The sequence below is a fragment of the Ostrinia furnacalis genome, unplaced genomic scaffold (genome assembly GCF_004193835.3).
Source record: "Ostrinia furnacalis isolate ACB-3 unplaced genomic scaffold, ASM419383v2 OfSCF4239, whole genome shotgun sequence".
Taxonomy (NCBI): domain Eukaryota; kingdom Metazoa; phylum Arthropoda; class Insecta; order Lepidoptera; family Crambidae; genus Ostrinia; species Ostrinia furnacalis.
The window spans coordinates 715,590-787,678 of record NW_021134478.1 but is presented as its reverse complement, the minus strand read 5'-3'; the positions used below and the strand labels follow the sequence as shown (position 1 = coordinate 787,678).

Sequence of the window (72,089 nt, the reverse complement as noted above, 5' to 3'; positions counted from 1 at the left end):
ATAAAAATTCAAACACGTTGTACATTGACGATTTAGTTAGCAACCACTTTATGTCATGCGTAACTACTGCGCAATGTATTTTATTTCTTCCGATATCCACTGACGCGTGAAAATACACAGTACGGCCGCATGTGCCGGTCGTAACATAGTGCAGGGCTCGTGTTCTAATACGGTTTCCTATTATCGATAAATAGAAGTAAATTATTATTTTCTATTTTCTAATTTTGAATGAAAAAATCATGAGTTGCTTGCGATTTTTAAGTTTTTACAAAAACAATAACAATAGTAGAAGGGATTAGTAACTGTCAACTATGTAATTACTATAAGAGCTAGTTGAAAGCCTAATATAGGCATTATTTTTGATAAACATAGGCGGTACGAATTTCGCCATAATTAAAAAGTTAATGCGCGATAGTAGTTAATAATAATTACAGTGATCCTGTTATTATTATTAAAGTAAATAATAATATATTACCAATATTGTAAATACTGGTAAAAATCGCAAGTACCTACTTAACCCATGACTTTTCATACAAACTTTGTCAGTCTATAACTTCTATACTCCATCGATAACGACATTGAGCTTTGGTTGGGGTAAATTAATATAAGGTAACTTCATTTAGTCCCAATAATTGATTCTGAGTTTTTCGTCCATACAAAATGGAACTGACTCCTTTATAATGCAAAAATCGTTAAAGAACATAATAATAACGTATAATAATAAAAAGGTTTTCATACAAGCATTTTTTAAACCAATTTCGAGCCTTGCCCCCAGGATTTAAAGTATCGATATCATATCGACTCCATTTTATCTTTCTTCTCTCTAATTGCTTTATTTCAAAGTGTGCGTCACGTCACGCGGCCATTGATTGACCATAAGTCACGCCTTCTGGCCAATCACAGCAATTTTAAGACGATAACACATGTTGTCGTAGACTCTCAGTCGCTTTGTTTTTACACAGTTGAATGTGTGTGTGGGAGCTGTGGTGGGGGAAATGTGGGGACACTGGTTCTCGTTGTAGTTACGCACGACTTCATATCTATTCTCTTTCTATGATCTGAGTTTATTCCTCACAGATTGTATTCCATTGCGGAATTGCGACCTTTTCCTTTCAGAATTAGGATTCGGCAGTCACCCAACAGATGCAAGCGTTCCGTAGGGTGGCTGGCATCGATCGGGGTCGACGACCCAGACGCATCGCTGCAAGGACTCCCTGCACTAACTGCAACTAGACTAGTGGGGAAATAGATCTTAGGAAACCGGCAAGTACGGAGCCAATGGCTACCTACAACTACCTACATAGATGAGAAAATTCATTTGTTAAACTAAGCAGATTTACAATGCAGTTTTACTGCGTACAGATGAGACTGACATAGATTGCAGGAATCAGATGAATTTATTGGAACCAAGAATATTGCCAGTATTAACTGTTCCTTCTGTTATGAATTTGAGACCTATTTTGGAGATCTTTTTTACTATCCGAACTCGTTGTCAACTATGAATGAATGTCCCAATAGATGTTCAGTTCAGAAAAGTCCTTTCGCTATTCACAGATCACATAATCGTAAACCAGTGTTCTACTGCGATAAAACGTAAGAAACCAATTCACATTCGGCTGTATCTACGTTTGTGCACTACGCTTTATCTGTAGCCTGCACCTGGCCGAACCGCAGCGCTCTTTAGCTGCCAATGTTATTTTCAATCTGGAACAACGCTTCTCAACAACCGTCGATGTATTTGAGTAAGCACTTACTATCTATCATCTTCATCTTAAATTACGCGAGTTTGAGTATGTCGTACGTGGGACACTATTTAAGTTGTGAGCCTAACTATGAAAACAAAGTAGTTTATTATTAAAATGGTATTGATTGCGTTTATTGGTATTGTCTTTAATGATTTATGTACTTTTTAATGTGTCCGAAACACTTTTCATAGCATTTTTTCCACTCAGCTTGAGGCACCTCCAAAGCATGGTTTTTGACCGCACCGACAGTTGCTTCTGGCTACATAAATCGCTGTTCACGCATTTAATTTGAATATATGGGTACCAAAAGAAATGTTTAGATTCCAAGCAAAAATTTTGTAGCGTTGGATCTGTTAATTTCATATTTTGAGTGTTCAAATAGTCAGTTGTTTGACGAGACGTGTAAAAGCTCACATTTTCGTCACGAATGGCGATTTGACTATGCTGGTCAGTTTCCCTTATTAAACTGAAGATTTTTGGAAAAAAAGTGGCTGTTTACTATTAAGAATTAACCATTCTAAATTTCTCTAGTGACGTTTCTGTCATATAATCGGATATTTCGGAAAAATAGGCGACCGTAAGTTTCAAAGTGTTCCGAGCGCATGGGACTTTTGTTGGAATTGGTTCAGGGTCATTCCATGACAAATGTTACCGAGGGTGAAAAACTAAATATGTTCTTTTCGCATTAAATCTAATGAATTTTGAAAGTAAACATTCCAAATAATAATGTACAACAAAAAAAAACTAAAAGAAACAAGTTATTTTTAAGTTATTAGTCTTCAAAATCTATACTTAAGTCAACTGTCTGAATGATCATTTTCTCTCCAATTATTGGTAATACGATTTAAAAAAAACTATCAATCTGTGAAACGTTTTGCCACTATATGATTCGAGGGTATTTATCATAGTATTGGTAGATAGCGTCATAGTCCCAAAAAAATGGATAATCATCAAGTTTTAAGTGTGTTTTCTTGTTACTTCGGCGATGTAACACCCGAAACAGAAAAACAGGTATTTGTTTTATTATTGTACCTTACACATGGATTAGGGTAACAATATTTGGTAAAAGTAAGGTCATGGTAGTAATGATTTCAAATACTAACTAATATCTGAGCATGATACTAATTTAGTATGTTTCTTTCTTGATTAAAAACTGTAACACCCGAAACGTTTCGGGTATTACATTTTTATTTATATGTCGATAATGTGTGTATATTGCTTAGAGAAGTGAAAAAGTATTACTGTGAGGGTCCTTTGACCTCCCACTAGCGCTGGCATCGGAAAAGGAGTCATATTTCTCAATTTAAGACTTTTTTTAAATGTCGACTTAACACTAAAATTAAGGTATTGCTAAAAAGTGTCGATTTTTGACATTTCCAATAAATATCGTAATTAGAAATTAAAGTAATGCGATTTCAAGCCAAAAACAATAGAAAAAGCTATATTCTGAAGAAAAATTAAACTTGAACTTTGTATATTTTTTAAAAAAAGCTGCTTCGTAATTTCAAACCAGAATTCGCTCTATTTGTGTTTATTTGTTGTACTCCTTATTTTGTAGTACCTAGAGACTAATTAAAACACCGATTTTATCGATAAATCGCGTTGAATTTTCGTACTCGTAACACCCGAAACAGAACCATTGTAACACCCGAAACAAAGAAAAAATTTATAAAAAAATAGTAAAACGTTTTATTTAACAGTGATTGTATGTTACATGGTTTGTAAATGTCATACTTTAGAAGTCCTGTAAGTTTTAGGTATGATTCCTTAAGAAAATTCGCTAAATTTCGAGTAAATGCAGCAACAGTCAGAACATAGAGGCAAAATCTCGTAACGCCCGAAACGCACACTTTTCGATTCATATTTTCGTTATCCTACATTCTAAGCTGTACAAACTTTATTATTTAGATAAAACAACTAAAAACGGACAGATTAAGGCGCTAACATTATTAAAATACTATTTCAAAATACATGAAATTGTTGAATATGTGTGTACGAACGTAACACCCGAAACGATGGAATGACCCTTCATCTTAAAACACCTCCATAGTCGATAGCTGTTTATTTTCAGGATCATTATGCATAGATCCTTAATTCGTCAACTGTCACAATTTTAAAAACGGCTTTTAAAGCTTTTTAAACACATTTATCAAACATTTCCAAGGACTAAACGACACAAGCGTCCTATAGAGCGTTTGAAAAATTTTGTGACATCCGTAAAGAAAAAAACGTATTAACCATAATATGGTCATACAGTATTTTATTACTGCTAGTGGAATTAATGCTTAGGATTATCTCAATCCTACGATATATCACATGACGAGGTTCCTCTTTCATTTTTCTGACAACATCAATGTTTTCCGCCGCTATTAGTCATTTTGGACGACTTTCGCAAAGTTCACAGGTGAGCCAATGGCATACAATATATACTTCTTAAACTTGCATTTTACAATGGTAAAGGACAGATCTTAATCACCAAAAGAGAAATTTAGCTGACCGCTTCAGTTTTGTATCGATTAACCACGTCGAAAGTCATAATAAATCTTCGCGCAAAAATTTCCGCAAGTCAATTCCATGTTTTTGTAGTCAAGATAATTTTCAATTCAATGTTAATAATAAAAAACGTGCTCAAATGATAAAAAGTTTTGAATGAGGTTGTAGTCAAAAATGTCAAACTTTTCATTAAAAGTATCAGATGTCGTCTAACAACACGTTATGTTGTCGAGGCTCACAACTTAAATAGTGCCCTAGTACATGAATCACGATGTAATAGATAACAAAGCAATACTAATAATATACAATCAATGTCAAGAGTAGTTAATTTATAAATTGATAATCTTCTAATAGATTGCGGCATCAGACAAGAAATTCTCAGCATAAAGAGCCGTAGGTAATCTATACTTATAATAAATCTGTAAAGAGGTCAATTCTGTACATGAAATATATTTTCAAAATAACTATCAGGGGGTGATTAGTGATCGATACTGATGCCAAAAATGCAATCAGCAAAATTTTTGTCTGTCTGTCTGTCTGTCTGTCTGTCTGTCTGTCTGTCTGTCTGTCTGTCTGTCTGTATGTTCCTTATAGAAACAAAAACTACTTGACGGATTTTAACGAAACTTGGTACAATTATTCTTCATACTCCTGGGCAGGTTATAGGATACTTAGGAATTCCCACGGGAACGGGAATTAGCGGGAANACTTGACGGATTTTAACGAAACTTGGTACAATTATTCTTCATACTCCTGGGCAGGTTATAGGATACTTAGGAATTCCCACGGGAACGGGAATTAGCGGGAAAATCCTTTTGTATGAAAAATCTAAACCGCTTAAGTTAGACGCTTGAAATTTGGCATGCAGGTACCTTAGTAAACTTAAAGCTTAGTTACAACAGGATAATGCAAAATTCCCAAGGGAACGGGAGTTAGTGGGAAAAAACATTTGTATGAAAAAATCTGAACCGCGTAAGATAGATGAAGGGGGGGTAAAAGGAGATCCACGCGTACGAAGTCGCGGGCGGCCGCTAGTGAATAAATAAATCATATTGAAATAAAATCTACTAAGCTCATATTGCTAGTTCTATTTGACTTTTCACATTTAAAAGTACTGAATCGATTTTGATGATGAAATTTCAGACCCAGGGAAAACATCCGTTTTTATTTCGGTTTATGAAAGGGAGATACGCGTGCGATGAAGGCGATCTTTGACACTTTGTTTACGCTGGGCCTGACGAAGCCGCGGTAAAAACTAGTACTACAATCCCAACTAATATTATAAATGCGAAAGTAACTCTGTCTGTCTGTCTGTCTGTCTGTTACGCTTTCCCGCTTAAACCTCGCAACCGATTTTGATGAAATTTGGCATAGAGATAGTTTGAGTCCCGGGAAAGAACATAGGATAGTTTTTATCCCGGTTTTTGAAACAGGGACGCGCGCGATAAAGTTTTTCTGTGACAGACAAAATTCCACGCGGGCGAAGCCGCGGGCGGAAAGCTAGTAAGTAATAAAACTTTCAAATAGCATTGAATATTAATTTATTCAAGTTTCAGCGGATATGTGTCAAAGTCCACGCTTACGCCGCACATCAAGTTTCGCCGTAAGCAAATAAGCCACGGTCGTGAAAACAATACTGCGATAATGAGCATTAGGCATTGTTCACACCAAACGAAATAGCGACGAGAAGTTGGCGTTAGGCCCGTTTTCCACCAAGGCTAGGCGGAGCGGAGCGAAAAAGTGTTTTGATTAACCAATCAGATTTAAATGTTTGGCCAAACATTGGCTTCTTGTTGTTGCATGCTAAGAAATATTTTACCGTGTCTGCCGCAGAAAAGACAAAAATTTCTTCGAACCTAGCTACGAAATTTTGTCCCCCGCGTGTCGTACCTAGCGCAGACATTGCAGACAATAATTATTTCTTGGTCAGCGCCGGAGGAATGTACACAGTTCATGTGTAGATAGTAGAAACGACAAGAATTCTTGTTATAGGCCCCGTGACTTTTCTTGCGTGTACAAGCGGCCTTACAGTCAGCGGCCCACAATACGCTGGTCTGAACAATGCCTTACGTTTTGTAATACGCGCACGTTTGACCGACGCCACCACTTGTGCTGTGATGAAATGAGATTTGCATATCGTTAGTGCGAATGTGTGCGCTTCCGATAACATAACATAACGCAAATTGCAAATTGCGATAAACTCACCCTGTAGGTAGAGGGATGTACTCTATCAAAAATAAATTAAAACTTATTAATCTTATTATTCACACTTTATTGATAACTAGCTTTTGCCCGCGGCTTCACCCGTGTGAAATTTAGTTAGTCACAGATTGTCACAAATTATAACCTATAAATGTTATTCTGGGCTATAAACAATACTATAAAGTTTCATCAAAATCCGTTCAGTAGTTTTTGCGTGAAAGAGTAAACATCCAGACTTCCAAATAAACTTTAGCATTTATAACATTAGTAGGATTACAGCGAAGTTAATATAATAATTTCCACTATCAAAGAACTTGATAAGTGTTCGACGGCGAAAAATTTTGTTTGTACCAAACTTGGCGCCATTTTCATTTAGGGCTCTTAGGTACTTATTTTTCATCATTGGAAGAAAAAAGAAATTCCATTTTAACAGAAACACAACTTACACAAAATAATAAATGATACCAAAACATGTGCAAATTACTCGAAAGTCACCACATTTTGGTGTGGTGTGTGTCACATGTGTACTTTGCGGACTACAATCGAAAAACATTTTTAAAGCCTATTGATGCATAATAGTATAGCTTAGTCAAATTACTAGAAATTATATTTAATAGTATAGTTATATCAATTCTAGTAACTTACTTTGTTTGTGTATTGTAACAAAATGAATAAAATAAATAAATTACTGTAGCATCAAAAGCTGTCAGTCCGGTGGTTGAATGCTAGTCTCCAATACAATGAGATTAGAACGCAAGGCGCGACACTTCCGCAAACGCAAGTCTACGTTTAAATAGAGCTGCTGCCCGTTGCATAATGACATCCAATGCTGATACTGTCTGGGATGTTGTTGATAGGTGAGATCAGAATAGTGAACCCATCAAAAACAATACTTGTCAAAAAAACCAAGTCTCTAGGTTAGGTTAGGTTAGAACAGTGACCCTTAATGCGCGAAGGCGAGCGAAGCGTGCCGCGGCAGCGGCCGCCGAGCGCTAGAATCACCTCTATTGTTAATGAATCATGTGGAAATTTCGATACAAAGAATGAAATAAGGAAATTAATGTAGAACAAATTTTATATTAACTCCCCACTAAACAAAATAATAACCATAAGCTAATTTGTATACCATTCTATGCACCAATCAAATTATTTTGTAAATAGTTTATCGTGAAATATTTTTGCCTAATGAAACATTTGGCAAACCATACTTTGCCTAACAATAATTTGCTAAACAATAATATGCCAAAAAAAACATTTGCGAATTAAAAGTTTGCAATAAGTTGCTTTGCCAAATGTGAATTTGCCAAATGAAAATTTGCGAAACGTTGTTTGCGATGTGATAATTTGGGAAACGTTTTTTGGCCAAACATTAGTAATCCCTGAAATAATCATGATGATGATGACGAATGAGATTAACAAATCAATAAGTAAGGGTCTAAACATTTAAAATGCCATAATAATTTGATATGATTGATTACTATGATGTTTATTCCATTTAGTTAAAAATACAGTACTCTTTATAACGACACTCTATTTAATGAAAAACTCCTTATAACGTCGAAATATATACGCATTATCAACTTATAAATAAAAATGTAATACCCGAAACGTTTCGGGTGTTACAGTTTTTAATCAAGAAAAAAACATACTAAATTAGTATCAAGCTCAGATATTAGTTAGTGTTTGAAATCATTACTACCATGACCTTACTTTTACCAAATATTGTTACCCTAATCCATGTGTAAGGTACAATAATAAAACAAATACCTGTTTTTTTGTTTCGGGTGTTACATCGCCGAAGTAACAAGAAAACACACTTAAAACTTGATGATTATCAATTTTTTTGGGACTATGACGCTATCTACCAATACTATGATAAATACCCTCAAATCATGTAGTGGCAAAATGGTTCACAGATGGATAGTTTTCTTTAAATCGTACTACCAATAATAAGAGAGAAAATGATCATTCAAACAGTTGACTTATGTATAGACTTTGAAGACTAATAACTCAAAAATTACTTGTTTCTTCCAAATTTTTTTTGTTGCACCTTATAATTTGGAATGTTTACTTTCTAAATTCATAAGATTTAATGCGAAAAGAACATATTTAGTTTTTCACCCTCGGTAACATTTGTCATGGAATGACCCTATATGGCAACCGTTGGCATCAGTTTCTGTCTATGCTGTGATGTGGTTTTATTTTACCAAATACAATGTGTACGTCTATCTACTTATCTAACCGAGTTGAGTGGGTTGTGAACGAATACCTGAAATCTAGTCATAAACATAATTAAAACAAAGGAGTGTTAAAAACAAAAAGTGACTGAAACTTGAAAAAAGTGAGACTTAAAGAGCAAATGGACTTTGTACAAAAAATAAACTACTTAATTCGTTACAGCATTAAAGAACTTGAGCGAGCAAGTATTAGGACCAAGTACATAAACTTTACAATAACGTTTAATGTAAAACTAATAGAATTTAAGCTTCAATATTGTTCTCAAATATCTTTGATTTGTTTGAAATACAAGAATGGGGGGTTTAATGTAATATTTTGATTTGAAAAACTTGATTCAAACTTTTAAAAACTGAGCCAAACAAACAAAACGACTATAGCGCCGCCTGGCGGAGCGCGTGATCGATCCGGCCCGCGCGTCCGCCATCTTGTATGCCATGACCGCTTCTGTCAATATTCTGTCATCAAGACATTTTACAAAAGTCAAAAGGATATCAATAACAACAACAAACAACATGATTTCTATAGCAGTTACCAATTTATGTCTTGCAGAAAACCAGGAAACTTTGGCTAGTCATCAACGTTTAGGCAATAGGCAGCTAAATTACTTTCTAAAAATAGCTCACACACGTGCCAAATTTCGAGGCTCTACGTTAAGTTCTGAGCGATCTACATTAACTTGATTAATACTAGTTATATTTAATTCCTGATAACTATAACGGCAGACCATGAAAAATAATAGAAATCAAGGGTTACAGAGCAGAAACTGTGCCCAGGGTGTAATCAAGCATTTCTTTCAGTCGCATTGGCGCCATTTTACTTTTACGAGATCGCGTTCCTCGGTGACGTAACAGGCCTAAATTCCTTTGCAAATGATTTTAAAGGGTTCGTAATGGGAAAATATTCTATTTCTATTGGAATTTTAGGTGGGAAAAGGCCTTGTTTTTATTTAAATGTCACCTTGACGTATCATGTCAATTTGACATGCCATGGCGGAAACGTGGCGTCGTTTTGGACCGGCTTGCTTACCTCCAGGGGATGTTGATTGTTGTCTGTTGGCAACCCGGGCGTCCCTGATGATCTCCCGGGTCAGTTCCCTTACGTCGCGACGCTGTTGAAATGCTGCCATATCGGGCCGGTCGCGTTGTTCTTGTGCTATACCGGCCGTAGGAGGTAACATCGTAACTTAATCCATGCGCACAAAGCTTTCTTCACTCGTACACACTAATAATGTCTGTCCAATATCAAAAAACACTCATTTAACAAATGTTTTGGTCGAAAAATAAAAATAATTCGACAAAACTACGCACAGCAAACCGAACCGAGCGCAACTGACGTACGGGGGACGGCGGGAAGCTACAGCGCCGTCGCGCTGTTGTCTCTTTCGCTCACAAGGTGTGTCGTATGACTGTCTCGCTCGCACGGTAACGCTTCGATGACAGAAAGGGAAATCAAATGTCAAAACAAAGCGTGGGCTGTTCAAAATGTCAAACTGCCAATCGTTCGTTTACAAAAATAATGAAGTGACATCTACACTATTTTGTTTGAACTACTGCAAAAATTGGCACAATCTATTTTTAACCGATTTCGAAAAAGTGAGATTTGATTTGCTATTCAACATCGGCTTCTATAATTTTTTACCAAAATTTTATTTATTTACGTAACGTCGCGTTGCTTGTGTTTGGTGTCACGGTGTGTGTAATAAATAAGTAAATCTGCGCCACAGATATGGATTAGGGATCTGCACGGTTGATTGAGGCCGTTAAAAATAATAATTGTGTTAGTGTAGGAATGAATTACTATTTTCAACCGACTTCAAAAAAAGGAGGAGGTTCTCAATTCGACCCGTATGTTTTTTTTTTTTTTTTTTTTTTTTTTTTTTTTTTTTTTTTTTTTTTTTTTTTTTTTTTTTTTTCTATGTTTGTTACGCGATAGCTCCGCCAATTATGAACCGATTTGAACAAATCTTTTTTCAGCGTATAGGTAATATCTCAAGGGTGGTCCCATTTAAATTTAAGAATAAAAAAAACAACCCCCAAGGGTGGAAAATTGGGGATGAACTTTTTTATACGCAATATCTCCGCCGATTATAAACCAATTAGAACGATTACTATTTTGTTGAATAGGTATTATCAAAAGGGTGGTTTCATGCGAATTTGAAGAAAATATTTCACCCCCAAGGGTGGAAAATTGGGGATGAACTTTTTTATACGCAATATCTCCGCCGATTATGAACCAATTTGAACGATTATTTTTTTGTTGAATAGGTATTATCAAAAGGGTGGTTTCATGCGAATTTGAAGAAAATTTTCACCCCCAAGGGTGGAAAATTGGGGATGAACTTTTTTATAATATACATTAAGAATATGGTCTCAATGTACTGCCTACCTTCAGTGGTAACATCAAGGTAATAATTAGTCAACTAAAAAGCAAGAAATAAGTTAAATTTTATAAAAAAAAATAAAACCGACTCCAAAAAACCTACACTAAAAAGCAGAATAATAATTACTAATTACCTACTTATTTATTAGGACGAATTATTAATATTTATGTAGGTATACCATGATTGATACTTCTGGAGTCGGTGCCGGCAAACTTTACATGTTTCATAATCTTGGCACCGACTCCAGAAGTATCAATCATGGTATACCTACATAAATATTAATAATTCGTCCTAATAAATAAGTAGGTAATTAGTAATTATTATTCTGCTTTTTAGTGTAGGTTTTTTGGAGTCGGTTTTATTTTTTTTTATAAAATTTATGCACTCCCTTGTGAAGCAAAGTAACTTTAATTAACTTTACATTTCGAATAGATTGTCCTTTTAAACTTTTGTTAACGAATTACCTAATTTTATTAATAAAATTGAACCCAGAACCTCCGAGTTAATAAGGAGTTAAGATAATATACCACTGAGCCAATGGTTCCCAATCTTTTCATGAGCAGGGACCATTTTGAATTTTTTATTGTTCACAGAAACCATTAAAAAAACCGAGATAAAGTGAAACCAAAAAGTCTATCTAAAATAAATATGATTTTTAAGAGGACGACTTGATTTAGGAAATCGTCTGAATTAAAAAAGTACCTAATTTCGCATTAATTTGATTTTTGAGGCATATTTCTGTACAAGCTCAATATAGGTAATACTACGAATAATATTTAATACTTAGCCTATGTATGATGGGCCTCTCATCATGACACGCGAAGTCTACCGCTCGCGAAATTTAAAATCGTTCGCGGACCATCATCATGACCATAAATATTTCCTCCTATGACTCCTGCGGACCATCTGTGGTCCGCGGACCGCTGGTTGGGAACTCCTTGGTTAAACCGATGCACGATGATGAGAGCAGGCGGTGGTCATCTGCAGCTGCTGCAGTTACGCAGTGAGCTAATAAAAGTATGTGGCCATAACAACAATGTTAACAGCATTGTTGTGTTTCGGCAGTTAGAGGTAAGATAGTCAGTTCCTCTGTGGTTGAGGATTCCGGGTGAAGCTCGCTTCCACTTTCGGCCTGGTCATCACTTACCGTCAGGTGAGATACAGGCCAAGAGCTTCCTCGTTGTGGATAAAAAAATACTCTTATCACTTTATATTATTTTGCTCGCAAGCAGTTTGTGTTCGTTGGAAGATTGGATTCGCGGCCCCTGGCCTGGGCCTACATATTCCTGACATATTCCTGTTGGAAACTACCCAATACCCATCCATCACTGATTTAGGTCTATTTTCCTTATAAAGAAGTTTAATTGTAAAAAGACTTGTCAATACTGTAATTTATTCCCGTTAATCGGGGATAAACGACATACATTAACCCTGAAATCGGAGCAATCCAACACCACAGTTTTTTTATAACCGTTGCCGTTGGGCTATACCTACTAAGTGAGTACATAGGATTTTTAATGACCTGTTGTACCTATCCTATGTAAGATATCGATTACGTGTTATTCGACATTAGTATCTGTTTAGGTTTTATCGAAAACTGTTCATCCAATGTCTAGACATTACTAGTAATGAAAGTATGTAACTAGCTAAGCCTAACTTTGTGTTAAGTGTATTTAATGAACGGTTACCACGTAAATTACTAGCTATACTTAACATTTTGCAATTAGTGCCTCTAGTTAGTTTCTAGACAAAATATTTAGTTAGTATGTTTATTAGAAAAGGCTCAATGTATGTAAAATCAACTATAAATTCTTGTATTATGTAATGTACCTACCTAAAACAGTATTATAAGATCAGAAATAAAAAAATAAAATATAATTAAACGGACGGATTTATTATATCTCAATGAAAATTAAATATAAAATGATACATCTTACAATAATTAATTAATGAATGATACACTTATTCAATTATTTGTACAAAAATATTAAACTATTGAACAGATTTATCCTGTTCTTGCAGCTTTTGATGTTGCTTCTGGATGGAGTCGAGTACGTGTTTGTAGACCAGCTCTGGGGCCTTCTTCGAGAACTGGAAGTCGCCGTGGCTGAAGTAGTCTTCCTGGATCTTCTTCGACATCGCGATGGGGAGCTCGCGTTCGAGGCGCTTCACGTCCTTGGGGTGCGCCAGCCAGTCGTGCTCGCTGTAGTACAGCGCCACGGGGACGCTCACCTTCTCCAGCTGGTACTTGGGCGGCTGCGGCTTGCCGTACACCTTCTCGTTCATCTGGACGCCGTAGTCGTACATCTTGAACTCGTGTGCGGCCACGGTCTGGCCGTATTGCTGCATCTGCTTCGTGGACGCACCGGCGGGCAAGTGCTTCATGATGGACGGGATCTGCTTCGGCTCCAGGTGCTCCGCGTTCACGCCGGACATCACGAAGTACACGTTCGAGCAGACGTTCTTGCATCCGATCTCGTTCTCGCACATCACGCCGCCCATGGTGCGCACCAACTCCTCGCTGGGCTTGAACTCGCCTTGACCGAGCTGGTGGTTAACGCGTTCGTGGAACCGGCTGGAGGGCTCGATCATGCGGAGCAGGGGGCTGCGCACGTGGCTCATGTACGCCATCGGGGACAGCGCGTGCATCATCACGATCTTGTCGTTGTACTCGGGCCGGGTGGAGAGCAGAGCGAACAAAGCTGTAGTTCCCGAGGAGTGGCCGATGTAGTACATGTTCTGCGTCTTCGATTCCTCGAGAACGTAGTCGATCATAGCTGGCAAGTCGTGCAGGGCGATGTCGTCGTTGCTGTACTGCCAGAAGTCGGGTTGGGCGCGGCTCTTGCTGACGTGACGCGTGTACTTGTTGCCGCGGGCGTTGCCGAGCCAGACGTCGTAGCCGGCGTCGGCGAGCAGGTAGGGCAGAGACTTGCCCGGACCCATCAGGAGCCAGTCGTCGGCGCTACCGAGCAGACCGTGCATGAGGAACACGACCGGCCTGGGCACATCCTTGATGGACTGCTTGCCTGAGATGCGGAACAGCGTGAGGTAGTAGCCATCGTCGGTCTTGACTGTGTGTTCTTCCACGGGGTACTGGTACTTCTTCAGAAGTTCGGTAGCATTCAAGTGTGAGTCTTCCATGTCTTCTTGGGAAGCAACCTCGACGGCCTTGTGGAGCTTGGTCTTGGCTTCAGGCTGGATGTGCTTCATGGCCTTCATGGCTTCACTGAAGATTTTTACCAAGTCTTTCTTCTCAACGGGCCATTCTTCGCTGGAGGCCATCTTCAGGTTGCGCCACATAATGGGGTCACCGTGGAGGGCTTCGGGCTGCTTCTTGAAAGACACTTTCATGCGAGTGAGGGGACCCATATCGGCGAACATCGGTGCAAAGTACTGCTGGTCGAAGTTTTCAAGACGGTTCTGAGGTTTGATAGCTTCCTGGGAGTCGATCTCATTGGATTTTGAGATCACGGAAGAGTCGGAGTGTTTGCTGATCTTCTGGGATTCATTGATGTTGTCCTCTTCATACTGGATGTGTTCGTAGTCGTCGTTGACGGCCATGTTGCTCCTGAGTATCCGTGGCTCTTCGTAAACGTAGTTCTGTTTCCTCACTTGTGTGTAGACGGGGGCATGTTTCTCCTCTGTCTGGCGGTACACTTGCTGTGCGTAGGTAGGCAGGTACCGGGAGTACTGCTCCTGTAGGTAGGGGTCGACGTAGTCTGCCGACCTTGAGGCATGCTGCTGTACCCTGGACCCGCGGATCCTTGGCTGGTATGGGTTGAAGATGCTGCCCGCACACTGGTGGGCAAGGGCGAGGCAGACCAGCAAGCAGACCGCCTTCATGGTGGCCAAATGTGAATTGTACAAAGACACTACTACCGGAGGGTTTTTATACGACTCCATCATATTCAGCAATTGAGCGTGTGTGCGCCATCACTTGTACTGTCAGCTATTTGTATTTGGGGCACGCGATTCGCTAATACAAAGTTCACTTCAAATGCATTTTACGAAATATGAAATGTTTATAGTTCTATAACTACAGTTCTTAATACTATGTATGTAGGAATGTTTATTTAGAAAAAATAATATGGATTTATTGGAGATTCCTGCGAAATAATTTACGCATCAAATAATAAAAATTCATTTAAGCAGATTTTTAAACTTACGATGGATATTAAAGGTAAATAAAATTTGATCTCAAATAGGTGTTACTTAAAGCCAATTTTATTTATGACTAGATTTGCCCGCGGCTTCGACCACGTGAATTTCTATCTGTCACAGAAGAATAGTTTATTACTCGGGAATAATGAATAAATTTATAACGAGCTATGATGACTGCCTGTGACAAACTAAACTTAACGCAAGTGAAGCCGCGGGCAAAAGCTAGTTCTTAATAAGTTATTTATTTTATTAGAAACCACTATAATATGGAGTGCAGGTCGGGTGAAAATCATGTTTTTTTTATTTTAATCAATAAAATCAGATTTTTTTGATTAATTAGATTTTTTTTATTAGGTTTTGCGATCATTTCTTTAGTTTTACTTACGGGAAACATTTTTAGGGTTCCGTACCTCAAAAGGAAAAAACGGAACCCTTATAGGATCACTTTGTTGTCCGTCTGTCCGTCCGTCTGTCAAGACCCTTTATCTCAAGAACACGTGAACGTATCAAGCTGAAATTCACATGAAATACTCAGGTCCCTTTAAGCTGTGAAAATATCAAATTTCTAAGCCAAGCCAATCAAAAGATACAGCCGATTATGTCGATATTTTCAACAAATTTTCGATACTCGCAAAGGAATCAAACCTACAGGATACTTCCCGTAAACTCAGAATCTTGAAATTTGGCATAAAGCATTGTCATATAATGCAATATAGGAAAAATTGCGAAAATTACATTTTTTTAGTTATATGTATAATATAATAAAAATCTATACTTATAATAAATCTGTAGAGTGGTCAATTCTGTACATGAAATATATTTTCAAAATAACTATCAGGGGGTGATTAGTGATCGATACTGATGCCAGATATGCAATCAGTAAAATTTTTGTCTGTCTGTCTGTCTGTCTGTATGTTCCTTATAGAAACAAAAACTACTCGACGGATTTTAACGAAACTTGGTATAATTATTCTTCATACTGCTGGGCAGGTTATAGGATACTTAGGAATTCCCACGGGAACGGGAATTAGCGGGAAAATCCTTTTGTATGAAAAATCTAAACCGCTTAAGTTAGACGCTTGAAATTTGGCATGCAGGTACCTTAGTAAACTTAAAGCTTAGTTACAACATGATATTGCAAAATTCCCACGGGAACGGGAGATAGCGGGAAAAAACATTTGTATGAAAAAATCTAAACCGCGTAAGATAGATGAAGGGGGTAAAACGGGATCCACGCGTACGAAGTCGCGGGCGGCCGCTAGTATTTTAATAAAATGAAACTTACTACCTTATTTCTCACGAACGAATAAAGGTATCAAATTGAAATTTATACCAAATACCTAGATCTATTGTCCCTTTAAGAAGTAAAAAAATCAAACTTCTAAGCTAACGCGATCAAAAGATACAGCAGTTTATAACGACACCTTAGACGAATTTCCGTCACACGCTAGGGAATCAAAACCTACAAGGTACTTCCTGTGAACTCAGAATCTTGAAATTCGGCACGAAGCAACGTTATATAGTTACAGATAAAGGGAAAATTGCGAAAATGATAAATTCGAAGTTATATAAAATATAAAATATTATTTTTGCTTACATGACATAAAATATTTTTTTAATAATTATAAACTTACTACCTACCCTTTTTCACATGAACGCGTAGAGATATTAAAGTTGAAATTCATATCAAACACTTCTTAAATCTAATTGCCTCTAAACTGTGAGAAATTCTAAATCAACGCAAAAATTCAAAACGCTGAGGAGACCTACCTATAATGCAAATATAGGAAAAATAAATAAATAAAAAATAATCATAACGCATATTTTGAAATTCGCCACTACTCGCAACGGAATCAAGTAAGTAATTTGATTTAATACGTCATAAATTGTAAACCGCTACGTTTGTATGGCGGAACCCTCGGTGTGCGAGCCCGACTCGCACTTGGCCGGTTTTTATTTACGTAGAATTGATGTATTGCAACACCGCCAAAAAAATAAATTATGTGGTTATCTAAAAATCGCAAATAAGTAATGTTTGTATGGAAAAAATATTTTTTTTCAGATTCTCCATACAAAACGACAATTTCACACATTAACACCTAATATTAACATTGTTTTCGAACATTACAGTTGATTCATATAAACTCCCAGCCGTTCATTAATTAAATTTTCGGTCATTGATTTAAATCAGTGATTTTTATTTAAAAAATCATGCAATAAAAATAGATTTAATAAATAATCTTGATTTAAATCATGCAAGCCTGAGTACAGCGTTGACAAAATTAAATTATAACCTAAGATACAGGAACCTTCCTTGTTCAGTTTAGGTAAAATAGAACGGCAGAATAATACAAAGTTGTCTGGATGCAGGTTCGATTCATTCGAGACGGGTGATAATAATTCTTATTTAAATTTTAAATCGTAAAGATTCACATCTCAAACTAAACTTAAATAACTTGAAAAAATCGAATCAGCTAAAATGGGAATCGAACCTACCCACGACCTTTCGCTTAGCACATTTACTTATTATCACATTTAATAATTGGGTCACAATGTGCATTTTATTTTAAAGTTCATTTCATTATTTCTTTACCCGCTTAAGCTTCATCTTAACTTTAACCGTATTGTAACTATCTTTAACCGGTATTTTTGTATGGAGTTTGACATACTGTTGATATTTGTTATAGTTAAAGTTATAGGGCTCAATTATACCGAGCTAGTGCCTTCCTAAGCAAGAAACATACTCGTCACCTTCGTCATTCTGTCAATTGTATCCAAGACTCATTAAACAAGTAAAACCATAAAAAGTATTTTTACCCACACCCACCTGGGAATCGAACCCAGGAGTTACATCTACTACGCTATTATTTACTTAATTTACCACAAACTAAGTAACTTTATTAAAATTGATTCACGACATGAAACGACGCATGTAACAATGTAGAACAGTTGAACAAGCATTTTAAACTTGTAACTTGCAGAAATTAATTTTTACAAAACAATGCACAAATTGATTTTCATATTCAACAATAGCTAGACTTTTCCCGCGACTCCATCTATGTAATGCGTCTATTAAGCCCGTTTTCACCATCAATCCCTAATTTTAAGTGACCCCTTTGAAAACAAAATTCCTGTTATATGTCACCATAGGGGTCACTTAAAAGTTAGGGATTGATGGTGGAAACGGGCATCAGTCTCTAAAAAGTGCGATTTCGGTGATTCCCTTCCATTCAATATTATTATTATCTTGACTTCTATTAAAGACAGGCTATAAAGCTTGTATGTAGCACCTACACATTTTTTTAATCCTTACATTTATAAATGTTACATGAATATTATTGAATATAGCGGCCCGCCCCGGCTTCGCATGGGTGGGCTGGGTAGCTCTAGTTAGGTAGATAAGTATCTGTCAACAATTAAAAAAAAAATGGTGAAAGAATTTTTCAAATCGGTCCAGTAGTTTCGGAGCCTATTCAATACAAACATACAAAACTTTCCTCTTTAAAAATATTAATTTAGTAGATCGAGGTCAGCGGTACTCAAACTGTTTCCCGCGGAGCCCTTCTGGGGTGGTACGGCTTCAGCTAGGGTTTATGAAATTGTTTAATGGAAGAATGAGTCAAACAAATCCTACTAATCCCAACTAATATTATAAATGCGAAAGTAACTCTGTCTGTCTGTTACGCTTTCCCGCTTAAACCTCGCAACCGATTTTGATGAAATTTGGCATAGAGATAATTTGAGTCCCGGGAAAGAACATAGGATAGTTTTTATCCCGGTTTTTGAAACAGGGACGCGCGCGATAAAGTTTTTCTGTGACAGACAAAATTCCACGCGGGCGAAGCCGCGGGCGGAAAGCTAGTATTATAATAAATTCGAAAGTTTGGATGTCTGGATGGATATTTGTTACTCTTTCACGCAAAAACTACTGAACGGATTTTGATGAAAGTTTACAGTATTATTATTTATAACCCAGAATAACACATAGGCTATAATTTATGACGATCTGTGACACTAAATTTCACGCGGGTGAAGCCTCGGGCAAAAGCTAGTGAATAATATTTTTTTTCAGCATTAGCTTTTCTTATCATAGGGTATCAAGTAACTTGCTGAACTGTTCTAAACTTCTGCCATCTTAAGTACCACAGTCAAAGTCAACACACTATTTTTATTGAAAATACAACAAAATAATCAATTAATAATTAGTTTCGTATATTCTAGAAATAAAATTACCTACGTATTACCTAGTTGTGTTTTGATATTAATTTTCCATCTGTTCAAAAGTTTGAGAGCTGTTGTAGGTACGAAAAGGTTTTGTAGGTCAGGTAGCCTGCGTAATGTTAGTGGTTGCAACTTGGACTCCAGTGATCTGAAAGTCCTGGGTTCGATTTCTGAGATATTATGTAGTGACAAAACGCTTTATATGGTAATGGCATTAGAATTTTGTTAATAAGGTTTTTACGTCTTTATAGTTTGTTAATTTAATAAGGTATAGTTATTGGTTTGGGCTCATAAAAACTGACCACAGAGTGTTATTAGGTACATACCCCCCACAACAAATCGTATATTATTAGACACAATTATTTAATGACAAAAGCAATAAAATTCAGATAAAACACTTTTCGACTACCAAGGATATTTGGTAGTCTGTGGTATGCACAGTATAACTACTGTGGTATAACGACAGTTAGTTAATGTATGTAACTCTATCTTTTGCACCATTGCTACAGCTACGAGTACTTACTACTGGTGAATAATAGTGTTGATCATTATTATAGTATTCAGTAGTATGTAATAAACAGCACTTAATGTTGATTTATTTTAATGGCAGTGGCCGATGTTCGCCGTGGTGGAGCGGACCATGCAAAGGATGTGGTACTAGTTAGGTACTCTATGGTTCTGTCCAAAGCTAGCGGAAAATCATCTCACGTCACTAAATCCAATTGAACAAAAAACATGATCGCCAAGGTCGATAAGTCGGAGAGCGATCAGTTCATTTTTAAAACACCCAAAGATCACTCGTGTGATGGCTAAGGTTAACATAACATACCTGTTTATAATCGTGATTGCGACTGCGGCCGCCCGAGCACAATTGGCGGACATCCTATTTCCCGGACTGGCGAAAAACGCGCGGAGCTTCACAAACCTACTGGCCGACCAGCCGCTGGTGCAGGTGGCCTCGCAAGTCTCCGGGAACGTATTCTCCACTCTCATCCAGGGACTGACCGCCATCCCTCTCGCCACAGCCAGGTCCTTCCACCCTACGATCAACTTTCCAAGCCTACTCAGCGACAGCAACATCGTCGACTACTCCCAAAATATAGTAACCGACTTCAATGTAGGGTCAAACAACGAGGACGTGAGGTTGAACGTCGCGGAACTCATTCTCAAATATGGATACCCCATGGAGCGACACAGAGCAGTCACGGAAGACGGATACATCCTCCAGATGTTCCGTATCCCAAGCAACGGGTCTGCAGTGTTTCTTATGCACGGGCTGCTGGGAAGTGCTGACGACTACGTGATAGCGGGCCCGGAGAGTTCTCTCGCGTATATCCTCGCTAGAGAAGGATACGACGTCTGGCTGGGCAATGCTCGAGGAAACAAACATTCAAGAAATCACATGGAATTCAAGGCATCCGACGCCATCTTCTGGGATTTCTCTTGGCACGAAATCGGCTGCTACGACTTGCCGGCTATGATCGATTACGTTTTAAACATTACAGAGCAGAAATCGCTGAAGTACATCGGACACTCACAGGGGACGACGTCATTCTTCGTGATGGCATCTGAAAGGCCGGAGTACAATGAAAAGATTTCATTGATGGTTGCTCTCTCACCGGTGGCTTTTATGTCACATGCGAATTCGCCTTTAATACGACTCTTGTCACCGACAAGCAATCTTCTTTACGGGCTATTGAAGTCAATCGGCGTATATGAGTTTCTTCCGGACAGCTCGTTGACGCGGACTATGAAGCAACTGATGTGCGGCAGCGGACCATTGGCGGAGATCCTTTGTAGTAATGTGTTGTTTTTGATGGTTGGTTTCGGGTTTGACCAGTTGAATGTGACGAATTTGCCTGTGATATACTCTCATGTGCCGTCTGGTGCTTCATCGAAGCAGTTTGTGCATTATGGGCAGGGAGTTATCTCGAGAGAGTTCAGGCAGTTTGATTACGGCCACTCGGAGAACGTGCGAAGGTACGGTTCGAGCCAGCCTCCTAAGTATAACCTGAAGAACATAGTTGCGCCGATCTCGTTATTCTACAGCGATGCCGACTGGTTGTCACACCCTACAGATGTGGATGAGTTGTACAGTCATTTAGATAGTGCGATTGACATTTACAAAATCCCATTGGAGCGATTCAATCACTTAGATTTCATATGGGCGAAGGATTTTGAAAATATAATATACAGCAGATTAAGGAAACTGTTAATGCACTTTTAATAAATGGCTTAATGGGAGTTTTTATGTAGGTACAACATACAATGAAATCCTTCTTAGATAATAATCGCATAACGTTTCCGCCTTTAAATTCATAATGACTTAGGTACACGCCTAATGGTCATATTTTCATCTCAGTATTATCACAGAATAAATTCTTATTAGTAACTTAATCGGCTTAAACTTATTTATTTTGTAACATGAAAAATTACACCTACCTATTATTTAATGGCATAAGACATAGGTACCCACATACTGATGTAATTTTAGTAAATATACTAAGTACCTACTTAAATCTATTAATATTAGTTTACTTATTCCCATACAAAAACTACCCGAACTTGATTTGGATTTGGGCGCGGTCTTCTTAAAACTAGGTAGGTGCGTAATAAATAACTAATATTAACTAGCAAAAACGTGACCTACCTAGTAGGTACCTAGTCTCCGCCCAGTTTTTATTTTTATTCTGCAAGACTTCCAATTTAAGATACACAGAAGTATCGAAAGCGAATGATGTCATAGGATTTTTATCATGTGTAAAAAACCTTTGGTCAAAAGGAATAAGTATAGGTACCTCTTGAGTAATAGTCGCAATAGTAACAGATAACATATTATTAATACATAATATTAATTATAATTAAGAAGTAAGTAATGTACCTAGATTTCTGGTGAGACCCCATAAATACGCCTCCAAAGCTTATGCGAATAGTATTCTAAATTTAAACTGACTTGAAAAAGCTTAGGAAATGAACCTGGGATTCGCTGCATTCAAATTCAAATGTGGTCGAGGTCGATTATAATCTTTATTTTTAACCACAAATAAATCAAAATCATTGCTAAGTACATAGATAGGCACTAACACTACTATTATTATAATTAAAGAGTAAAACTCGCTGTCTGTTTGTTGTTAACGTTATACTCATGTTCAAAGAAGATAAACTTTAACTATGAATTTTTTCTGTAAAATTGTCTATTAGAACAACTTCCATAAGATTAACGTGCTGCTATTTAAAAAAAAAAGACTAAATTGAAATCCAAGTAGACCGGAACCATGGGCAGAAGCTAGCTATAATTAAAACAGTATTCGCAGAACGCATTGATTGTTGCACAATCACTATCGTTACTATACTATACTATGACGCATGTAAAAGGTCAAGCTTCCTAGGTAAACTTATACACATTCGCGTCCTCGTATTTTGAAAGCATTAATGTAAATAAAACATCTTAAAAACAAAGTCATAACATCTTAATAAATTATAACTCAAGTGAGTATCAATCTCAGATCAAGAATTTGATTTGAATGTTTTGCCCAATTCCGGTAAACATTAGGTACAGTGTGAATTCACACTGTTTTGTGCTGTTACAAACACTAGCTTTTGCCCGCGGATTCGCGGTCTCAAACAAATTCTTTTTTATATCCAATTCATCTAAATCGGTTCAGTGGTTTAGTAACCTCTAACTAAACCACTGAACCTGTCCACAGTGCCTGAGAGAAAAAATATCCATCCATCCATAAACTTTTACATTTTAATATTGTTATGAGTTCCATAAACGCTAAAGCGCCCCTACTATACTAGGATTATGAAATACTGAGAGATTAACGAACCTTTAACCACTTTTTAAGTATTATTGTGTCAAAAGGTCTATCTCTATAAGTTCTTCAAAGCCCCGTGAAAACTAAAAACACAACAATCAGACATACAGCGTTATTTTCACGTTAATATTAGTATAGATTTGTTCAAATTAATGTTCAGTCCAGTTAGGCTTGCGAAAGAGTTAACAGGAAGTGTGTGCTAAGCAAAAACACGATTGGCTACGTATTAACTACCTACTTCATGGAAACTTGACCTGTGAGTCCGTCGGTTGATTATTATCCAAAAATGTTAATTAGTACAATCATAATAATAAAGTAACTAACGGAGTAGTAGCTGAACGCATGAATGCGGTCCAGCGTTCATAATCAATCACATTTGAATTTTTTTATATTATTTTTCTTTATTCAGAAAACCACAGCTCTTTATAATAATAATACAAACAGGTATTTTTGTTCTTACAGCCAATAATGGATTCTATATATTATTACAACCTCGTAAAAAACAGTCAAAGGGGCAAAAAAGAAACATAGGCTTGCATGCAGATTGTGTGTGTGTGTGTGTGTGTGTGTGCGTGTGAGGGCATGTGCGTGTGTTTTCATTTACCTAATAAGTCGCAAATCTCCCTCTTGAAAGAGTGCCTGGACGTGCAAAACAAATCGACTTGACTAAACTTTTTAAGCGGTTTCAAAAATACTAATCTAAAAATGTAATAATAGTAAAAATGTGAAGTATTATGTACTTTTTTTGACACACCCTTTGCAAAAAAACTTGTACCCTGTGCAGAGACGCACCCCCATGATGGTCCGTCTCTGCACAGGGTACAAGTTTTTTTGAATTTATAATTGTTTGTGTGTATGTTTATTTTTGAACCCGTTTAATATGGACTTTTAAAAATTGTCTGAAATAAAGAATTTTTATTTTATTTATTATTTTATTTATTTGCTCAAAAGCAATGTCCTTTCAAACATTTTTAACAGCGCAAATAAATAATAGACAAACTGGTTCTAACACGGGCATACACGGACTTTCGAATTAGTGAGTTTTAATACTAAGGCTATGTCGCACCATCAAACTTTAACCGTAACTATAACGACATCCGGTGTTTTTTGTATGAAATTTAACAGATTTTTGACGTTTGTTAAAGCTACAGTAAGATGGTGCAACCCAGCCTAAGTAACTTTGGAAACAACGTTACAGGCCCTGCGACTTCATCATAGCTAATGTTGCACTACAAACTGTTATTTTGGGTCAAGAACTAAAATCGTGGTGCGTGACTACAAGATTGAAGAAGGAAGCAGGGAAATACCCACTTCTTGTATCTGAATGGCGAATGGTCGCCGATCGGCCCCGTATCTACACATTCGTGTGTGAAATTAAGACAATGGTTGGCCAAGCGTGAAAACAACCGGATGCACTGACAATCTTCAATTGTTATGTGATGGACGATTTATGTGCCCTGTCATCTTCATTCTTCATGGTAGGCCCAGTAGTAAAGCGATGTAAGGTTTTATTGATACAAAATTACAGATGAAAATGTGGTTAATAATAAGAAAGTCTGAGACCAACGTAGAGGCGACTAAGTACCTACTTTAGGTACAAATATGCAAACATTAGGTTTCCCCAATCTGTCTCCAGCGTGAGAAGTGAGAAGTGTTAGTAGGCCAATTCCAGGCCAAATGCTTCATTTGGCGGTTGAATTAGAGAGAGTCATGAAACTCACAATTTAAAGGTAATTTAAATTTATGAATGAAACTTAGGTCATCAATAATTTTTTGATTGATCCAAACGTGAGCGATTTCGGAAGTTAACTACTAAAAATAATAATATCGTTTTTTTAGATAGGTAGGTCCTATGTTTTCATTGGTATAGCAGCCATACAGCCATACCACACCCATACGAAAATAAATATCGTCGCTCGTCAGCTTCCCTCCTCCTTCAGCTGTAAAAACGGCCGGGTTCCTACAAAAAAGTTGAGTACCAGTGGCTTGGTTCATTCTATCTTACGTATTTGACGTAATGGGAAATGTGGCTTACCTATTATAAGTTGTTAATATGTAAGATTTTTTACATAAGTAATGCAGTTAAGTTAGTTTTACCCTCAGATTTTACCACAGGTTTTACACTGTATTAACAATTTAACCAAACAGGCATACCTACTTACCTACCTACCTACCTACAACAATAGGATAGAATAGCTTTTGTGATACCAGTACGGCTAGCACGAAAAACTTTCGAGTTCAAATCGTTTGCGTACCTACTCGAATCGCCATTAAAAGATTTAGTAAGAAAACTACAACAGCGCCCTTGTGAACGTGTCGTAAAGTGAACTTAGTATGAGATGTGGTTTCCACGTTATCGTTTAATTCGAAGATTGAGTATCGAATACGCAAACAATTCGAAGACGAAAGTTGTTCATGCTAGAGGTACAGGTGATACCTAATAGATGTCGATTTTGTATCCCTCGTTCGTTTCAGCCAAATGATGTCCATAGCTGTACAAAGGCCTCCCTCCCCCAAGGATTTCCATAACGACAGGTCCTCCCGAGATCGTCCGTCCTCCTAGTGGGGGGCTAGGGGGCCTGCCCACACTACGCTTCCGGCCCATGGTCGCCACTCGCTATTTTTCTGCCCCATTATCGGCCATCAGCTCGCCCGACCACTTAGTACTAGTGCTACCTTTATTTAATTTTTTTTCTCATTTAACATTCGCCTCATCAATGCCATTCAACCTCTAATCCATAACTGTGCATTCAACGGTGTTTCAATATTACGAAAAAGTCACGGTCAAGAGTTAAAAATAAACCTAATTTTAGCATAATCGTGGGTATGGTAATCCATCAATCAATCATTATAGGTAAATAGGTAACTAATAGCCGTGCTTGCTAATAGGTCATTTTATAGAGAGCAACTCTGTCTGTCACACTTTTTCACGCTAAAAACCACTGAAACCAATTAGATAGACGCGCAGATAGTTTTAGAACTAGAGAAAATCAAAGGATTAGCTAGATAAGATAGATTTATGCCGGTTTTTGAAACGCAAAAAATTCACGCGGGCGAAGCCTCGGGCAAAAGCTAGTAAAAATTATAAAACTTGCCCTTGCGCAATCTACACATGAACGTCATGAACTATAGGAAGTCTAAATGCCTTATAGTTATAGTAAAGCTGAAATTCTACACGTCATTATCTAAAATAAATCTAATTAAATTCATGAATAACTTTTTTGTTACATGCCTACTCTAACTTCTGTTTGGCTCAAGAGTTGACTGGAAGAAATTACTTAACTGATGCTGTAGGTAGGTAGGTACTATGTAGCATAGTCCTACTAATATTATAAATGCGTAAGTTTGTATGGATGTCTGGAACTGGATGTTAACATGTTTGTTACTCTTTCACGCAAAAACTACTGAACGGATTTTGATGAAACTTTGCAGTAGTGTGCAGCAGTGTGCAAATAAATTAATTTGAATTTTTAGTATTATTGTATAAAACCCAGAATAACATATAGGCTATAATTTATGACGATATGTGACAAACTAAATTTCACGCGGGTGAAGCCGCGGGCAAAAGCTAGTCATAAATAATTTGGTAACAGAAGTCATCTTAGATGCAATCTAATTCACTCACCAATCAATCTACTGCCACTTCTCACTTCTGTTCTTGCCAATTGATTTTTATATTCTTGTATCATTCATTAGGTTCGGGTTTCGATACCTGGGTGAGAGTGGGACACATAAGTATGTAGCTCGAGTTTAAATCAATTTGCAATTTCTAGCTGTAATTCGGATTTCTGTAGGGCCTTCTAAAGGTAACAAAGAGGTGTGACCTCAATTCATTCAATCAACATATGACAGAGGAAGATATAAATTACCTCAGCAGATCAACTCTATAGTATTAATGTCACATGTACCTACTACAAGTACATCCTTGAATGTTAGGACCTATGTAAACCCTGGTCTTTCTATTATAAATAACTCTACTTCTCCCATCACTAAGACAGTCTTAATTTAAATATAAATAAAATATGAGGATAGTGAAAAGAAGAATCAATAAGATAAAACTTAATTTATTTACATCTTAAATAGAATATTGATATTCAGACAATAATGTGGTTGTGGAAAATAAAATAATCATATGCATTGTGACAAAAATTACCTGAAACAAAAAAATTCTTAGTTGTTATAACTATTAACTAGAAAAATTACATCTAGGTATTAATAATTCAGTAAGTTTTTACAGTTTATGGCTATGATGATTATTATGACATGGTAAAGGTCACAAAAACAGTAGAATGCCTTTTTAATCAAGAGAGGTACCTATTTCCCCAAAAGCATGAAGATCACGTGACAGTATGACTCAGGTAGCCAACTAGCCAAAGTAACTAAGAATTTCTAAGGCTATGGTCTCAAAGCAACACCTAAACAATAGTTTTAGAATAGTGGGGTCGTCAAGTTTAAATATTAATACCTGATACCTACCACACAACTCAACGATGGTAGGTAGATAAGTTTCAGTAATAGGTTTACTAATATTACTCTTTTACCTAATCAGGTGCTATAAAAGTGGGCAGTAGCCAGTAATAACAGAAAATTTATGTATTTTTTTAAATTGGGGTATTCCCAATGGCTATGGCTATGGTGCTTCACCATTCATAGCGGTAGGGACATTAAATATAGCAAATAATTAATTACTTGATAACATAACAACAAAATTCAACTTACTTTGATGAGCTGTTTGCGTTGATGTAATGGTAAAGAATTACCAATAAGAATATAGATACTCCCAGGATGTTGGAGAATACCGCCAACTGGATATCGGTAATCATGATGCTGGCGTCTGAAAATTAAATTTATTCATGTTTTATGTGGCTATAAACTTGATAATTATTGTTTCAAATGGTTTAGGTTAAGTTTTCGTCGGCATTTGAGATTTGAATTTAATGGTGCTACGAGATGGTTAGAAATTAAGGACTACTTTAATTTTCTATAACTCTTCATAGAAATTAAGTGTAAACTTACCGTTCTTATTACTTTTCGTCGAAATAAATGAAAATTGATTGTTTACAAAACCGTAAGGAACACGTCAGACACGTACTGAAATACACAGATAAAAAAACAAACTCTTCAAACATTTTACCATTTTACAAAGTTACGTAGGTATTTCATACTTTTGCCATAGTTTGTACTTTATCATAAATAGATTTAATAAAATATATTATACCTAATAATATTAATTTATAATAAAAATACATTAAGCATGTAAATAATGTCGCTTGTTTGCCACCATAGAGAAAAGTAATACATAGGAAATAGAGAACCCTCTCTGTCAAATTTTTGAGCCTACTAATTGACAGCCTGGTGTTAAATTCGCTGTACTTAACCTACGTACGTAACGCTCACATACACACATAGTACACGCACACATACATACATAAAGTCCACGCACACATACACACAGTTCACGCACACATAGGCCCTCATAACCTTCAAAGAATTATTGTTTTTTTGATGTACAATGTAGAATTTTTTCAAATCCATTATTTTGAAAGTATTTATCTTTATGGTGTACGTATTGTATTATTTTCAAAACAATGGATTTGGAAAAATTCTACATTGCACATGGAAATGCAAATAAACAAAAACTTTTCAATTTAATAATTTTACTTTATTTATGAACACACATAATATTATACACCAAAAGCGTCTTTTCGCAAAGTTTTCAACAACACTAAAAAAGCATTTGCACTTTGAGAAAACTCAGATCACTTGTTAACATAACAGAAAGTTTCTTCGCGATTCACGAAGGAACGAACAAAACTCCGATGAACCAGAACAGCAGCAAAAAAAAATGTTTTTTGAGGCTGAAGACGATAAAAAGTGTGTTGGTTGATGAGATTAATAGGCTACACATGTAATCTAAATCTAAAAATACTTTTATGGCTGGAAAGCTGTAATTTTAAGACTATTTTCATTGTTTCTTTGAAATTAAAACTAACGTAAGTATTTATGTAGTAGCTTTATTTGTTCATTAATGTTGTACACACAGCTTAAATTAAATAATTACGGGATAAATTAGAAGGTGGAGAAGCACCGGTCTCTTCACTCTGAAGGTGGGCGGCATCACGGTGGATTGGTTACTGGTGCTTGGGGTGTTCCGATCGGCTTCTGTAATGTAATTTAATTTCATATTAACATGAAAAAGGTTTACACTATAATAATATTTACAACAATATTTAAATTATAAACCTTGATTAATANGACTACAAACATAGGCATGACCAAGTAGCAGCAATAATCCATCAACATTTAGCGTTCAAATTCCAATTCATTTCACAAAAAACTCCATATTACAAATACCAGCCTGACACAGTTCTAGACAACGAAAATTACAAAATATACTAGGATAGAACCATTATTACTGATAAAACAATCCACTACAATAGACCCGATATAACTTTACATGACAAAACTAATAAGACCGTATATTTAATTGATATAGCAGTATGCAATACGCACAACTTACAAACTACACACTCAGAAAAACTAGCTAAGTACAGAGATCTTTCAATAGAAATCAGAACGCAATGGCGTGTAACCACAGTCTTAGTAGTTCCAATTGTAATCTCCACCACGGGAGTCATCCCTAGACAGCTACACACTAGCCTACGCACCTTGGACATAGCCCCAACTATTTATAAATTAATACAGAAAGCGACCATTCTGAATACATGCAGGATAGTAAGAAAGTTTTTGAATATTGCTTAAACTAAAGTAATTGGGATGCATTTGGCTTCGGCCCGTGCTCCTAAAATTTGCCTCTTAGGAGAGAAAATAAATTAAGAAACAATATAATAATAATAAAATAATAATAAAAACCTTTATTCAACCAAGGTAACAACTTAGACAACATTGCTAGTGGTCCCCAAACTAGGTAAATTTGTAGAGATATTTTCATGATTCTTTAACAATTATTATTAGTTTTACTTATATTTTCAAGTTTTATTAAAAGAAAAAAATTGGAAACTTGTCCATTGCTCGGATCAAACTCCCCGCACCCCGCGCTTCCCTGAACCAAAAAGTGGTGGGGCGCGTCTTCGTGGAGGAAACGAACTATACTATTCTCCAAGATGACCAACCACTTTATGTTGCCTGAAAGGAACAGCAAGTTTATTTTTATTCCTTGTATGAAAGTATTTTTATACTAAATGTATAGGAATGTATTTTAATATTGCTAGAATTAGCTTTTAGTGTACGTACTTGTTTAGGATCAAGGTATTCATGAGCGGGTAAGGTATACTCTTCGGTCGAACGAAATGCTGGCGGCGGCGGAATAGCACGCTCCGCGGGCCCGACCGGCGCGGTGGCGAGCGGCGCGCCGGCGCCGGCGCTCACGAGCCGCACTGGCGCCGCCGGCGGCCGCAGAGAGTAGTATGCCGAAGTGCACGACAGGCCGGCTCTAGAAAGCTTAATAAGCTTAATAAATATCAAAGTGTCGTCGTGCGAAAGCAAGACAAGTACGATTTGTAAAGCACTTTACTGAGCTCTCGTAGCCCAAGAAAATCTCGATCGATAAGAATCATAAAATTCTCAGGATTATGCTCAGGATGAGAGAATTATCTCTTGTATTTTTTGAACCTATTAACCCGCCGGTACTCGCTTCTCATTCTAGATAAACTCAAAAATAACTAAGCTGCTTATTGCTATTGCTACGACTCGTAGTATGCAACTACGAGTCTTAGCGTGAAAAGCGTTTATTATGATGATCATACACGAGTAATTTGACTAATATCATAGGAGCCTACAAAGTGTGCTTACTTACCGTTAATTTACATGACATTAACCCACAAAAGAATGAACACATAGTATCTGACCCCGAAAAAGCGTTCATGTGGAAGCAAAAATCTATACATGGCCGCCATTACCACGATTTGCACCAACTACAAGTCGACAAGGCAGCGTCGAATGCATGGTTGCAGCGTGGCGAAATGTTCCCCGAAACGGAAGCTTTCATNATCTTTTTACTTTTAGCAAAGTTAACAAAAAACTGGTAAATTTCCATAAATATTATCGACATAACAACGAATCCAAACGTTAACAATACCTAATAAAATAAACTATCATTCTATAGGAATGACGAATCGAATATTAAATATTCGATTCGATTTCCCACACTACATAATTATATACATAGTGTGGGAAATGGCCCCAACTTCATGTTAGTACATTATCTCGTGACTTGGTGTGTCGGCTCTCGGTTGTGTTTTTTTTNAAATATTGTGTTGTCTTCTAGACTTCTTCTAGGTATAATAAAATGTAAGAATTAAAGGACTGACTATCGAAACTTATTTTATGTCATAGTTTTATGTACCTACCTACCTATAGGTACGTACGTCAATAGTTTAAATTAGTTTAGTGTTGTTACAAGCTTTTTTTTTTATTACGAAAATTTTAATTACTTTAGGAGTAGCTAGTATTTTATGTTTGTCTTACCTGAATAGATACCTACCTGATTTCTGAAATTAAGTCTGATTTGTCCAACATGTGTTTTATGATGGTCACCCTATTGCAACAATCATAGTCGAAATTTTATCAATTGAACGAGTCGCCAATTTGCCTTCGGCATTTCATAGATCAGCGAGCGTTTGTAAACTGATGACGCCGTTTGTAAAATGCGGAATCATACAATTTGCCTGCGACATATATATATATATATATGTATAGATGACCCACGCTGAACTGTCCCGCCAAACTCAATGACAGGGGGGCGCTACCATCGTTCAACTATATGGTTTCCAACATGGCAAAAATCTGAACCAGCGATCCGGTATTGACGGTGGCGCCCCACTGTCAATGTCATCGACAGGACAGTCCAGTATTTTGGAACTATACAGGGTGTTAGGTAAATGGGTATATGAGCCGACACTAGCCCATGTTAACATGGTCATATAAATGGTATGGTGAAGTCAGAAATTTGATAACATCATTTTATTTTTTTAAATTTTCATACAAAATAAATTTTATAAAATCCGATTTGTATGAAAATTAAAATAATTAAAATGAAGACATCAATTTTCTGACTTCACTATACCATTTATGTGACCATGTTAACATGGGCTAGTGTCGGCTCATNGCGAGAGCCATAAAGAAAAAAAAAAGTATTGGAATTTATCGACTGAAGTCGCTGTTTGGAAGCAAGTTTGATCGTAGTATGGAAGTTTCCGTACCCTGTTTGCCACCTTGTTTCAGAAAAAGTATGTTGTCAAACTTGACAACTGAAGTCAAAATAAACTTGCCCAAAAAATTTTATGTTTTCCGTTTAACTTTTAACTTTGGTGGTTTCATAAAAATACAATTAATATTTCATTTATGAAGCAAAATATATTTCTATGATCAATAATTTTGAATAAGACAAAAATGTATTTCACGTCTGTTAGCTCGCGTTTACTACTTTACGACGTCAACAGTAACTGGGAGTTGAAGAAGTCCTATGGGTGCTATGATGGTGTTATGAGGGATGTAACTTGGAGTGACGACAGTAAATATATCTTGCAGGTAATATGTGAATTTTTTTTAAACAGGGTTATTATATTTTATTATTACATAAGCCTCCAAAAAGATTCTTAACTTTAAAAATATCTTTTTAACTCAGTATTATTTATGTGTTCAAATAATGTTTTCAGGTGAATTCTAAGGGTCTCATTGAAATCCTAAGTGCTGCAGATCATGATGTGCGAAGCTTGCAGCATATACCACTAAAGGATACCTGGTCTGCTAGTTTCCACCGCGACGGACACCGTAACATCGCAATAGGCACAAGGAGTGGCAATGTAATGATATGGGACACAAAGAACAAAACAATCACTAAGACATTCCCCACACCATCACAGCAGTCTGTTGTTAATTTCATAAGCTACAATGCCAAGAATACCAGTCTGGCGGCCACCACTCAGAATGGAGATACAGTTATCTATGGTTTAGTATCAAACATACCAGTATTAACAGTTAAACTTCCCTGTTCAAAGAGCATTTCAGCCATGAAGTTCCACCATGAATCTAGATCTCTTTTAGGACTTGCCACAGATGAGGGCCACGTCGTATTGCGTGACATAACCACGAACAAAGACAAGGCTATGTTTGAAAATGTTCATGCCTCACCAGTCAGTGATTTTGCCTTTTCACTTATCAATAAAGATGTCATGCTGTCCTGTGGCTATGATAAAATTATGCATGTATACGATGTCAGGTTACAAAACGTAGTTTCTACAATACGGACACCATACACACTGACATCTTTGGCAATTAATATTGATAATCAAGTAGCTCTTGGAACTAAAAATGGATTAGTTCTTGCTTATGATTTAAGAGATTTAACTACCCCCTTTAAAGTGCTTAAAGGGCATGAAGAAGAGGTGCGTCGTGTAGCCTTTCAACCATCAAGGAAGAAGACTATGTCGACTGAAGTCAGTCTTCGGGAAGACACGGAAGCTAACTTATTATCTCCACATAAAATGCAATCGCCCATCAGAACTAGGACATCAGATATGTTCTTCATTGCAGACACTCCACCAAAAGGTAATAATCTGGAAGTTTCCGCCACTGGAACTGACAATAAAGCCGATTCATTCCTTGTCATGATGGGCCTTGATAGAACCAACAATGATTTTGAAGACGACATTAATAAAACGACAGAAGAACGGAAAAGTGAGAAACCAGATGTCCGTTATCGCCAATTAGATGCTGAAAAGAACATAAGCAAAATATCTACACCATTAAATAGCAGGACAGCTGAAAATTTTGGTTTTCCATCACCTATTATTGGAATCCCTAATGGTATACCAGATGATGGACGCAATTCCAATTTGAATTTATCCAATATAAAGCAATCCAATTGTAATTTGCAAGTAGGAGCTAACATTGATGCAAAGGTGATGGATGAACTGAAAGATTTCATCAAGTTAACTCTAGCTGACGTAGCAGACGATAACAGAAACTATTTTCTCCACATCATGATGGCCCTTACTAAACAGAAACTGTATTTAGAAAAACAGCTGGCTGGCATGAATGAGCAAATGCAGAATATGACGCACAACCAGAATGCATTAGTCGAAACAAATAGAAAACTGGCACTCGAAATAGACCAGCTAAAAGCCCGCCAAAATATGTTTTAACTGCTTATATGAATATCAATAAATGAAATGGAATCTCCTTAAAAATAACTTAAAGATGAAATAATGAAATATATTGAATATTAAGACAAATTGTTGATGATATGAATTTTATGTGTTGATTCAAATGTCAGTTGTCTGTAGTATGTTTTTGTAAATGCGAAATAATTAATTACCTAAGCATTCCTCAATAATGTTAACAACAGTGCCAATAAGTATACTATTTATATTTCTAATACCCCAATGTTGTGATTATAATCAGTGCCGTAACTAGGGCGGTGCCAGCGGTGCCTAGGCACAGGGCGCAGAAATGACCAGACCAGTATCTAGTTTTGTTACACCTTACACAATCGCTCCGCAGGCACCCCGAGTAGAAGGTTACTTTTTATTCAAAAAGGTTACATTTTTTATATTTCTGGTAATTTCTGACAAGACCCGACAGGGCGCAAGTTTTTCAAGGGCGCAGTTTTGAAAGCTCGCACCGGGCGCATAAAAGGCTAGTTACGGCACTGATTATAATGTTGCTTTTTAGAGCATATTGTAGATAATCTCTATGAAAGATTTATTTGTGCCATTTACACTAAAGTCACAAAATAATCTCCAGTATGGACAATAATGTTATTTAGGGATAGCAATGCTGTGAAAGTTTGCATTTGTTTTGTTATGTTGTTTAACCTAAGTAGTTGTAAATTCATAAATAAACGTAATCCTTTACTGTATTATTTTTTATTCTTATTAAATCAATTGTTAAACAGATTTTTAAATTATTTGATTTTGTTTAAAATATTTCAGTAAAGTAATAGTACTTTGCGGCCTGCGCCTCGTAGCCGTAGCACATCTTTAATTTATTAATAAAAAAGACGATTAAACTATTGTAAAAACTAAATGAGGTTTGGGAATCATACAAACACAGATTCTGTGTGTGGGCACGGCTTGTGGTTTGGGATTATTACGTGCTCTGTGGGTTTGGGTTCGATTCCCGTTCCCGAAAAAATTAAATTGCGTTTGGTTAAAGGCACAGAGCACACGTAACACAATTTAAAAGTACCCCCACTCTAGAAAAAAGCCGAACTGAATTATTATCCGAAACAAAACGCTTTTTGACGTTTATCACGGTAGTGATGTCATCACAGATATGGATTAGAGTAGATATAATGTCATGTATATGTCGCAGGCAAATTGTATGATTCCGCATTTTACAAACGGCGTCGTCAGTTCACAAACGCTCGCTGCTCTATGAAATGCCGAAGGCAAAATGTAAATTGCCTGGACACTTTATAATATGCCAAAACATTTGATAGCCAATTCAATTGCTGTTTACAAAATGCCGCGGCAAATTGAAGTATTTAGTTCTTTTTCTTACCACGCGAGGCGCTGCTAATCAAAACAAGAAAAATGGCGTCGAGTCGTGGTGTTGTGATACAGAAAACAGTGCAAATTCTGCGTATTCAAAGGACTTTTCACATAAAAAGACATTGATTATACTTAGTGAATTAAAAATATTTTACGATTTATAAATAGGAGCAGTGAAAAAGCTATGGAAAAATGAAATAGTTTTTGAGGTTATCCGGCACGTAAAAAACGCTAAGGTGACAATGGAATCTGGTGCTCGGACTGGTGGTGGACTGCTGCGGAATATTATTGGTTTAAAAAAAATATTGTGTTGTCTTCTAGACTTCTTCTAGGTATAATAAAATGTAAGAATTAAAGGACTGACTATCGAAACTTATTTTATGTCATAGTTTTATGTACCTACCTACCTATAGGTACGTACGTCAATAGTTTAAATTAGTTTAGTGTTGTTACAAGCTTTTTTTTTTATTACGAAAATTTTAATTACTTTAGGAGTAGCTAGTATTTTATGTTTGTCTTACCTGAATAGATACCTACCTGATTTCTGAAATTAAGTCTGATTTNACATAAATTTGTCAAGTGCATGAATACATGCATCAGTGTGTGTCTTATTGTTATGAGTAAGTACGGTTCCTTGGGATCGGTATGAGTGCACCACATACAGGGACCATGGTTTTAACTCTTAAGAGTACATCGCAGGATATGTATTAAAAACAATGCTACTTTATACTTCTTCTACTTTATTCTAATTAATTATTTGTTACTTGTGCTGTTAAATACAATTCTCAATCCGTAAATAATTTCTTCTTTCTACCGTGTTCGTACTACTGTCCTCGTAAAATCATCGTAACCGATTGTTGTAATCGGATTACATGAACATCACTCGACCATGTATGTCCATTTGGACATATCGGAATGGCACGCTTTGACGATCAACTTGCTGTATCTACTCTAATCTATATCTGTGAAGCCGAGCGTGCCACTTTTTAAACGTCATTAGTGTCATTTTAGCGAAATTTAGTGATTGCCGCAACGTAAAAGTAATCGTATCATCGTACTGCATTCGCATAGTCATCGAAAGATATCGTGTGACTCGATTCGAAAATTTATTAATTCCGATAATACTGATATTTTGTTAAATTTATAATTTTAAAATAATTTTGTAGCGGTAAACGTGATTCTATATTATAAATTTTCTTATTAAAATTAATAAATGCAAATGCAAATAATATTTTTGTTGTGCCTAATGTTTATGAATATGAAAGTAATGATCGTTATTCCATTATGTTAAATAGTACTACTAGTAATTTATACTTTTAAATATCCTAGTAAGTACCTAACCTAGTTTCATAAAATAAAGACTTAACTCAAGCTTTTTATTTTTAATAAATGTAAAAATGCGTAGTTTTGCCAATACGTTTTGTTTCATAAAGCTAAGTCAGGTTGAAGTTATTTCTAAACGACAAAATTCAGTGTGGTAAAATACGTTCACAAAACACAAAAGATTTTTCTTCATAATTATATTATAAGTGCAAAGAATAAGTATTGTGCTTTAGATGAGCCCTATAAAATAATCAAAACAAATCAAAAGGTTTCAATAAAATTGTCCTTCCGCCGTCATTTATAAAAAATGTAATGGCAAAATTATAGAACTTCCTTAGGCAGATGCCTCTACTCCGTCTATTTGAAAAAGTCTGGCACTAGGGGTTTCCCGGGGGCCCGATACAAAACCAAAAACATCTTTATTTTCCTCTATAAATAAATTACTTCTTACAAATCGTCAAATCTCATTATTTTTTTCACCCTACCAGCGTTTCAATACAAAAACTTGTCTGGTGTATGAATACACGGATCAGTGTGTGTCATAATGTTATGAGTAACTTAAGTACGTTTCCTGGGGATGATCGGTATGAGTGCACCACATACAGGGACCATGGTTTTAACTCTTAAGAGTACATCGCAGGATATGTATTAAAACAATGCTACTTTATACTTCTTCTACTGCTACTTTATTCTAATTAATTATTTGTTACTTGTGCTGTTAATGACAATTCTCAATCCGTAAATCATTTCTTCTTTCTACCGTGTTCGTACTACTGTCCTCGTAAAATCATCGTAACCGATTGTTGTAATCGGATTACATGAACATCACTCGACCATGTATGTCCATTTGGACATATCGGAATGGCACGCTTTGACGATCAACTTGCTGTATCTACTCTAATCCATATCTGTGGTGTATTCGCATTCAAATTGAATCTTACAAATCTTAATGGATTAGTAAATATTTCAATTTTGATATACTTCCTGAAATGAGTCTAATCGTATGGGCTGGATGCCTTTTTCCAACAGTCTCCCTCTAGACAAGTTGCGAAATGTGATGTGTTTATAAACTTGAAAGGCTTTTTTTGTATGCAGTTACAACGAATTAGATTTTTGCGTTGTATCAAAAAGTGCTACTTGTTTTGACTAGATCCAAAGGCCACAGGAGTGGACGTCCAATTCAATTCAGCTGAAACATAGAGCGTATTCATTCAATTGATTAGTTAATTGAACTGTATATCGATTATCGTACGAATTGCTTATGAACATCACTACTGATGTCATTTTATGTCAAAAAATTGTGTGAGTGACTATTTCTGTTTTAGCGGTTGTTTCTCTAAATAATGGGTGAACAAAGTATTACTAATTTATTTGAGTCTCAAACGATACACGCAGACCACAAAGATCTTATTCATGATGTGGCGTACGACTTTTATGGCGAAAGAATGGCAACTTGTTCCAGCGATCAGTACGTTAAGGTAGGTTATGTTTTGAAACCAAACAAAGTACTTTAGGGGTCTTATCTCAGAGTTAATTTATTTTCTTGTTTAAACAACAATCTAAATTGGTGTCTCTGCTTCAACATACAAAGCCCACCGATTTAATGGTATCAAATATCACGTTTTACTTAAAATGCTACAATGGCTTGAAAAGTTTTGTAATTTTTTTTCCTAAAAAATTAATACTGATTGCCCTGGGCAGATATGATATATGATAACTAGAAAATTGTCTGATACAATTTTCTAGTTATCATAAAAGGCCACGATTGGACCCCAGTATGGTGTAAGCATTCTTGAATAATGGAATTTACTGCAACATAAATTTGAATTTGAACATCATCTTTCTAGATATGGGACTCAGACGGTCGTGGGGGCTGGCGCCTGACGGGCAGTTGGAAAGCCCACCACGGTTCCGTGTGGAAGGTTACATGGGCGCACCCAGAGTTCGGGCAAGTCATCGCAACCTGTTCGTTTGACCGTACAGCTGCTGTGTGGGAAGAAGTTGGTATGTGTTGATACTTCAATTATCACACTTAGCAGTATGATATACATTAAATAATTTCAAAGTTAATAAAAGTCATAAAAAAACTCATAAAACTCATTTATTTCTGTAAATCTTAAAAAAACCAGATCCAACCAACGTCCCAGTATTAACCCTACCACTGCTTCAGGACAACAAATGGGCCAGTGCTGAGAAGAAGCAGCGCAAGAAACTCTCACTATTGTCAGCCTCTTTTTCAAAGGTTTACAGGCTTTAAAATGTACAAAGTTATAAATATTTATGCGAGCTAGGCAGTAACGCATCCCAAACATTTTTATCTTTTAAATAATCATCGACTTTATAGTAGCCCTTTTTCATTAAGGTACTTTTAATTAAATGTTTTCACTGACTTGGTTTTCAGGTGACACTAATGTGTCAGGTTCAGATAAAGGCTTACGTACATGGGTAAAACGTTCCAATCTAGTAGACTCTAGGACGTCAGTCACTGATGTAAAGTTCGGGCCTAAACATTTAGGCCTTTTGCTAGTCACATGCTCAGCTGATGGAATCATAAGGTATTTAATTTATTTTCTGTAATTTCCATTGGTAGATACCAGGGTGGAAAAAAATCATGATTTTTTTATTTTAATCAAAAAAATCAGATTTTTTTGAAAAAATCGTGATTTTTTTTATTTATATTGATTTATTTGATTTTTATTACATTTTGCAATCATTGCCTTAGTTTTTCATGCGGAAAACATGTTTATTTAGGTACAACTGAGGTATAGTACTGGGAACAAGCCAAAAAAAGTAAATTGTGTAAGATGGTATGTCATATTTTTACTGAAACAAGAAAAAACTTTCGTCAAAAACAGCTCGTCTTAAGTGGTGTCCGTTTGCATTACAAAAACATTAATATCTTAATACAATAATCAATATTATTTTTTTCGCAAAAAGAAAATCTATGGAAAAATATTTTTTTACCAATTTTTCATACAAAACGGCTATTTCACACTTGAACACCTAAATCAACATTGTTTTCGAACATTATAGTTGATTAATATGCACTCCCAGTGTTGCATTAATTCCATTTTCGGATATTGATTTAAATCAGTGATTTTTATTAAAAAAATCATGCAATAAAAATCGTGATTTAAATCATGATTTAAATCAACTTGATTTAAATCATGCAACCCTGGTAGATACTTATTATTATTTTTTTTAATAATGGATATGTTCTTAATCCCACTTTTAATATTAATCCTTTAGGGTTTTATAAATGTCTTTGAGAGAAATCATTAAAATAAAAAATGACTTACTTTAAATAAATTATTGGAATTATTATATTTGTAGCATTACTCTAGAACTACTATAACTGTATTAGATTTACTATATTTCATAATGAAATCATTGTTTTCAGGATATATGAAGCCCCAGATGTGATGAACCTGGCCCAGTGGACATTACAACACGAAATACCCACCAAAGTTTCCATAAGTTGTCTATCATGGAACCCTTCCTTATCTAAGTAAGTGTGCAACCATAAAATCTTAATTTTAAAATGTGTACTGTAATTAATTCATTAATATTAAAATTACACTTTTGAGACTGAGCTACAAATTAAAAATCATCTTATTAAAAGTTTTTTTAATATTTTTATTTATTTTAATTAAAGTATAAATACTGTACAAGATTTAGCATAAGGCCACGTTCATATTGATGAGCCTTTTGCTAACGCGCGTTTATAACTACATGTAGAAATGCGCGTTAGTATGTGTACTCCGAGAATTAGCGCTCCTACACACGATGCCGCTGCCGCGCCGTCGCCGTGCCGACGCCGCACTTTTATACTGTGGATACGCGCCGCGAAAAGTCCGCTGCCGCGCCGCCACCGCCCTGAACAGTAGGTAGTGGACCGGTAAAATTATGCTTTGACGGCGCGGAAGCGGCGCGGTGGCGTATCTACAGTGTAGAGTTGCGGCGAACGGCGCGGTGGCGTCGTCGTGTGCAGGAGCGCTAACATACAGAGTGTTAGGTAAATGGGTATATGAGCCGACACTAGCCCATGTTAACATGGGCATATAAATGGTATGGTGAAATCAGAAAATTGATATCTTCATTTTAATTATTTTAAGTTTCATACAAATCTGATTTTTTTAAATTTATTTTGTATGAAAATTAAAAAAAATTAAATGATATCAAATTTCTAACTTCACTATACCATTTATATGCCCATGTTAACATGGGCTAGTGTCGGCTCATATACCCATTTACCTAACACCCTGTATAAATATAGCAAAACGCGCGTAGAGCGCTCATCGTCTGAACGTGGCCTAAGTAAACTTGACACATAAGTGTAGGTAGCCTGTGTAGCTACGTCTTTGATGAGCGAATTTATTTTTGCATCTTTTTTTCTACATTATTTTGAACTTGCTACAAAACTGTAATATGATTTTGTTCTAAAACCATGTCGATTGTTGCCACCAGAATAAACCCGCCAATGCTAGCTGTGGGCAGCGACGAGCCCAACACAACCAACGCGGCTGCCAGTGTGCAGACGGACAAAAGTACTGCGTGCAATGGAAAAGTGTTCATATATGAGTAAGAATCTTCACATTCCTTTTAAGAAACTATGTAGGTACTACAATAAAAAGACAACAAAAAAACTTAAGACTGAAAGAGTTTTGGAGCATAAAATATATACGGCATCATTCGTTTTAGTGAAATGACGTCCAGACAAAGGTCTCCCCCAAGGATTTCCATAACGACAACTAGGCATCATTATTCAAATAGGCCCTTTTCATATACATTTACTTGTATACTCATAATTATTATTATCTGTCTTACAAACTCAAAAAGTACCTCTAGCATACCTACCGAATTGTAGGGACACCCGCTCCCCGCAAGTTTCTGCGTAGGCCTTAAAACATTTGTCGTATCACACTGGTGCGTTCTGCGATCAGGTCTAATGAAATGAACGCAGCTCGCACCTGTCAATTTGTGTTCTTTGCTCGCGCCACACTGTCAGTTTGCATCAATACAAAATGTCTCAACCGACCCGAACCCGACAATGTTGTTCGAACATGCTGCGGGCTGCGTTCACTTTAACCTGACTGCAGTGTGGGAAACCCTTAAGAGCCTTGCCACACTGCACTGGCCGCTTACACGCGGCGTATCGCGCCGCGCTGCCGCTCCGCTTGCAATCCGCTAGTGTGGCAAGGCCCTTAGACTCTCCGTAGAAAACAGATACAGATTTTAAGTCGGCCGAAGTTGGGCCTATTCTAATCATACTTGTCCACACTGATTTTATCAGCCCAACCCAACTATTGGCCGTCAAAAAATTTGTGGTCTGGAGCCGTTCAAGTATTACGTAAGCAGATTTCTTACCATTTTTTACCCCCCCGCCCCCCTTGTCATCAAAAGTAAGCAAAGCACTTACCCCCTCCCCCTATGCTTACGTAAACATTTTTAGTTATAAATGTTTTTAATATTGTCATTTTTAAAATAGGAAAATTCATGAAAATATTAGGTTTAACTGATACACATAGAGTAAGGGACAAAAAAATATAATAATATGCGGACTACGACTGCTACNGCGTTCGACTCGCACTACTCGTGCGTGTGGCGCGTGTCGTGGAACGTGACCGGCACGCTGCTGGCCTCCTCGGGCGACGACTGCCAAGTGCGCCTGTGGAAGAGTGAGTGTCCCTGCACAGCATCGCTGCACGCACAGTGCTGTGTCGAGACCGAGTGCTGTGCGCGTTCGACTCGCACTACTCGTGCGTGTGGCGCGTGTCGTGGAACGTGACCGGCACGCTGCTGGCCTCCTCGGGCGACGACTGCCAAGTGCGCCTGTGGAAGAGTGAGTGTCCCTGCACAGCATCGCTGCACGCACAGTGCTGTGTCGAGACCGAGTGCTGTGCGCGTTCGACTCGCACTACTCGTGCGTGTGGCGCGTGTCGTGGAACGTGACCGGCACGCTGCTGGCCTCCTCGGGCGACGACTGCCAAGTGCGCCTGTGGAAGAGTGAGTGTCCCTGCACAGCATCGCTGCACGCACAGTGCTGTGTCGAGACCGAGTGCTGTGCGCGTTCGACTCGCACTACTCGTGCGTGTGGCGCGTGTCGTGGAACGTGACCGGCACGCTGCTGGCCTCCTCGGGCGACGACTGCCAAGTGCGCCTGTGGAAGAGTGAGTGTCCCTGCACAGCATCGCTGCACGCACAGTGCTGTGTCGAGACCGAGTGCTGTGCGCGTTCGACTCGCACTACTCGTGCGTGTGGCGCGTGTCGTGGAACGTGACCGGCACGCTGCTGGCCTCCTCGGGCGACGACTGCCAAGTGCGCCTGTGGAAGAGTGAGTGTCCCTGCACAGCATCGCTGCACGCACAGTGCTGTGTCGAGACCGAGTGCTGTGCGCGTTCGACTCGCACTACTCGTGCGTGTGGCGCGTGTCGTGGAACGTGACCGGCACGCTGCTGGCCTCCTCGGGCGACGACTGCCAAGTGCGCCTGTGGAAGAGTGAGTGTCCCTGCACAGCATCGCTGCACGCACAGTGCTGTGTCGAGACCGAGTGCTGTGCGCGTTCGACTCGCACTACTCGTGCGTGTGGCGCGTGTCGTGGAACGTGACCGGCACGCTGCTGGCCTCCTCGGGCGACGACTGCCAAGTGCGCCTGTGGAAGAGTGAGTGTCCCTGCACAGCATCGCTGCACGCACAGTGCTGTGTCGAGACCGAGTGCTGTGCGCGTTCGACTCGCACTACTCGTGCGTGTGGCGCGTGTCGTGGAACGTGACCGGCACGCTGCTGGCCTCCTCGGGCGACGACTGCCAAGTGCGCCTGTGGAAGAGTGAGTGTCCCTGCACAGCATCGCTGCACGCACAGTGCTGTGTCGAGACCGAGTGCTGTGCGCGTTCGACTCGCACTACTCGTGCGTGTGGCGCGTGTCGTGGAACGTGACCGGCACGCTGCTGGCCTCCTCGGGCGACGACTGCCAAGTGCGCCTGTGGAAGAGTGAGTGTCCCTGCACAGCATCGCTGCACGCACAGTGCTGTGTCGAGACCGAGTGCTGTGCGCGTTCGACTCGCACTACTCGTGCGTGTGGCGCGTGTCGTGGAACGTGACCGGCACGCTGCTGGCCTCCTCGGGCGACGACTGCCAAGTGCGCCTGTGGAAGAGTGAGTGTCCCTGCACAGCATCGCTGCACGCACAGTGCTGTGTCGAGACCGAGTGCTGTGCGCGTTCGACTCGCACTACTCGTGCGTGTGGCGCGTGTCGTGGAACGTGACCGGCACGCTGCTGGCCTCCTCGGGCGACGACTGCCAAGTGCGCCTGTGGAAGAGTGAGTGTCCCTGCACAGCATCGCTGCACGCACAGTGCTGTGTCGAGACCGAGTGCTGTGCGCGTTCGACTCGCACTACTCGTGCGTGTGGCGCGTGTCGTGGAACGTGACCGGCACGCTGCTGGCCTCCTCGGGCGACGACTGCCAAGTGCGCCTGTGGAAGAGTGAGTGTCCCTGCACAGCATCGCTGCACGCACAGTGCTGTGTCGAGACCGAGTGCTGTGCGCGTTCGACTCGCACTACTCGTGCGTGTGGCGCGTGTCGTGGAACGTGACCGGCACGCTGCTGGCCTCCTCGGGCGACGACTGCCAAGTGCGCCTGTGGAAGAGTGAGTGTCCCTGCACAGCATCGCTGCACGCACAGTGCTGTGTCGAGACCGAGTGCTGTGCGCGTTCCACTCGCACTACTCGTGCGTGTGGCGCGTGTCGTGGAACGTGACCGGCACGCTGCTGGCCTCCTCGGGCGACGACTGCCAAGTGCGCCTGTGGAAGAGTGAGTGTCCCTGCACAGCATCGCTGCACGCACAGTGCTGTGCTGAGCGTCGCGGCCTCGAGACCGAGTGCTGTGCGCGTTCCACTCGCACTTGAATCGCCTCCATCCGCTGTCAGACACACAGTTATCGCATGCTATGTTTTGCAGTCCTCTTTTGTAGCCGAGAGTCGAGAGCTCAGTCGGTGTTTATGAAATCTAAAATCTTCGCCGAGAGTTGATAAAAAAAATTAAATATCAGAGGTTCTAAACTCATTATAAATTGCGGCCCGCTAATTATTTTTGTCGATATAATCATCATCTGGCGGATTTTTCATTCGCGGATGGCAATCGCGGATCGCGCGCGCCAGATGGCAATACGTAGACGCGAGGTCCAAATGCTGCGTGATTGGTGGATTTTGACATATCTGTCAATGTCATGTCAAAAATAACCAATCGTGCAGAATTTGGACCTCGCGTCTACGTATTGNAATACTTGAACGGCCCCTCTGCGTCTAGGCTTAGGCTGGTTTTAGAGTCGCGCTGACCACACGCTGACGGTCGGCGCTGACAGTTCAATATGTATGTATTGAAGGGAACGTTCCTGAGTGACGCTGATCGCTCGGCGTCGACGCTTCATACATTTCGGCTCTCAGCGCTGACGGTCAGCGTGCTTCAGCGTGATTCTAAAACCAGCCTTAGGCTTGATTTCCTCCTACGCTGACGTCGGTCGCGTACATCGGTCGAGCGTACGAATAAACACAATGTTCTATGAAGCACCGCACTGCAACGCCGTCGTCAGCGGCAGATGATTACATAGAACTAGTGTTTAATCGTGCGCGCCGCTGAAGTCGGTCACCGATGTCAGCCTAAAAGGAAATCAAGCCTAAAACCAGCCTTAATGTTATGTCATCGTCAGGTACAGCGAAGGCGCCCGGCGTTGGACGCGCACCGACTGCCTGTCGTCGGCCGCCGAGCCCGTCAACGACATCGCCTTCGCGCCCAACCTCGGCCGGGCCTTCCACCTGCTGGCCGTGGCCACCAAGGATGTCCGCATCATCAAGATAGAGCCCGTGCTGTGAGTGTCATTGTGGCGATCTACTCGCCACTACAAAGTAGTCTACCAACAGATGGCGCTGTTACAACTCCACTATGGCACAGACCACCGCGCGTACAAACCTGCATCGCGGTGACGGAGTTTTCTACCCTGCCCAGCATATATAGGAAAACCAAGATGGTAGAAATTGGACCTTGGTCCCCGAGCATAACACCCGCGGAAGGAAGCACTAACATCTAGCTTCCTTATTGTGGTTGAGCATCATATCCCACATCATCATCATCATCACCAGCCGAGCTCGTCAACGACATCGCCTTCGCGCCCAACCTCGGCCGCGCCTTCCACCTGCTGGCCGTGGCCACCAAGGACGTCCGCATCATCAAGATAGAGCCCGTGCTGTGAGTGTCATCATCATCATCATCACCAGCCGAGCCCGTCAACGACATCGCCTTCGCGCCCAACCTCGGCCGCGCCTTCCACCTGCTGGCCGTGGCCACCAAGGATGTCCGCATCATCAAGATAGAGCCCGTGCTGTGAGTGTCATTGTGGCGATCTACTCGCCACTACAAAGTAGTCTACCAACAGATGGCGCTGTTACAACTCCACTATGGCACACACCACCGCGCGTACAAACCTGCATCGCGGTGACGGAGTTTTCTACCCTGCCCAGCATATATAGGAAAACCAAGATGGTAGAAATTGGACCTTGGTCCCCGAGCATAACACCCCGCGGAAGGAAGCACTAACATCTAGCTTCCTTATTGTGGTTGAGCATCATATCCCACATCATCATCATCATCACCATCACCAGCCCAGCCCGTCAACGACATCGCCTTCAACTAACATCAACTTCAGGCTCAAATACAGGCCTGTGCTGTGACTGTGACTCGCTGTGAGTGTGGTCATCATCACTATTCACATATTCATCATCATAATCATCATAACGCAATAGTGTAAAATGACTGTGTGTTCCTAGTTTGTTTAGGATGCATTACGGACTGCTGAGCTGAAACGAAAGGCATAAGATTCCGTGTTTCAGAACGTTAAGAAGACGTAATAGGTACCTACAATTTAAAACGTAGGATTTCATAAAAGGACAAGGATTTGCGACATACATAAATTAAAAATTCATAACACGCTTATACACATAAGCGGGTCGGCATTGTCAGTATTTGTTGAACGACAGAGCCGACCCGAACCGTTACTAAATGCGTTGTTTTTTTGTATGAATGCAGAAATGAATGTATTGAATTTTACGCCGATTATTGCCGGTCTTCTTAGTGCACAGCAGGGGTTCCCCAATTTATTTTGTCTACGCCCCCATTTTTTCACCTACCACTAATAGGTAAACGAAATTACAAATAGCCTCCCAAGCCTCTACACAACGCCCCAATGTTTTTCTGTGTCGCTTACCCTTTAAGTCTGCAGTGCCCACAATGGGGCTTTATCGCCCATTTTGGGAAAGGCTGGTGTACAGCAGCCCTATGCGCTCATGCCAATAAACAAGTAGCCTAATACGACTTTTACATTCCAGGGACACGAACAACTCGAACGCAAACGGCTCCAGCGGCGCGCGTTTCAAGACCGAAGTGCTGTGCGCGTTCGACTCGCACTACTCGTGCGTGTGGCGCGTGTCGTGGAACGTGACCGGCACGCTGCTGGCCTCCTCGGGCGACGACTGCCAAGTGCGCCTGTGGAAGAGTGAGTGTCCCTGCACAGCATCGCTGCACGCACAGTGCTGTGCTGAGCGTCGCGGCCTCGAGACCGAGTGCTGTGCGCGTTCCACTCGCACTTGAATCGCCTCCATCCGCTGTCAGACACACAGTTATCGCATGCTATGTTTTGCAGTCCTCTTTTGTAGCCGAGAGTCGAGAGCTCAGTCGGTGTTTATGAAATCTAAAATCTTCGCCGAGAGTTGATAAAAAAAATTAAATATCAGAGGTTCTAAACTCATTATAAATTGCGGCCCGCTAATTATTTTTGTCGATATAATCATCATCTGGCGGATTTTTCATTCGCGGATGGCAATCGCGGATCGCGCGCGCCAGATGGCAATACGTAGACGCGAGGTCCAAATGCTGCGTGATTGGTGGATTTTGACATATCTGTCAATGTCATGTCAAAAATAACCAATCGTGCAGAATTTGGACCTCGCGTCTACGTATTGCCATCTGGCGGATTTTTCATTCGCGAAAACCCTCATTAGATCAGCCTTTCCCAAAGTGAGCGATAACGCCCTCCTGTGGGCGCTTCATTCGCGAATTTTTCATTCGCGAAAACCCTCATTAAAGCTCTTTGTATAGATGACCCAAGCTGAACTGTCCCACCAAACTCAATGACAGGGGGGCGCTACCATCGTTCAACTATATGGTTTCCAACATGACAAAAATGGGAACCAGCGATCCGGTATTGACGGTGGCACCCCACTGTCAATGTCATGCATAGGACAGTTCAGTATTTTGGAACTGTATTTACTATCTATCCTTATACTATCCTCTCGGTACGTTTCCAGTGCAATACCTGAACCAGTGGAAGTGCGCGGCGGTGTTCCGCGCCGGCGCCGGCGGCGAGTCCCCGCCGGCTGCGAGACCGCACACCGCCTACGTCCGCATGGCCGCCATGGCCAATCCCGCGCACATGCCCAAACACTAGTCTAGTGAGTACACGCCATGTATAGTCTGGTCTGTGTCCAATGACCTCAAGCTACCCATCCTTATCGCTCGCGCGTAATTATATTGCTGTCGCGACTGTGCGACGGGCGCCCGCAGTGAGTGTGCGCAGCAACACTAGTGAGTACACGCCATGTATAGTCTGGTCTGTGAGCGCGAGAATTTTGACCCCAAGCTACCCATCCTTATCGCCCGCGCGTAATTATGTTGCTGTCGCGCTCGCACACTCACTGCTACCGCCGGTCGCACAGTCGCGACAGACCGGGCCTTAGTCTGAATCAGCGACGTGCGCGGCGAGTCCCCGCCCGCCGCGAGACCGCACACCGCCTACGTCCGCATGGCCGCCATGGCCAACCCCGCACACATGCCCAAGCACTAGTCTAGTGAGAACACCTACACGCACAGAATAATAATAACTACTACCAGGCCTGTTCATCTCCGCGAGTTTACATCGAAAACAAAACACGCACGATGGCCCACCTACAGGATACTATTCGACAAGGCCTCACATACGAGCGAACATTGACTCACGCACGCGTATTCTTGTGTATGATGGAAGAAAATAAAGCAAATGGTGTACTAAATACTGTGCAGTATTCAACTGCCTAAATAATAATAAAAACACAGAATGTACTTTTTTAAGTTGTCTCAAGACATTGAGAGGTAAATAAGTAGTTAATATTAATTATTCATGATAATTCATGCTAAATGCCATTTTCCGCAGTTTGGCACCTCACGCCCCATCATTTTACCGAAGTCAGCCCTATAGCTTCGGCGCAGTGCCGATCACTGACGTTTGTCAACAAAATGGTGCTTGACTGTTGAGACAGGCTAAATTACACCATATTGTTAATGACATTGAGCATACATTTTTTTAAATACCTTCGCGAAGTAAAACTTCTGTACGTAGTACTTATTATTATTCTGTGCTAGTACGTATAAAGCCCGGTCTGTGAGCACGTAGAATTTTGTCCAATGACCCCAAGCTACCCATCCTTATCGCTCGCGCGTAATTATATTGCTGTCAACAAAATAAGTAATAATACAAAATTCTACGTGCTCACAGACCGGGCTTTAGTCTGAACCAGCGACGTGCGCGGCGTGTTCCGCGCCCGCACTCCGCCTACGTCCGCATGGCCGCCATGGCCAACCCCGCGCACATGCCCAAGCACTAGTAAGTAAATTTATAGTGTAAACCAGCGTTTCTTAACCTTTTATGTCCCATTTTATGAACATAAAAGGTTAGAAAAAAGGTAGTGGTGGAGGAAATCAAGCACAATTAAAAAAAGTAGCAATAATACGAGACTTTTGGTGGCGTTTATTTATGATTGTAATGTTAAATGGTCCATAGGTACGGCTGCGGTCCCCCTTTATATGCTCACGGACCTTGGACCACAGGTTATGTACCTACCACTGGTCTAAACTATTCTAAAACGTCAAGTGGCAGAAATTGGAATTGGACGTATTTCCATGGTAAGGATCCAACCCACAACTTCACATAACCCAGTATTGATAGTAAATGTCATACATCAAATCCAATCATTTATTCAATATTTATGTCCAGTCGCCGAGCAGATAGTGTGTAGCGCTCCCCGTTATTTTGTAAAGGAAAATACGCTTGCCGCCTCTCCATAAATGGAGAAAAAACTTTTTGAAGCCGCGCAGGCGCAGCTCGCTTCGCGTGTCGCGTCTCCTTGAACGGGGCCTAGGGGACCCTTCAGTGTTGTCCAACGTGGCAAATATCGGAACTAAAATCCAGTATTGATATAGATGACCCACGCTGAACTGTCCCGCCAAACTCAATGACAGGGGGGCGCTACCATCGTTCAACTATATGGTTTCCAACATGGCAAAAATCTGAACCAGCGATCCGGTATTGACGGTGGCGCCCCACTGTCAATGTCATCGACAGGACAGTCCAGTATTTTGGAACTATAGCAGCGCCCTCCTGCCAATGAGGGTTTTCGCGATTGAAAAATCCGCCAGATGGCAATACGTAGACGCGAGGTCCAAATGCTGCATGATTGGCACAGATATAGATAGATGCAGCATGTGAAAAAATTTGTATGAAGCCGAGCGTGCCACTTTTTAAACGTCATTAGTGTCATTTTAGCGAATTTTAGTGATTGCCGCAACGTAAAAATAATCGTATCATCGTACTGCATTCGCAAAGTCATCGAAAGATATCGTGTGACTCGATTCGACAATTAATTAATTCCGATAAAACTGATAATTTCTTAAATACAAAACCAAAAACATCTTTATTTACCTTTTTAAATAAATTAGTTCTTACAAATCGTCAAATCTCGTTATTTTTTTTACCCTACCAGCATTTCAAGACGAAAATTGGTCAAGTGCATGAATGCATGGATCAGTGTGTGTCTTATTGTTATAAAAGTAAGTACGGTTCCTTGTGATCGGTATGAGTGCACCACATACACGGACCATGGTTTTAACTCTTAGAGTACATCGCAGGATATGTATTAAAAACAATGCTACTTTATACTTCTTCTACTGCTACTTTATTCTAATTAATTATTTGTTACTTGTGCTGTTAATTACAATTCTCAATCCGTAAATAATTTCTTCTTTCTACCGTGTTCGTACTACTGTCCTCGTAAAATCATCGTAACCGATTGTTGTAATCGGATTACATGAACATCACTCGACCATGTATGTCCATTTGGACATATCGGAATGGCACGCTTTAACGATCAACTTGCTGCATCTACTCTAATCCATATGTGATGATTGGTTATTTTTGACATGACATTGACATATGTCAAAATCCACCTTATCATGCAGCATTTGGAACTCCCGTCTACGTATTGCTATCTGGCGGATTTTTCAATCGCGAAAACCCTCATTTCTTAGCTGAGGCTGAGGCGGTTCAGTGTTGGACACTAGCGTGAATTGAAATTATGTATTTGAAATTATTCATTTGTGTAAATTATTTGTTTTAGGTGTCAATGGGCAGAGTTTTGTGTGTGCCCGATGCCTATAATGGGCAGAGTTTTGTGTGTGCCCAATGCCTATAATGGGCAGATACTCTATTGATGTTGAAGTCTAAATATCATCGTGTGAATAAAATACTTGCATGTAAGCACAATATACACTCTATTATTTAGCTGTATGTAAATATCACCAATACGTNACAAGAAACACCCTGTATATGCATGTACATTGAAAATGTTTGATTTTCTCGTAATTCGTCAGTAACTCGTAAACTATCATAAATACGAAAAAAACTTTAATAATAAATTTTGTAGACATTCCAATTTTTTTCTTCAGGTCTTCAGGTCGCCATAGAACAGGGCCTCGCGAAATCTGTCTTGCCCACATCAAATTTAGTTGTTGCCCCGCCACTGCTCATTTATGACATAAAAACATTAAAAGAAATAGAAACAAAATCAGAAAAAATAAACTTTACCGGGGTATTTTTCTGTAAAATATTTGCAGATAAAGACAGATATTAGAAAAAGGCATGTGCCTACTTTTTAAGCAACCTTTATTTGTCAGATAACGTCATAACGCTAGATATAAATTAATGTGAGAAGAGAAATTGAAAATTGATCAGGAACTGTTGAATGACTCATTAGCTTGCAATAATGTTCTTATGAAATTATCTGCAGTAAATGGTTGATCAAGGGATGTCCGAGCTGACATTTTGCGACATCAAACACATTCATATCATAAGCATTTCTCAACTTCAATACACGACATGCCGAGAAATCCGACCTACTGACCCGACATACCTTGTCCTAGGTATTCTCCGAGATTTATGGTCACCCGCCTCTCCTATTTGGTTCTAGCATACTTTAATTTATTGGCCTGTGTAATCTGAAGTCTGGGCATAGACACGCAAGAGTTTACGGGTTCTCTGGTTAACTTGGTATCTGCTACGACTATTAATTAACAGGTAAATGTTTGTTGATAATGTTAGTAATTAAAACTCGAATTTGAACCAGCGGAACGTTAAATTTAACATGTTACAGATTAGAGATAGCGTATCGATGCTTGATCAAGTTTTAACCGTTCGATATGGTCATCATCATTATAATAACAACAAAACTGAATTTGATATTGTAACAATAATTTTTGCCAATTTATTGCTCTTAAATTTTCCGTCTTATTTCGAACTAGCTGACTCGGCAAACTTTGTACCTACCGTATATGTTTATCAGAAATAATAAAGAATTTTAATAGTGCGAAATTTTTCAAATCGGTCCAGTTTCGGAGCCTACAAACTAGGCATTAACTCGTTCTTCTTTATAAATTAGTGTCCACTATACAGGAGCGAATTAGAACACACAAATTAAGCAAAACCACAATACAAAATACATAGTAGCAAAACCGCAAACATCATACATCTTCCTTGCAAGAAGTTATTTAAATTAAGTCGGCTATCACGGCATTACAACCAATCTACTTGCTAATGATCTACTATTTGTGACAATCTAGACTAGAGATGAAACGGATAGTTGTTTGGCCGGATACCGGATACCGGATATCCGGCGAGCTGCTAGGCCGGATAGCCGGATATCCGGCGGCCGGATAGTTGTCCCATTGTCATGTTGCATGTCGTAACGAGTTTAGCGCCGCACAAGTGCTTCGAACGCGATCAGTGGGTCTAGAAGACTAGACAAGTCACACTTTTCGAAAATCAAATTCGTTCGAATAGAATGTCAGATTTTGCCACTCGTCTAAGGGTCAGATTAATTCGGGCGATTTCGGTTGCCATCGTGAGTATGTCATTGAATGGCGGAAATTCAATTAGTTTACTTGCTGCGTAATCTGACTGAACTGCATTATACAGGGTGACTTTGAAATCGTTGGCATTCTTTTTAAAATAAGACTCTACTCATGATTCCCCAAATATGAGTCATATCAAATTAATTAAAATTTCAATATTTGAAATCTTGTACAGATGACAGCACATCAATCTTCATATTCATACTGTGGAATCTTATTTCAATGTATTAAGTGTTATTTTGCAACAAATTGTATGGGATGATGTGCTGTTGAGTGTACAATAGTTTTAAACTCATTTTAAGAGCACACTAATACAAATACATAGTTAAAATAATGTCAAAAAATCTCATTGGATTTGTCTCATATTTGGGGAATGCACTATGTATCATGAGTATTCTTATATTAAAAGGATGCCAACGATTTCAAAGTCACCTTGTATGTCATCAGACCATCAGTAAAAAAAAGATCGCCTATTTTATTTGGCAATATTTCGACATTAAAATTACTATTTATGTATTCGTCATTAGAGTGAATAGTCCAGAAAAGAAATTAGTTTTTTGAAAGGCCTTAAATAATAATATGGCTTTTTTGTAACTTTTTGGACTTTAGATAAAAACCGTAATTATTATAAGCCATTTTATTGATATTTAACTTAAACATTAATGTGTTTCATTTTATTATAGGAAATTTTCGTAGTTTTTTAATATCCGGTATCCGGCCGGATAGTGAGCTACTATCCGGTATCCGGCCGGATAGTAAATTTAGGCCGGATATCCGGCCTACCGGATAGTTGCCGGATATCCGTTTCATCTCTAATCTAGACCATGTGTGTTACCAGGGCCGGAGTAGGAGACCTAAATGACCTGATGCATGAATGAAAACGCTAAATTGCCCGGGTCTTCAACGAGTAATTCCTTTCGTAGATTGGGGCCGGTGAATATGAAATGACACTTAACACTAAACTAAATTCCAATGTGATTGGTGGAATTTTAATATTCAGACCAAATGGAAGTCGAGCGCCATTACAAAATATGGAGCCTGAATAGAATTATTCAGAGGTTTCTCATATAATATTCCTAGTAAGTAACTTTAGTGTTATCATTTTCGTTTGGTGTTGAAATACCTACCGTTACTCCCGGGTGCTATTCAGTTAGGTCCTAGGTATAGCATTTAAGTTCAAATAAAAACAGTGACTTTGTATTTGTCATGGGTAATCCGGGAGTAGATAATAATTATCTACCTATGTCTGTCTATAAAAGCGAAAGGTCACTGATTGACTGAATCACGAAATCTTAGAAACTACAAGTGCTAGGAGTCTCAAAATTTGCATGGGGGTTCCTTTTAGAACGTAGGACACGTAGGTGCTCACTAAGTCGGGATTTGGCAAAATTCAACCCCTAAGGGATTAAAACGGGATCCACGGGTACGAAGTCGCGGGCGGCCGCTAGTAATTTATATTCCTTGCTGACCACAGCCAGCCCTGGCGTCATGTCTCCGCGTCCACAAATCACACCTATACTAATGAGCGAATCAACTAATCAATGACCACGCTCCACCACGTACGTCTAACTGCCTGTGCTCGCTACCTGCTCAATTACAACTAATTGTCCCTATTTGTTAAAACCGGTAAAAGCGGGCTAAATGCTCAGCCGTAGGCTTTACAGGTGTAAACCTCCCCGGGCAGGGTAGGATTCCGTTTGGATGGTAACTACTGGGTTAGTTTTTCACGGATTAACTTCATATACTTAAAAGATGCATCTTAATTCTTAATTACCGTAGGCTTGCCCCCATCTTCAATAAGCTATTTATTTATTTTATCACAAATTGTTTTGGTAAAGTACTTAAAATTGTTGTTGATCAAAAATATATGCGAACATCAGGCCTCGCAGGTCCGTCTGGCCAGCGTAAAGGTAGGTAGGTACTATAGTAATGTTGCTTTTTACTTTTTCTCATTATTTTTAAGAAATCTAGATTATTTGTCAGATAAAAGATAGGTGTAGATTATTTATTTTGACTGATTTTTTGCGGTCAAAAGGGGTTTTGAAAAACACCCTTGGTCAAAGTCACTTTTGACTGGACAAGTCAGTCAAAAGTGATATTGCCCAAAGGCAAGGTTAAAACCACTTTTGACAGATTTTTGCAGTCAAAAGTGGTTTTGACCGATTATGCCTTTTGACTTTAATAACAGTAATACTGCAAAGAGTCATACAGCATATGCGACCTTTTCCTCAAAAGATTTAACTTATCTGGTTTCCAAGCAACGTCCGCCCCACCTGGCACGTTTCCTAACCCCAACTGGACCGCATAGCTGCGCGGGCGCCGGTCGCCAAATGGAGCAATAGGTCATCCGGGTACACGCTCGCAGGAAGCGAACAAGATCTTGCGCTTGTGTAGACGTATAATTGAAAATGCAGTCCCGTCGCATTCTAAAGCTCCGTTAGAAACATTTTTAGATGGCATTAGTTTAATGTTTAATGTGATTCGAGAGGTTAAAGCTTTTTTTTTGCATAATTGATTAACGATTATAGCGACGGAATTGTTTGCAGGTTCTAATTTTATTATAGAAGAAAAAGGATGTACTAACACAAAACTAGACTGCATCCCACGTGGTCAAATACCTGCTTTGTTATGCATAAAGAAAAACCTATCCAGTGTAGCCATGGAAGAAGAAAGAAGTATTCAGGGCAGCAAAAACACTGAAAACCTTAAAAATATAAGACATAATGATGCGCCATCGTTAGGTATAGACAAAAAATTAAGCTAAACAATGTGCTATTAAGAAAGTTGTATTAAAAGGTCCTATTTTGCAAGAAAAATGTATTCTGATGCTGCACTTTACCTAAAAAGGCGGCGCACGCGGCGATCGATTGATAAAGTTGTTTTGTAAGCAAGCGCAGCGACATGTCCGGAGGCCTTTTTCCTGCCAATTTTATATCAAAGCCCTAATGTTCCTTTTAACGCATAAAAAATTATTGACGTTTCTTTTGTCTGGAATCGTCGACTGGCATTAACACCATACATGAACCATGTAATTACCAATCAGTGAAATATCCAATTTAAAGTTACTAGTATCTTGCTCACATGTCACTAAGTTGCAATACATGGATGTCCAGAATTGTGCTAAACTGTTGCCAGTTTGTTACGGCCCCCGTAAAAGGACGTGCCGTTTAGAAGGCCTAACTGGGGGTGTACCGAACACGACGGCTCAAATGGGCCCCGCTGACACATTGTGCGCCAAATACGGCTGCTGGAATACAGAAAGCCATTACAAATATTTCCGTATGTCTGTGACTTGCTGCTACTGCAACCTCCAACGACTCGACAAAGTAAGGGAATGTCAAAATCTAAGGCTGGGTTGCACCATCTTAGTTTAACTTTGACAAACGTCAAAAATCTGTCAAACTCCATACAAAAAAACACCGGTTATCGTTATAGTTACGGTCAATGCAAGATGGTGCAACTCAGCCTAGGAGTATCCTTTGATGTCTGATCAACGCAGCAGATATTATTTCACGATCGTTTTTTGTTTTTAATTTCAGCGGAACATACCACTTCACTTTTGTTCAATTTATTATTTTTAATTTATCTCATCAGGCGTCTAAGCTAGCTGCCAGTATTTATACACATATCTGTCGTAATTAGTATCAATCAATCAGGAGACTGATAACAGCATTAAATGTATAACAGCTCATAATCTGGGCCAGCTTGCTCCATCATAGAGCATCTGCTTCAATTTCTTATTGTTAAACAAATAAGACTATACATTTAACTTAAGTGTGAGATTTAAAGTAAATGAACCTCATTTTAAAAAAAAGTAGCAAGTAATGTTGAATTTTAACATATTTTATCCAAGCAGTAATTACCTAGATACATTTATTTTATTTTCGAATTAAATACCCTCCCGACACTCAGTACTCAATAGTTTATTGCATTCCGTAATATACAATTATGAGACTATTCTATTCATGAAATAACTGGAAAAGCTAAGCTTTAGTATTAAATTTAATCGATTCTGCTCGTCTTAATGGTAATAAACATTTAGTGGGTCATTCGGAGACACCGAATGCAGCTCCTTCAATTAGTAGTAATTATGGTGACCGCAACACGACGCCTTCCGTAGTTTATGGCGGGATAGGAAACCATGCATGCTGCCCATGGCGAATTATGTCCAGGCGACCGGAATATAACGTATAACGGCGACCATAATGGGGTGTCTACCTGCAAACTACCTATCGAAGTAGGGTAGAAAGGATTGGTTTTTGCCAATATTAATGGCGGATTATTAAAGCACGATTAATAAAAAAACATCCTTCGGCATTTTTCCACAATGCACATCACCATCTAGTTCAAAACTTCTTACTTTTAGCGAGTTCCTAATTACACTTACTTATTCATACCCAGTACTACATAGTAAAGTTTTTACAAAGAAAACTTTCGTAGTCGTAGTCAATAGTCAATAAATGAATAAGTGCTACGAAATTCGTAATTAGCTACAATGACTACGAGAAGCAGCAATCCTACTAATATTATAAATGCGAAAGTTTGGATGTCTGGATGGATGTCTGTTACTCTTTCACGCAACAACTACTCGGTTGGTGAAACGCTGTAATTTACGACGATATGTGACAAACTAAATTTCACGCGGGTGAAGCAGCCGGCAAAAGCTAGTTGTAAACAAATGAAAAAGGATAATTTCACAACGTACTGTAGAATCTAACAGTTATTAAGTCGATTGTTGACACCGTATTTTGTTGAATCGGCACCTAAACCTATGCATAATAATGAGAAGTATCTAAGTAAATAGTTACTACCTCCAATTAGAAAATACGAGGCCACCTAAATGCAATGATGATAGTACAGTTTATCGATTACTGCTTATTGCAAGCGGAGAAAACATAAATAATGCATGCTTCAACTCGCCAGAGAAAATGAAAAGATAAGTTATATCTAGCAATGATATTTCTATGCCTTTATCAACCCGTTTGTCCACTGTTGCTTTCTCAGTGCCGCTTTTGGCGTAAATGCGCCATCTACGATAACTGGTGTCAATACCTCCAATAAGTTACAACTCGTTTTCAACTGAAATTAATGAGAATCGGTGCGTCGGGTTGTCGGATAAATTAATTATCATTACTAAGCTCCGAGTAATCCGATAGGCCCTCGGTATTTCCTTTGAAGGGTAATATATGGCTGGAATATCTATGCCCTATTCTACGATTGGATTTGCGGTATCATTTGTAAGCATCGGCACGCTAACTATGTAATCCATGGTTGGCCTACTAAAATAAAATTGAAGTATAAAGTCGGGGCTTAAAGCAATCGACTCTACCAATCGTGTTGTACCGAAAATTGTTAGTACCTATCTACACCGTCGGGCCTTACAGTTAGGTCTAGTTCGCACATGTCATGCTAATTTTAACACGTGTAATTTATAGTATGACTAGGTATTTACTTAAAACCATGTAAATAAAATGAATGACATGCATGGATGTGGTGGGTGTAAATTAGCTTTTAATAATGACACTGTTAATTAATGCTGTGTAAATATTGATGAAATATCCCTGGGACGTGAATTTATCTCTGATATAATATTTACTACACAAAAGCTTACCCATTCAAACCAGTGTGACCTATGAAAAGTCATAAAAGTTATTTATTTTTTGAAAATAGGCTTTTAAAAAGCGCTTTTACGTTTTTTATGTGCAAGTATGTCAAATTATTCTACAGTTACGCCTGATTTATTACGTCAATTGTTTTTATTGTTGACAAAGACATTCAGAAGTTTTTCTGACTGTAATTAATCTATTGTAGAGTCGATAGCACATCAGACTCTATAATTTTATTGGAAAACAGCACCTATTGCGACTATATAAAATTCCACAGTGTTAAGCTTGATTTGCCGTCAATACCTATTGCTGCAAATGTGAACCAAGCCCATAAACAAAGCGAGATCCCTTCGATTGTAAATCAAAGAGCCAGCGAGTCCCGTTGTGCTCGATTCCCACAGTGTTGGGCTAGCCCTGGGCTATCGGTAGGCGGGACGCGGGACTAAAGGATTGGCCACACTGGATACGTTCTGCGGTCTGCGGTCAGGCAGCCCGCATCATATGAAAAACATTGTCGGTCAGGGCAATCGGTCAGGACAAAACAGCCAGTGGTGCGGTTTGCGTTATTTGCTCTTTGCACGGTCAGATCGCATCTATACGAAATGTATAGAGACCGATAAAGTTGAATATGATGTGGGCTGCATTCACCTTGACCGCAGCCCGAAGAAAGCATCCAGTGTGAGAAACCCTTATAGCAACTCATGTGCTTGATCTAGCGGGACTTTTACGCACTTATTGTAGTGGTGTTGATTGATTGATTTAACTTTTTATGTAGTGTATTAATTTACGGTTTTTCTGGTTCATATCTTTTGCGTTATTGGTAACTGGCTGGTTTCGTTCATGGCAAGACATCATGGCACGCGTAAAGATAAATAAAGAGAAACAGTAAATATTAGTATAATAGTAATGGTACAGCTAAACCAGATGAAAACAACGCGTAGTCGGTTCTCGTCGCGCTCTTGTCAAAATTAAATAAGTATAATTGAAACTAGGAATAGCTAGGTATAAGTAAAGACCTAAAAGGATATTACAAATAGATTTATTTAGGTACATAAACATTGGATGTACAAGTTATAAAAATATAGTAATAAATCGAAGCGTCTAGTTCAGCCTAAAGAGTTCAATCTGTCGTGAGCATCAGTATTGGACGGAGACAAAATATGGGAGCGTCCAGGATGCAAAGAGCCAAAGAGCTTCAACTGACAAGACAATGATATAAATCAAAGGGCCAACGAGTCCCGTTGTTGCCCTATTCCCACAGCTAGGGCTAGCCCTGGGCTATCGGTGTAGGCGGGACTAAAAGCACCTTTACGTGTCTAGCCAAGCGGGACCATTTACGCACTTATTGTTCTGGAATAATTACTGCTGATTGATTATCACCGGTCAACAAAAAAAAATTTTTTTTTTGCGCATGGATTTTGCTTATTATATTCTGATTATATAAGCAAATGTATATAAAAAACTGCGATTACAAATCGAAAATATTTGCTTTTTAAAAAGTTATAGCGATTTGAATTTTCCATCTTCATAGTAGAATGTCTCTAAAGATGCACGTCACATTCTCATTGGGATATATTTATAAATAATTATGGGGGCTTATTCGCAAGAACAAGAGGCACGCTTTCATCAAAATATAGTGGGATTTGAGAAACGACGTTACCAAGGCCAGTATACTGAAAGCATGATAGGGTTAGATTTTTATGAAAAAAATCTTCTATGGAACCTGACAGGAAATTTGAACTTTTCATTTTTAATAAATATTTGGACTCTATTTTAATTTTTCTCTTGTGAGAATGAATCTTAAATGGATGTTTGTTATGTTTTAATAATTAGAAACAATGAAAGAAAGAAAGAAAAAAAAATATTTGGCAACAAATTAAATCATCTCTATGTTCATATTTCATACATTCATTGATATGAATTTTTCAATTTTTACACATAAAAGCAAATTCAGAAGAATTTTTTGTTGTTATTCTTGTTTCTAGGTTATAAAGCAATGAAAATAAGCTATGCATAACCCGTGCGCAAAAATACTGTAGACAGTTGTTATGCATAACTATAGTGTAAAATTATTTCCTTTTAACCGTAGTCTATCGGGAAAACCTGAATTTATCAGGACAGCCCGCCCTTTAGCAAGATATGACTTAAATGATCACCTCGCTCGTGGCAAAATTAAATTCCTAGGATTATTAGATACCTATTATTATTGGTCAAAATTTCACGCCACTTCATGCCGCTTTATCATTAAATGTAGTAATTTCTTTGTGGTTGTTTTTCGTCGTTTCCGTTCTGGCCTGCTCAGCTACTATAGTACGTTTAATCTCCTTGTTTTTTACTTGTGGAAATTTATGGAGACACTTGGCAGAACGTCCTTAAAAACAATAAAAAGGAGGACAGTATATTTTATGGATCCTTTGTACTTACTGATGGTATTTGTGGAATTGTGAATGGATAGATATTTGTTAGCCTTTCATGCTTACATCACTGAATCAATTGTGATTAAAGGCATAAAGAGAAGCAATGAAAGGTAAGGTTTCTTGAAGGACGACAAATACTGAATGCTGAATTTCAGTCTGTGACAGAAATATTCGGCCATTGTGGAAGTCAATGGAGGAGGCCTATGTTCAGCAGTGGACGTCCTATGGCTGAAATGATGACAGAAACCTACTAAAATTCACTTAGACGAAGGTGCGGTAAAGCAAAAAGATACTAAGCAAATAAAGGTACTATGGCGCCTTAGCTCCCAGAACAGCCTGCACTAAAAACGCCCTCCGTTGCTCGATGAAGCGATTGAAATAATGGACTTGTTATGGAGAAATATTTAATTGCAGTGTTTGGTTGATTGTGAAGAGCAGGGTGTGGCGGGCCCTGAGAATACGCCGTGCGTTTAATATGCTAATGGGGTGATGCTATAGTATCTAATATGTGTAATTTTCCTTTCGCCTCTCATGAGAAAGTCGTAAATATAAACTGCTATTAGAAACTGGCAATGAATGTGTTGAAGACGTTACACTTTTATCTCGATGATTTATTTTAGAAAGCATACGAAGACGTACACTATAGTTACTCCAAATTTTATTATTTATGTGGCTAAGCTGAGAACGGATTTTGCGATAGGGCTGAGTCAAGAGGAGGAAAAATGCAATTGAATCTAAGGCTGAGTTGCACCACCAAACTTTGACTATAACTATAACGATAACCGGAGATTTTTGTATGGAGTTTGATAGATTTTTGACGTTTGTTACAGTCAAAGTAAGATGGTGCAACCCAGCCTTACTTACTGTAGTTAATATTCATTAAATTCAATTCTGTGAATCGCGACAAAATTAACTCATAACTTCTTTAACCCTTAAAAGGCTGTGTTTAAAAGTACAAAAGAGAGTTTGCATCGAACGACTATTCCAAAAAGGCACTCTTTGCCGTATATTAGATTGAAGATCTGTTGGCAACAATTCCTTAAAGGCATCAATAGTCCCCTTTATCGTATATTAAATCGAAGATCAGTTAGCAACTGTCCCAAAAAGGTACTGCTCTAAAGTAATACACTACATACAACATAGAAGATTAGTTAACAATAATTAAAAAGGCACCGATATCTCTCTTTATCTTGTATCATATCGAGGATTAGTTATTAACTATTCCAAAAAGGCACCAATAGCTTATTTATCGTCTATTAAATCGAAGATTGGAGTATCTGTTTTAAAGACACAATTTTATCTCCCTTTATGACTGACAAGCTGACCCGGCGAACTTTGTTCCGCCTTATGGCGATAAATAAGCAGACGTTTTTTAAATTTCGAACGGGATAAAAAGTATCCTATGTCCTTTTCCTGGCTCTAACTACCTCCCTGACAATTTTCAACTAAATCGGTTCAGCCGTTCTTGAGTTATAAGTGGAGTAACTAACACGACTTTCTTTTATATATATATAGATATAGATTACATCGTAGATTTCTGAGCAAAAATGCGAAAATACCTAATAGCGCTCTTTATGGTGTACATCGAAGATTTGTTAGCAACTACTAAGAAAATAAAAAAGTTCGGATAGAAAACCTCCACCTAGCTTGAACTAAAACTAAATTAATTCAAGGATTTTATAAATGTATATTGTATAATGTATTTAAAACTAACTAAATCCTATTTAAACTTAATTTAAGGTAGATACTAACTCTCTCTCTCTCTCTCTCTGATGTTTTGCTGTGCCCTTGCAGGGCGTCACATCATCAATTTTGTAACACCACTATAAATTGAAATGTGACATGCAATAAACGTTTTGAATTTGAATTTCAGTTTGTAAATAAAGTGCGTAGTTTTTCCAGATGTTCTGTTTCATAAAGCTAGTTCCGATGCTTTTGTAGATACAGAAGATTTTTTAACCGGCCCTTTTTCTCTGCAGTGTATCCTAAGCACCAACAGCTTATCGTGTATTAGCCCTTGTTGCATAACGCAGCAGTGACCGCATGACCCGGCGGCGCGTGCGGTCAACGAACGCACTGTCGCGCGACAGCCTGCCATGTTGGATCTTTTGTTTAGCGAATTATGCGCGGGCGCCGTTGACAACTTGCGCTTTAATTTATGCCTAGCATGTATTTATGGGGATAATTATTCTGCTTCGTAAGGTGTTATATGTTATGATTTGCCTATGCCTCATAAGAGTCGTGAGATGTAGAGTCAACGAGAAAAGGAAACTCTGTAGCCCAATTCTTGTGTAAATTAAAAGCAATCATTTGGTCGAATTTAATTTCAATTGCTTGTTAATTTAGTTAATATAATACGTACCTAATTGTTATGATGTCATGATTTCATTCAAAATAATTAACTCAGGTACAATACAACGCCAATAACGTGTTTGAATTTTGACAGATTTGAAAATTAGACGAACGCCTCTTAATTGTACAGTCTACCGCAATAAGATTTCAACTATCTACCTACAAAAAATGCCAGAGAGCATCATGACTGTGCTAATCGTATATGTATTAAAAGAGGAATTCTACTATTTAAAAAAAATGACAATACCTTTTTGTTTCTTTTTTTCTTCACTAAATGAAATGAGTTCAAGACCGGATCTTCTGCATATTTTTAATCCATGAATGGTGCTCAACACGACTTATACGTAGCAAAGATTAATTAATATTGTGCTTATTACTGCACCGCACCGATTGTAACCGGTTCAGATTGTACCCGTCAATTCCGCGCTATAAATCATCTATCTGTCATGGGACCGCAAAAAGTGGCGCCACCGTGTGATCTAATCCATTACTACACAATTAAACTATACACTATGAGACCCTTATTACTAAGCGTTACGGTATTTCTCCACTAAGCTACTAATGTGTCTTGAAAGTTTTGATTAGGTGTCGATTAACGGAAAATTTGTAGATACCTATTAAAAAGCTTGCTCAAGTGCGGTTGATGATACGAAAAATGAAGATGTAATGATTTGTCAATTTAAAAGTTTTTTGTGGTTAAAGATAGATTTTTAATTCCGTTATCCTACATAGGATTGTTTAATAATAATATTATCATCTAAGATTCTAGGGTTACATTATTCTGAACATTAAGTCTGTTCCATCATTGTTTAGAGAAAAGCATTATTTGACACTTAATACAGTTTACATCCTTAGAAAGACCTAGGTATAATATTTCCCGATAAGGGACCACCTTTTCAATATTCTTAAGTAGTAGTCAGAATTAAGACGTAAAAGTATTCACTAAAAATAATGTATTGGTCTTAAATGAAGTCTAGACTCTAGCTAGACTGAAGTCTTGGCAGCGTTCTGTAATATGGGCATCAATCCACCTCAATTAAAAGTGTCAAAGTCCCACGCTCAGGGCTTTAAGCATCAAGCGGCTAATAAATCTTTCTTAATCATAGAGAGGGCACATGGCGATTATCTTGTCACACTTTAAAAATCTTTATTAGATACCATAAATGCAGAAATGAAGATCAAGATCCTGTCAATGTTCCGCAAAGCCATTTAATTAATGGTATTGGTACAGAAAAGGATATTCCAATCAGCACACAATTTTGAATATTAATTTTATGGCTTTAGTTATGGCCCATAACTATAAAACCACCGTTGAACATATATGAGGTAGGATGTTTGCGTAGTTGGGTGCTAGTAATAGTCGGATAGAGTTTGCGTTATACAAACTTACTGTGAAAATATGATCAATTTACACTTTTTAATACAAATTGCTAATTGCACCATAACTGTAAACATTTTCACAGCATTAACTTTCCATGTTGACTGTACTAACACTCAATAAACCAGTTAATAAACGAGCTAACTCTATAATGATGTATGATCGACAAATTCATAATTAAGATAATTGAACACATTTCTCTCAGCGTTTCTTTGGTGGTCTTAGCATTAGTGAAATAATCGCGAAGACAAAAATCAAGGCGGAAAAACGACGGAATAAAGATTTAATTGATAAGTCGGCCAAATGAGTGAGTTAATGGATAGTAGGTATAATCTACGAAACTAATGATCGACATCACATGAGCGTGAAAATAACAGCAAATAATGATTAATGTATGTAAACAAATTGAGCATGACAAAAATTCAGTGATTAGATCTAAGTAGGCAGCCTAATGCTGGATTTCTATATTCAATCCCATGGACCTATAAAAAAAGGCGGACGGAACTCGCGCTACAACAAAACTGTGACGCAAAATTTTGGCGTTTGTCTATTGTGTGAGTGAATTTAGGGATGCCATGTTAGCCAAAACATTTTACCCATTTATTTTAAGAAAATCATAGATCGGCAGATGTTACTTGGAAATGTAGACAGAATTATTCCGTGCCATTTTAAAAGGATGAAAGGTGTATGCGTTGAGGTAGGCGCGAAAGTTTCAATGTTCAAATTTTCTTACATTGTTTGCAAGTCAGTGTGTCAGGGTATGTACATAATGTGGATCAAAAATGATTCACGCAGTTACAAATTACGAATCTTGTGTACATTATAATCATAATCTTATGCATCATCAATGTATTATTATTATCTCTGATAGATTTTTTTTAACATACAACCTGACACTGACTTGCAATAAATGTAAGAAAATTTGAATTTCGCAGTTCCACATTTTTGGGAAGGATCAAATTTGCCCATGAAAATATATCCCATTAAAACACAATTATTATGATAAATTATTTTATTTCCATAGTATGCGTAATACATAACTAAAAAGTCACAAAATCATTATTAATATCCCATATTTCGGGTAATTTTCCCACGTAAATAACTGAGAACACTGGTCTTTGACGTATTATTTTTTCGAGTGAATGACGTTTGATTTCAATATTTTAATGTCGGGAAATAAGTGATTGGATTATTATTTTGCCTGTGAAATGTGATTCCTTAATTTTTGTTTGTTCGAACAGAACGGTTTTTACACAATTTCATCACACAAGACATGTCGTATTCGTGTTGTTTTTTCGCTGCTTAAATGTGTCAACTGTGTGAAGTTTTTACTCGAAGTGGTGTAACAGGGTGTGAATGTGTGCGTGCCGGCTGTACGTACAGGCAAGCTGGTGTATCCTAATGTCACAGTATTTTGTTGATGAGAATCCGTCCGACTTTTTTTATAGGTCCATGTTCAATCCTAATCCAAATTATATGGATTTGGATTGTCAACTGTCAAATTTTAATATGTTTTTGGCCAAAATAACTGCGGTTTTTGATGTTTTTACATTTTTATATTGTTTATAAGACTATTTAAACAATATTAAAGTGTAAATGCATCGAAAATTTTTATTGTGTATATTATTGTTTTATTGCCTAGTGGTAAATATTGAAACATTGGAAAATGCTGTTAAGCCGAAGTAGTTTTAGTGCAACATAATCTTAAAATAGAAATTGCATCAAAATTAAGTTCATTATTTGCACGCCTTGAAAATAATATTACGTAAAGTATCCTAGAATTACCGCCCTTTATGTTGTAATAACATAATATTATTTACCGGTAATTGCCGTATTTACATAATTATCTATGTAGTTGTTCAGGCTGATTGTTTTCCATAGAGACTAATGATCATAACGGCACCGTTCATACGGACCAGGGCGTTACTTTTAAAAGCTTTGTTAGAGCTTTTGAACCTATCGACATTACGGAATGCGGTTGAAAACTTGCCTAAGAAAGTTATTACGAATTTTTACCTGAGTGCAGACAATAGAGCAATGTTTTAGTCCGCTCATTACGATTCTGTAAGTAAGGTGTTAGGTTTCTTTTTCAGTTAAGTTGGATCTGTTAAATAAGTTTAAAAATTCGTGTAATACTTTTGGTAGAGTTTTGAAGGATTGTAATAAAAAAATATTATGTATGTTTTTATAAGTGCATGCCATACTAAAATATTTTTTTATTGTGCAGTACAACTTGTCGTATGGTATTTCCTTTAAGTAGGTAAAAAAGCAAGTCGCCAGAATAACTTTGTAAAGCTCGCCTGAGGCTGTAAATCTTAAAATAAAAAGTCACAATACATATTAAAAAGGCGGGGGACTCATAAAAGTGGCCATAAATAGAAGTGCTGACTATTACTAAGAAGCTGTGGCAATTTTAAACCTAGCATTATGGTCATTACTCACAATTTGGCCTGCAATTTTTTATTTTCGATGCCATTTTTTTTTTTTTTTTTTTTTTTTTTTTTTTTTTTTTTTAATTTGGGCATTTTTAATTTCAGAGAGAGCGCGGCGCTATCGGTTTACGCGTTGCTCTCTCCTACGTGATTTAGAATTTTAATTGTTGAAAGATTTTAGGTTGCTAACTATGTTTTCAATGTGGGTGGTAAATGTTGTTATGGAATCTTGCTTGGTTATAATTTGTTGGAAATTGAATGGGTCGATGTTGTAAATTTGGCAAACTATATTATGGCTAAGTCTTGTTGATTGAAATCTTGGGCAGTCCTGAACGAGATGCAACATTGATTGGGTGGTTATATTATCACAGGGACATGTGTCATTGTCAGTAATCTTGAATCTGTGGAGGTATTCTTTATGGTATCCGTGGTTTGTGAGTAACTGAGTAATAGAAAAGGAGGGTTTGATATGTGATATGAACTCGATAAGATTTTCATACGAAGGGAGCCAGGATTTAGTGTACGCGCAATTATCTGGTGTAGAGTAGAGTTTTTTGGAATCCTGTTCTGATATTATTTTATTTTTGTGTTTAATGTAGCTTATGGGAACTTTATTAAAATCGGGAATGTCTCCAATGAAGCCGCAGCCTTAGCAGCCAAGTCAGCTGCCTCATTACCACCAATGCCTACATGAGCCTTGACCCATATAAACTCGATGGTTAATCGTGCAACTTGAGCTTGTCGACTTACATTTTTTATACAGTAACCGTGATCTTATAGGGTTCCCTATACTTCATGTTTCATTTAAATAAATTTTTGAGATTGTTGCTAAAAGATATTCAGGACTGGACATAAGTCTATGGCAGCCTGCCTTAAATAAACCTTAATATAACTCTGCAATAATTCAAAGAAATAATTGAGTTGAGTAAAGGCATAATATGCTCAAGCTTAAAGCTTCCAAAGCTACGTAACTAATGCCCTGGATTTAAAGTGTCAAATTCGCGCTTATACAGAACTTTTATCATTAACTTTTTGTCATTCGTGTGTCGGGCAGGCGTCTGTCTTACGCTGATTTTGTCGATGCAAAGTTTCCATCTCAAAATATTCGAACTTGTATACATGTAATTCGAACAAGGAGTATGTAAGTAAGCCATACTTTTCGTGTTGCTTGTCCATTGGAATCTAGTCTACCTTAGATCTTAAACGGATCGCCACATTTCAATTGAAAAAAATCAAAAATTAGCAAGGTGCAATTCTGAAAGGCTTGTAAAAAGTATGTATTTTTGTATGTGGTAGTTTCTTGATGATTGGCAGAAGGGATAAGTGATATTTCATTTAAAAAGGAACATCCTACCTTTACAATCTATCATCTAAAATATTAATTACTTACGTGCTTACCTATTATTAAAGATACACCGCGATAGCGCGTAACTCGCACTTGGCCAGTTATTAATAAAAACGTAAGAAATAAAAAAACAAGCACAAAGGCTGGCCCGCTTTTAAAAATAATTAATATGTATGAAACCGTGTTGTGACGGTAATACTGTAAGGTGGCGATTATTATCGTCTATTAAATTAATATTTTACTACATTTTCTTTTATAGGTGATATTATCTTTAAACTTTTTAACAAAATGTCTTACATATTTTAGAATTCTTAGAACAAAGTGCGTATAACCTAATAAAAAATAATAAAAATAATTAATGGATACATTCAGGCTAGCCGCAGGATTATATTAATAGAAATAATGAACATAAAATGCATAGACGTTTTTAACATTGGTTACAGCATTTGGACATAGAGCAGATGATGGTTGAAAGCAGCATAAAAGTAAAAAAATAAATCATTGATGTTTTAAAACATGGAATGAAAAATCATGAAATTCTCCAATTAATATATTTAATAACTTATTACGCAGGCATCAATGAAAACAAAAAAAAATTAGCATTGCTTTGAAAAAAAAATGTTAAAATTGATGTTAAATAGCTATCGAACAAGTTAGTGATTTATTAATCTACTGTTTAAGTTTTTGCCGACCTGTCCATTATACATTAATCATTACGTTTATTTAGAAAGAATGAAACGTAAACTTTAAACAAAAACTTTGCAGTATCAAACAGAGTCACGCAGGATTAGTTTCGTGTAACTCTATTACTTGGTTTTTAGACGTTTTTCTAACCGCACTGCCGGTCAACGTTCGTTCGGAAACCGCACGCTCCATTCTTCCTCGGTATAAATAGCGTAACTATGTGAATTTGTCGTAATTTGCTAGATTGTCGTCTTTATATTAAAAGCGAGATCATCATAAATGGTGGAATGTTGCCAGTTTTTATTGCGCTCGGTTTTTGTTCTTTGGCGTGCTGCGCGGTGGAATTTTGCCACTAGCCAGCAGTAACAGGCAAGCAGAAAGTTGATGACTCTACTCTTCCACATCCCCCTTAGACAAAGTAATATTCGTAATACATTTAATTTCGAAATCGTTAGCCGAAGCGAAGAAACTAAGTACATAAACACCGGAGCGTCACGTGATACTTTCTCTTTCAGTCCCCCTGAAAAATGGAATGGAAAACTTCTTGTTAGACTTTATGTTAGGTTTTATTTATCCTGATTAAGGATATTGTCTGTCATCTGTCTTTAAGTGTAGCGTTCTAAAACCCTATCACTGAAAGAAATCTGTAAGAGTAACCTAATTTGACTAAATGGTAGGCATACCCATTTGCGGATGTCATTGATTTATTTAGTGATCAGACCATCCTCCATTAAGATAAAGAGAAAAATTTATAGGAGATCGAATCTAAGTTAACGTTTATAACCAACCACTGTAAAATGGTTGGCACTTATTAACAAGTTGGTACAATATTTACGTCAACGCAATGTTCTGTTATTGATAGTAAATTTTATGCATTTATTGAGTATTTAGACATAAATGAGGTTTCGGTTTGTGTGTCAGAAATACTAACCCAAGTTAATAGTGGGTTACGGTACTTACTTGATAAGGAAGTGCCTGTTATATGTATCTACTAGGTTAAAAACATTTACATTTTGACCCCAAGTATAATAAATTTTACACAGTACCAAATATAGGTATTATTTTCTTTGACCATTGAAAAAAACTTCTTTATTAATGAAAATTATCAAAATTTTCCTGCAGCAAAAGTAAAAATGTAAACTGATGATGCCACGGGCAATAACTAGTCTATGATGAAATACCGTTTTTGGCCTAACGACCTTCCGCCGTTATGGTCGAATCGCCTCGTGAAATGTAGCCAAATTGTAGACCAATAAATTCTTCATATATGCTAATGTGGGAATCTTTCTTTGTTGTCGGAGTTCACAACAAATTGGCAGTGGGTCACCCGAATATGAGCGTATCTTTATTTTGTAGCAGTTTCTACTTCTGTTTACATTTGCCGCATGCCTGAACGAAATAAATGGCTTTACTTATTTATTTTTGTGTCTTTTGCGATACAAAGACGTTTCCGTTTATTTATTAGCACGTTTTATTCTTAAATTTATTAGATACAAAATACAATAACTTGTAAAAATTCCTCATTAGAAGCATCACAAATATGCGACAATTATCATATTTGTATTACTGATTAAGAGATCGTTAAAAAATTAAGATTTATTTTCTGAATGTCCAACTGGCTGTTTACTGCTGACAATCAGTATAAATCAAACATTTCTCCAGATCTTTTTTGCGCAAGAACAATTTTACTTTATAGCTGTTAGAGACGGGCGATCGAAATGAATGCATGCAACTATGTATGTTGTTTAAAAATTAAATAATAAATAAATAAATATATAAATAAATAAATAAAAACGTTTATTTGAACCAAAAGTTACATTATGCATGTATTACTATGCAAAAGTTACAAAAAGTGGCATGATAATCGGGGGTCCCATGACTACTAAACTAGGTTACAACCTGTATCTTAGTAGCCAGTGATTCCTCAACTAAGATTTAAATACAATGACTTGGTCCGATTGGTTAGTCTTTTAAAACAAAACCAAAACTTTTAAAACAAGAAAAAGAAGACTTAAATTTAGTTTAAAACAGTGTTACATAACAATAAGAGTACAAACGAATGAACGTGTTATTGTGTGAGAGTGAGTGAGTGAGTGAGAGTGAGTGAGTGAAATTATCAGTGTGTAAGTGAGTGAGGTGTGCAAATCTGTGCTGAGTGAAATTATGTTCATTGTGTGCTAAATAAATAATATTCTATTCTAAATGATTAAAAAAATATTGGCGGTTGCCAAATTCATTAGTTGTGTGATTCTGACAGAGTCTAAGAGAACACCTTCCTATAGGGACCATCAGGCCTTCCCATCCCATCTGGCTAGTGAGGTGTGCAGGCCTGACTCTCAATTCCCCTTAGTTGGTAAATTGGAGAGGGTCATGCTCCTGCTTTGGAGACTAAATGACCTGACGATGATAAAAAAGCATTGACCATCACGTATTGATTAACGTTTTAACACAATAAACGGTAAGAACGCACATTGTTTGTAAATGTTAATCAAGAAATTAATTGAAGATTATGTTG

The 72,089-nt window shown here is 38.1% G+C and overlaps 6 protein-coding genes across 8 annotated transcripts in view; 3 read left to right on the top strand and 3 right to left on the bottom strand.

The window, feature by feature from the left end:
* Positions 1-10,044, bottom strand: part of Achi (achintya) — a 31,644-nt gene extending 21,600 nt beyond the window's left edge. The window contains exon 1 of one of the 2 annotated variants that reach the window (XM_028313370.1): positions 9,705-10,044. In XM_028313370.1, the coding sequence (XP_028169171.1) occupies positions 9,705-9,855 (151 nt within the window). In that variant the 5' untranslated portion in view covers positions 9,856-10,044. The remainder of the gene's footprint in view (positions 1-9,704) is intronic. The other variant, XM_028313371.1, reaches the window with a different exon arrangement.
* Positions 10,045-12,931: 2,887 nt separating this feature from the next.
* Positions 12,932-14,901, bottom strand: LOC114359148 (lipase 3). Its single transcript, XM_028313411.1, has one exon. It carries the CDS (start codon positions 14,899-14,901, stop codon positions 13,051-13,053), a length of 1,851 nt encoding a protein of 616 aa, XP_028169212.1. The 3' UTR covers positions 12,932-13,050.
* A 5,331-nt stretch (positions 14,902-20,232) lies between these two features.
* LOC114359137 (lipase 3) lies at positions 20,233-21,870 on the top strand. The gene has a single exon (XM_028313400.1). The coding sequence runs from the start codon at positions 20,246-20,248 to the stop codon at positions 21,665-21,667; it is 1,422 nt and encodes a 473-aa protein (XP_028169201.1). The 5' UTR covers positions 20,233-20,245; the 3' UTR covers positions 21,668-21,870.
* A 5,434-nt stretch (positions 21,871-27,304) lies between these two features.
* On the bottom strand, positions 27,305-28,379 carry LOC114359149 (dolichyl-diphosphooligosaccharide--protein glycosyltransferase subunit 4). The gene is made up of 3 exons (XM_028313413.1): positions 28,275-28,379; positions 27,978-28,092; positions 27,305-27,411 (listed from the first exon to the last, which is right to left on the bottom strand). The coding sequence occupies exons 2-3, from the start codon at positions 28,079-28,081 to the stop codon at positions 27,408-27,410; spliced, it is 108 nt and encodes a 35-aa protein (XP_028169214.1). The 5' UTR covers positions 28,082-28,092; positions 28,275-28,379; the 3' UTR covers positions 27,305-27,407.
* A 4,168-nt stretch (positions 28,380-32,547) lies between these two features.
* Positions 32,548-35,135, top strand: Grip71 (WD repeat-containing protein Grip71). The gene is made up of 3 exons (XM_028313420.1): positions 32,548-32,807; positions 32,936-34,669; positions 34,931-35,135. The coding sequence occupies exons 1-2, from the start codon at positions 32,670-32,672 to the stop codon at positions 34,421-34,423; spliced, it is 1,626 nt and encodes a 541-aa protein (XP_028169221.1). The 5' UTR covers positions 32,548-32,669; the 3' UTR covers positions 34,424-34,669; positions 34,931-35,135.
* A 3,248-nt stretch (positions 35,136-38,383) lies between these two features.
* Positions 38,384-48,595, top strand: Nup44A (nuclear pore complex protein Nup44A). 2 transcript variants are annotated; one of them, XM_028313418.1, is made up of 9 exons: positions 38,384-38,574; positions 38,944-39,100; positions 39,498-39,651; positions 40,497-40,604; positions 41,564-41,677; positions 45,802-45,871; positions 46,249-46,337; positions 47,474-47,640; positions 48,452-48,595. In XM_028313418.1, the coding sequence occupies exons 1-9, from the start codon at positions 38,440-38,442 to the stop codon at positions 48,589-48,591; spliced, it is 1,134 nt and encodes a 377-aa protein (XP_028169219.1). In that variant the 5' UTR covers positions 38,384-38,439; the 3' UTR covers positions 48,592-48,595. The 2 variants fall into 2 exon arrangements, with proteins under 2 accessions (XP_028169219.1, XP_028169218.1); XM_028313417.1 differs by lacking the exon at positions 46,249-46,337 and having other exon boundaries at positions 45,802-45,960.
* The last annotated feature ends 23,494 nt before the right edge of the window (positions 48,596-72,089 follow it).

Bases quoted from the DNA above. Each gene is read 5' to 3' on its own strand.
- LOC114359148 (XM_028313411.1), bottom strand. From the start codon at position 14,901: ATGAAGGCGGTCTGCTTGCTGGTCTGCCTCGCCCTTGCCCACCAGTGT.
- LOC114359137 (XM_028313400.1), top strand. From the start codon at position 20,246: ATGGCTAAGGTTAACATAACATACCTGTTTATAATCGTGATTGCGACT.
- LOC114359149 (XM_028313413.1), bottom strand. From the start codon at position 28,081: ATGATTACCGATATCCAGTTGGCGGTATTCTCCAACATCCTGGGAGTA.
- Grip71 (XM_028313420.1), top strand. From the start codon at position 32,670: ATGTATTTCACGTCTGTTAGCTCGCGTTTACTACTTTACGACGTCAAC. The intron at 32,808-32,935 runs GTAATATGTGAA...TAATGTTTTCAG, and splicing joins ACAGTAAATATATCTTGCAG to GTGAATTCTAAGGGTCTCAT.
- Nup44A (XM_028313418.1), top strand. From the start codon at position 38,440: ATGGGTGAACAAAGTATTACTAATTTATTTGAGTCTCAAACGATACAC. The intron at 39,101-39,497 runs GTATGTGTTGAT...CTTGGTTTTCAG, and splicing joins TGCTGTGTGGGAAGAAGTTG to GTGACACTAATGTGTCAGGT. The intron at 47,641-48,451 runs GTGAGTGTCCCT...GTACGTTTCCAG, and splicing joins CCAAGTGCGCCTGTGGAAGA to TGCAATACCTGAACCAGTGG.